At 46.9% G+C, this 58,615-nt stretch overlaps 1 protein-coding gene across 1 annotated transcript; it reads left to right on the top strand.

Moving 5' to 3' along the window:
- Positions 1-3,913: 3,913 nt before the first annotated feature.
- On the top strand, positions 3,914-40,759 carry Plekhd1 (pleckstrin homology and coiled-coil domain containing D1). Its single transcript, XM_027929832.3, has 13 exons — positions 3,914-4,186; positions 13,962-14,055; positions 14,429-14,518; positions 14,669-14,745; positions 15,483-15,574; positions 16,541-16,593; positions 33,702-33,796; positions 35,341-35,434; positions 36,849-37,027; positions 37,489-37,621; positions 37,989-38,133; positions 38,519-38,668; positions 38,996-40,759. Exons 1-13 carry the CDS (start codon positions 4,038-4,040, stop codon positions 39,163-39,165), a joined length of 1,521 nt encoding a protein of 506 aa, XP_027785633.1. The 5' UTR covers positions 3,914-4,037; the 3' UTR covers positions 39,166-40,759.
- Positions 40,760-58,615: the final 17,856 nt, after the last annotated feature.

The raw sequence follows: 58,615 nt of genomic DNA, 5'->3' as shown, positions 1-58,615 counted from the left end.
TGGTGACACTTAAATTAATTATGTTTTTATTCTAGTTGATCCATTCCAAACATATGCTATGTTCACCTAACTAGAAGGACAAGCATGACTGGTCATCTTGTTGCCATCTACTAAAGGTCTCTTTTCCTCTCTCCCTAAGAGCCCACCTACCTCAGAAGGAAGAAAGAGATTCCGTAAAGGACACCTGATGCTGCTCCAGGGCCCAGCCTGGTGCCCAGATCTCCCACTTCTGCTACTTGGTCCTATAGGAAAGCTTGGGCCCAGCTCAGTCATCAAATTGACAATGGTGCTGGGACACCTTAGAGAAGCCAGAGTAGCAGCATTCCTGGGTCCTTCACTTGGCACCAGCCTGGAAACAAGTAGAAAAACCATAGCCTGCATACCTGAGGGTGGGGTCAAGGACTGAGGGGGCCGGGAGCAGTGGAAGTGGTGCTATGGAAGAGCCATTTTTGTTCGTCCAGGGTTCTGGGAACTTTGGTAACCCAGTCAGGATGTGATTCCAGGAAGACCCTATCAACATTCCTGTCGGGGAATGTTCTGCTGCCCATTCCTGGCTTGAGTGAGCCTGTATCTGGCTCACTGTAGCTAAAGTATAAGATCAGGGCTGAGGTTGTAGCTCAGTGGCAGAGTGCTTGCCTAGCATGTGTGAGGCACTGGGTTTGATCCTTAGCACCATATTCAAATAAAATAAAGGCATTTTGCCATCTACAACTACAAAATTTTTTTTAATAAATAAAGTATAAGATCAGAGAGCTGAACCCCAGACAGTAGTCACATTATGCAAGTGTACACTCACTGTCGGGAGTCCCTTAGCTTCAGGGCTAGAATCTTATAGTGCAAGAAGAATTGTCTTTTTGGCTCTACAGGAACATTGATTCTTAGGTTAGTTGACAATTGAAAAAGTACTGGAAAAGAAAAAAAAGACTGAAAGGGATCTAGAATTTTTCCAGTCCAAACTTTAATTCACATGGCCCTATACTGCTGCGGGTAGGGTCTGGGCTTGGGATTCAAATCAAATCAAGGTGTTTGATTCTGCCAGTTTTCCTCATTCCACATGGATTTGTGAGCCTATCACATTCTAGGAAATGATCAGCTGTGTGACCTCAAGTAGACAACTTTTAAAAACTTGATTCTCATCTGGGAAATTAAAAATAATGTGTACCTCCTGGCCTATTGTCAAAATTAGATGAAATAGGTAAATCATAAACAGCCCACAGAGAATATCAACTCTGTACCTCAGCAGAGGAGGGGAGCACTTTAAGGGAACCTGCATTTCTGGACTGGTCTCACTGGTAAGATTGGGCATCCCTGACCCACTTGACCTGGGGCCCTGAACTTGCCTCTGACTTGTTTTGTTCTCCCCAGATTCTTGGCCAAGCATTCGGCACTTCTGGGCAGAGGACACAGCAAAAGCAGAAACAGCTCCTTCCACAGCTGACCTGGCATGACTTGGGCTGTTAGTTGAGGGGGACAAAAGTCACTCAAGTATCTAGTGATTGATCAAACTCATGTTATTTGTCTCCCAGTGGTATTTCCACACAGTCTTTGCCACTGTTAGTTACATCATGTCCAGATCTTATTTGCAAAGGAATGGGCAAAGATAGATTTCTCTCCGCTATTGAAAAAACCTGGGGTCCATTTCTTCCATTGAAGAAACTAAGCCCTTCCTAGGACCATCTGGGCTCACACAACTCATTTCCTTGAAGGATGTCTCAAAATGACTCCTGGTATCCTGACTTTATCTCCTAATGATGGCTCACAAACTCACCACTAGTGATCAAAACTTGAGAAGGGATGAATTTACTAAAAGAATATAAGGAGGGCCAAAAAGACAGGCAAAGCTTCCAAAACAATACTCAAAACCCTGCTGTACAGTGTGTGAGAAGGAAGCTTAATGCCACAGAACTCTCATGCAACTGTTGTGTGCTACCAGGAACTCACCTCCCCATGACCGCCACTACAGCCACAGTGGACACCCAAAACAAGTCACAGGTCTCTGCATGCTTCTTCCTTGCATGTATCATCTTTAATTCAAAGTCCTGTCTCTGCCCTGACCAGTGAACTACACACACAGGCAAGTTTTGATTGTTTGTTGATATTGGGACTTGAACCCAGGGACAATTTACTACTGAGTTACATTCTTTTATTTTCTATTTGGAGATAGGTTCTTGCTAAATTCCTTAGGGCCTCACTAAGACGCTGAGGCTGGCCACAGACTTGTGATCCTCTTGCCTCAGCCTCCCTAGTTGCTGGGATTACAGGCATGCACCACTGCACCAGGCCTAAGGCAAAGCCTTTAGTAGCCATCTTAGAAAAGTAAGACTTCTAATGTGGGAACATTTCCAGGTATTAAATGGGTCACAAACTCAAATACAGGGAGGAACCAGACAGGTCTCTGGAGAGTACCCCTTAGGCATTCAGGTCAAAAATGTTAAGATGATGTGAAAATGATGATAAGAGTGATAAGTGATTGTAGTGATGGTGCTGAGGAATTGACTACAAAGGGGCAAGAGGGAATTTTCTAGCATGAGGGAAATGTTCTGTGTCTTGCTTTGGTTGGTGGTTACATGATGTATGTAGTGTATACATTATTTGGTGTATACATTCACCAAATGAGTAGTTAAGATCTGTTCATTTTACAATATATTAAGTATACCTCATTTTTTTAAAACTTGGGGCAAGTTAATATGTCTATCTGTATATTAATTTGGCCATCAGGCTACCCATTTCCAAGTTTCTGTTACAATCTTTATCTCACATATGAGGAATCAGAGACCTTGAGTAGGGAAACAAGGGCACAAGTGAATGGTGACTTTTGGCCAGCTCCTCAGCCTGGGGAAGGTAGACTGTGCGGTCTAGGAGCTGCGTCTAACTGCGCAAACTCCGTGCATTTGAAGAGTCAGTCGCAGTGCTAACCCAGCCTTTCCACCCGCTGGGAGGAAGGCGTTCCCCAGGGACTGGGCAATTGTCTGCCTGGCCAGAAAGTGAGACAGTCACTAAATACCTACCCCAAGGAAAGCCGAAATGAATGGAACACGCATCCCTAGGGAGTATTGGCCAGGCGCGCAGATAAATCACAAACTGCACTGACAGTTTGAGATTAGCATTGAGTGCCAAATGCCGACACAGGCAACCAAGTTCCAGGAAAAGAAATCCGATCTGAGAGAGGCGACCGCGGCGGTGCAAAGCGAAATCCACAAGAGAGGCCGGGCAGAGACCAAATCTTGATGGAGCCTCCTCTTGGGGCGAGCACCTAGGCACTTATCGAAGTCTTACCTGGTCACCGGTCTACCCCAAAAGGTACCGCTATACAGGTGAAAAAACTCAAGGCTCCTGCAGTTTACAGTACTATCCAAAGTCTGAGTTGTAATCTCAAACCCAGTTCTTTGACTCCACGCCCGAGATCCTTCCTCTCCTCCGCCCACTGGGGAGTAGGTCTCTACAGAGTGACTCCCGCCCATCCCAAAGCGACTCGTCCCGTGATTCGATGCAGGTGCTGCACGCCAGAGGGAACTGGAGGAATGCTGGGCGCCCGGGGTGGGGGTGGGGAGGTTCTGTAGCCAAATCCTCGGCCGCACAACCCGCCGGGACCTTCCGGACGCCGGGAGCAGGGCCCTCCAGCCGGCGCCCGCCCTGATTGGCGCTCGGGGTCGGCCTCCAGCTGGCTCACCTGCCACTCTCAGCCAATCGAGGACACCAGAATTAGGGCTGTCACCGAGGGAGGGGGAGATGCTGCGGACGCGCGTCTGAGCTGCCCTCCCCGCGGAGTTCCCGCCAGGCCCGCGGCAATCCCGAGCCTAGTCCCAGCCGCCGGCTGCCAGCCCCGCGGCCCTCATCACCGAGCTCGGTGCCCCGCGCGCTTTAATGCAGCAGCTCCAGCCCGGGCCTGCTCGGCATCTCCGCTTGGTGGGACGCGCCCCGACGGTGCCCCGAGTCGTCTGCGAACGCCACCCCCATTGCCTCCCACCGTTCACCCGGTCCCTGTCGGCCCCCGGGGAGAGCGTGGGCCCGGCCGGGGTCAGCCCGACTGAGGCAGGATGTTCACGTCCAAGTCCAACTCCGTGTCGCCCTCGCCGTCCCTAGAGCAGGCCGACTCCGACGCGCTGGACATCAGTACCAAAGTGCAGCTCTACGGGGTGCTGTGGAAGCGGCCCTTCGGGAGGCCGTCAGCCAAGTGGTCCCGGAGGTGAGTGCGTCCCCAGAGCCCCACCACCACCACCGGGGAAGGGAGCTCCCGGTCTCAGGACACCTCCCATCACTTCCAGTCACTGTCCCGCCTCTGCCTTCCTCTGTGACCTTGATCTTGCTCCGTTTTACTCTGCACCGGCTCCGCATGAAAGATGTGGATCTTAGCTGCTAGAGCTGGAGTGGGACCACCCGCCTGGGGGAGGTAGTGGATTCTCTGTGAAATAAACTGAGTCCCTAGTGGGGAGCCTGGGTGTGGGCTGAGATCAGGGCTGTATCAGATCAAGTTGTGCCAGACTGTGCCTCCAAAGAGAAGCCCCATCTTCAGCCACAAGACACCTTTCCGGATCTTTACTGGCAAACTCATTTTCCACACCCAGGTCTAGAGTTGCTGGCTAGAGGTGGAACACTATTGAGCCAGGTTCTGACTTAGGCCAGGAGAGAGAGAGCAGGGCCTGGAAAAGTCTGTGCCATCCCCACCTGGATGGCGGGGGGATACATTGGTTCTGCTCAAAGGACTGATCCTTTGGAAGTGGTGGTGGATGGAGAAATCCACAGCAGCCCCAGCTTCCTTCAGCACCAGCTTCCTCATCCTCCCTCAGAGAGTACTCCCCAGAAGTCAATAGCCACTTTCCACTAACAAATGGCCTGGGAGGTTTTGGTATTGGGACAAGGGGAATCTTATAGCTCTGGGCTTGCAGGAAGCTCCCAAAACTGGCCTCAGGTGCCATGGGCCATCTTCTGCACAGTTTTTATCCTCAAGCCAACTTTGGTTCTGAGATTTGCTACTTGTATGGCCTAGAGAACTTTAGACCCTGTCACAGCCCCTCCCTGGAGGTTGTGACCCTTCCAGGAAACTAGGGGTGCATCTATATACCCTTTCCCCATCCTATACCAAGAGTCTATCCCGAGCAGAGGGGCCTCAGATGTTCTTAGGATCACAGATCATATTCTGATGTTCAATTCTGATGAATAATTTAATATTCCTATAAAACTGCAGAACAAATGAAGCTGTGGACAGCATTTCACATTTTCCATACCCGGTTTTATGTATTTTTATTACTTTTGACAGATTTCTGAGATTTAATGTAATACGCACTCCCTGAGTTCCTCCAAAATTCTTACCTCTGGTGCTCTTAATGGAGGTTTGCAGCAGCACGAAGATTGTATGAGGGGGCTTCCAGGGTTGAACTGCTTGAGCTGTAGCCGCTGAGGGTGGGGAGCAGCTTGTCTCTGCTTGGGCTCTTGAGTGGGGGTGGGAAGTCTTCTTGAGATGCAAGTGCCATTAGCAGAATGTCCCCTCCCCTCTTCTGCCTCAGCTGCTCCAGGCAGCAGACACTCCTCTCCACTGGGTCTGGCTGCTGGCCCAGGTATTGCCTCTGAGTCTTGCCAGCCAAGACTTTTCTTGCCAGGTATTTTCACCTGATTGCATCCAGTAAATGCTAGGTGTCTGGGACCCCCAGCTCATGTCCCCTGGGCCCCCTTACCACTATAGTTACAGTAGGGACCTGGACCCACAGTTGATTTGGGGGCTGAGAAGCATGCAGGGTAGACTCCCCAATTTAACCACAGTGATATGTTTGGGGTACCCAGAGAATCTCATCAGTGAACCCCACAGCCACCGTAAAAAACATCCAGTCTAAATCAGAACAATGCATGTGACCCACAAATACAGCTCCAAGTCTAGCCCTCTAACCCCCTTAGAGAAGATTTTCACTTCCTTCCTCTGGAGCTGCCACTGGGAAAAGACTCCCACTCCTCGGGGCTCAGGAAACCTGCCCACACTAGGCCTCTGTCCATGACCTCTGTTTCATGCTCTGGAACTATCTCTCTCTCTCTCTCTCTCTCTCTCTCTCTCTCTCTATATATATATATATATATATATATATATATATATATATATATACACACACACACACACACACACACACACACACACACACCACAGATTTAGCCTTGAGTCGCAACAGCTAGCCTGGGTGGGTCTGGGGAGTGGGGGAGGCCTGATGATCCACTTAACCCCCTCTTGCTTCCCAGCAGGGCCCCCTGCGCCCCAGTTTGCCATTTGTGAGGTGGAGTCTCTGGACCTCAGCTAATTAGCAGCCAGGGGAAGCTTGGGAACAAGGCAGCTCTGGCCTGCCACTGCAGAGCGGTCGATGCCCTGGCGGGGCAGCTAAGGAGAGAGGGCTTGGAAAGGCTCTGTCAGTACTGCATAAATAATGAGTGGGCAGGATAGAACTGCCTGGGGCTGGCTGGGTTCTATAAACCCTCTTCCCCTGGGGCCTGCCTTAGGAAGCATGCCTCCAGCCCCCACTACCCAAGCAGCCCTTCCTTCCTGGGGTGGGAGGACACCCTGAGCTCAGTCCAATCCACATTCTATTCTTCCATAAGCAACAGAAGGGGAAGGGAATCAAAAGCATTAGTTAGCAGAGGGAAGGGAATCTGGGGAGGTATTTAGAGGGTGATTCAATAACTCTGTCCTCATCTTAAGCTGTGAGCAGTGGTGATGCAGGTGCCCAGATGTAGGAAGCTCTGAGACAAGGGGAACAGATTAGGGAGTCCCAGCTTCAGCCAGGGTCAGCTCAAATAGCCAGAGGCTTCTCAGATTCAATACTTCATCCAACACTCTAGTCCCTCTCCCAAATGAATGCCTCCTAAGACCAGAGCCCCTGATGAAGAGGGCCCAGCCAATTCTTTCCTGTGACAGTGCCCTCTTCCACCCTGCTGTAAGGTGGCCTTTGGGAACCAGCCCGGTAGCAATTCCCTATTGGGCAGAATGGTAGATCTCTGCCCCAGGGAGCGAAGACTCATGGTGCCCATCAGGTACCCAGAGTTCCACGGAAACAGCACCTACGTGTTGCAGATCTGCAATCTGCAGACATGGCTCAAGAATCTGCCACACCCACTCCCTCTTAATAATCAACCTGTATTCTCCAAACTTCTTTCAGAGTGGCAGCATGAGGGGGCGGAGGCTTGGCCAGGAGGCAGCTGGAAGGTCGGGATTCCTGCAAATATGTGTGGGTGGGAAGGATATGGGGGAGGTGACAGAGCAGGGAATCTCTTTCAGCATTGGTGAAGGAGAGGGATTTGGAGGACAGTGTCTTCCCCAAGAAAATAAGTAGTGAGCGACTTACTTTATTCTAAAGATTTCATAGTGTTTTTCACTCTCTGGGAAAACATTACCTTCTCCTTATCCCAGGATTGCTATTCCCCATACCCACTGATAGGAAGGAAAATTGGGGCACAGAGGCAGGGGGAATGTGCCTTGTCAAGTCTCTCCAGATCCCTCTACCCATCATCAAGGAGATGGGCAAAGTCTCTGGACCACACAGCCATAAATGAAATGACACACCCGTTAATTCAGGCTTCAATGGGGTCAGATTTGCCCAGACAGACAGGTCTACTGGAGTCAAGTGAGTTAATTGTGCAAACAAACCTCACTTCTATCCCACTCCTTCCCTTAGTGGCTGTTGATGTCCTGTTTGAAAATGAGTCTCAGCTGGGGGGGGCAGGGCAGGTAGGGGGTGGGACAGACCCCAAGCTTGAAGGCACTTCAGCTTCCTACATCCGGGACTTGAACATAGAAAGTAGTTTTTCTGAGAGCAGCTGTGGGTATGGTGGAACTGGAAGCTAGGCTGAAAGGCTGGAGCTCTGAGTTCCAGTCCCTGCTCTGCCACTGACTAGCTGTGTGTCCCAGGCTGTGGTACATCTCCTAACTGGCTGCCCGTGTCTCATCTACAAAGTGAGGGTGAGGTGGGGTTTTTTGTTTGTTTGTTTTGTTTTATTTTGGTACTGGATATTGAACCCAGGGGTGCTTAACACTGAGCCACATCCCCAGCCCTTTTAAATACTTTATTTAGAGACAGGGTCTCACTGAGTTGCTTAGGTCCTCACTAAGTTGCTGAGGCTGACTTTGAACTCATAATCCTCCTGCCTCAGCTTCCAGAGCTGCTAGGATCACAGGCGTGCACCACCACGCCCAGCTCAAATTGTGTTTTCTTAAACTGTGTTCCACAGATGATTCTAGAGGTGCTTTTAGTCTACCCCAGAGAGTGGAAACCAGGTGGTAGGGCACTATCAGCGTCTCCACAGTAGTGTGTGTTTGGTGCATTGAACATGCCTTTGCTATATTGTTTGAAGAGTTCTGATAAAAAATTGTTTGAACCTCTTTGAATTTGATCTCTCCAGGAGCCGACATGCTCCCCCTGCCAACCAACCTGCTGTCTCAGATGCAATGCTAGCCAAGCAGCCTTGGTCAGGATGAGCATCCCCTGAGCATACAGGCCTTTGGACAAGAAGGGACAAACACTGGGGGCTCTGCCACTTCTGTAAGGACACTTGATAAGCTGTCCTTTCCCAGCTTCAACCCCCAAACCCACTCTTAGGGTCTGAGGCACTCAGATTGAGGGGAGTAAGGGCTGGGCATATTCTGAAAGTCTGTGCGGCCAGACTGGATGTTCTGCCTTCCTGGGAAATGTAACCCACACCTAACTCCACAGGCTCTTGCCCTCCTGAAAGTGAGGTAACCTTGGCCCCAAGATCAAATGCCACAGGGAGTCTACATCCTGTACCCATGTTCCTGCTCCCACCTGGAGGCTCTAAACCCAGACTCCCTGAATGTAAATTGCTAGCTGGCTGGTGTAGGTGTCTCTGTTGCACTAGCAGAGGGGGGACTCAGTTCATTCCTCAGTCTCCTCTACCCTTTCCCACTGCCACACATGAACCCCAGCCTCTGGTACCAGGTGGTCATGGGTCTAGCAGGCTGAGCTGAAGGGCAGGTTTGGCACCAAGGAGGAAGAGGAACATTATGTTATAGAGGTGTAAACACCCTCATGCTGAGTCTTAGCTGCCTTGTTTCTCAAGCCCACTGTGTCCACCACCCTCTCTTGACCCTGTAGGACTCTTGCATCTTCTTGGGATCCTCCTCTGCACCTCCCCCCATTATTCCTCTACCCCATTGCCCTTCAACTTTTGCCCCAACATCAAATTTCTCTCACTCTTGTTATACAAAGTCCCTCCCAGATCCTACTCCCAAATTGGGCATTTGCATCTCGAAACCACAAGGAGCTCATCCAGTGGACTGACCTTTCTAACAGGACCCTCCCAACTGGGAAGGTGCTTGCATGTTCCTCGGCTCCAGGTGGATCTCGCAGGAACCCAATGTTAACCATAAAGCTCTGGTTGAGACCTTATTGAATTCAGAGCACAAGGGTGGGAGAAAGGAGGACCGAACTTAAGAAAATCCCTTCTGGGGGCTGGGGCTGTAGCTCAGTGGCAGAGCGCTTGCTTAGCATATGTGAGGGACTGGGTTCGATCCTCAGCACCACATGAAAATAAATACATAAGATAAAGGCATTATGTCCATTTACAACTACAAAAAAATTAAAAAATAATAAAATAAAACCCCTCCTGGTTCCCCAGTTTACGCTAGATGGCTTCTATGTTCATCCTGTCAACCAAACTAGAATCCTGTGTGTCTCCCCAGATTCACATCACCTGCCCTGGTCTAATTGTTCAACAAGCCCTGCTAGTTTTTATCTCCTGTTAACTCTAAGTTGTCTCTTTACGTGGCCATGGTCTCCTCAAGACCCCACCCCACCCCACCCCACCCATGTCTAACACTACAATTTAACCTCACAGTACTTGCTTAAAACCCACTGCCAGCTTCCCTGTCGGCAAGAAATCCCACTCTGCTCTGAGTCTCTGACCTTAGCTCCCTCCTTAGCGGCCCCACCCCCGCACACTGGCCACCCCTTTTGGACTTATCTGCCTATAATACCAGACATGTTTTGATGACCTGGATCACACTAGTTTCTGCTTATTCCCTTCTTTTCTGTCTGGACTCTCTCTCCCCACTCTACTTCCTCCCAAATTCCTAAGATATTTATATTTACTCATCAGAACCCTGCTCAGTTATGAAAGCCTCTCAGAGAACTCCCCTGGCTGGGCCCCTAAACCATTCAGTCCCCCTGCTGGGCACTCTTCCTGTACCCTGATACAAACAGACTCTGATGCCACATATTTTGGTGCTTGACAATGTCACAGTGATCCTCCCGGTGCTCTGTATTACCGCAGTGTACCCTGCTGTTTTACAATGTTGCCCTACATCCTTTACAAGTTTCCTAGCGTTTACCAGCTGTGTGATCTGGGGCATATTACTTAATTTCTCTGCGCTCTAGATTCCTCACGTAACTCTTGTAAGGAGTGAGTGAATTAACACCCATATGGAGCTTGATAGACATTAGTTATTTTTTAGATTATTGATTTCTATGTTCTCTCTCCTCATTCATTTCTTAGCTCCTTGAGGATAGGGATTCATTTGCCACAGGGTATAGCACAGCACCTGCCCATCGAGGTGATTCCTTAATGCTCTGTGAGCTGAGCTGAGCAGGAGTTTGCAGTTCCTTTGCCAAGATCAGCTCTAGGGATACATGTGAACAATTCCGGGTCATAAGTGATGAGGAAGCCTAGGGCACAGGCAGTTGAGCGCTTGGGCTTGGTCAGCAGAGACAACTAACTGGGTTCTAAGTTTGCCACTTACTAGTGGCTCAATCTCTCTGTGCCTCAGTGAAATAGAAACAACACACCTCCATCCCTTACAGTTTTGGTGAGAAATCTAAATAAGAGAATGTCAATGCTGGGCACGGTGGCACACACCTGTAATCCCAGCGGCTTGGGCAGCTGAGGCAGGAGGATCCAGAGTTCGAAGCCAGCCTCAGCAACTTAGCGAGGCCCAAAGCAACTCAGTGAGACACTGTCTCAAAATAAACTATAAAAAAGGGCTGGGGATGTGGCTCAGGGGTTAAATGCCCCTAAGTTCAATCCTTGGTACCAAAAAAAGGAACATCAATAAAACAACTGGCAAAGTGAGCATCTTGCTGCCTTCTAAATGTTCCTTAATCTATAGGTAAAAATTCTGTTCTTTAAGACCGAGAGAGGAGGCAGCCATGCTGACACACCCTTATCCACATTCACTGGGCTCCCCACAACCCAAAGGGGCAGGTGGGGAGGGTCCTAAGGACTAGGGTGGGCAGACAAGCCTCCCTCCAGCAGGGCTGTGTGAGCACAAATGGGAGAGGAGGTCAGAGGGGGACCCCAGCAGGAACCTCAGAAAATAAACACTAATAGTCATAAGAAAAGTAAACACGTCCTGAATCTTTCCACGGTCTTCTAAGCCTTTGTGTGACTTTACTTACCCTCGAGCTGCACTCAAGGGAACCGAGGCCTGAGTTTAGGATAGCTGCACACTCCCATCTTCTCGATCTTTTCTTGCCTTCTAATCATGCATGGCGGCAACTCTTACCATGTCCCCTTTTCTTTGCCCCCTCCCCCAAATCTGTCCTTGACACCACAGCCAGGTAAGCCTTTTGTACATCAGGCCACGTCATTTCTGCTCAAAGCCCTCCATGACTCAGAGAAAAACACAGCCTCTACCAAGTAGCCCTGTGACCTTCAGCAAGTCATGTCACCTCTCTGTTTAAAATGCAGGGAGCACCTGTTTCCTAGGGTAATTGTGAGTGTTCAAGGAGTTAACAGAGGTAATTGCTCACAGGAAAGCATGATTTGTGGTAAGAGCCAAAGAAATGTAGGCTCACTCCTTAGTCTCAGTACCAGAGCCACAGGGCCTTACAAGACCTGGCCCAGCCATTTTTGGTCTTGCTCCCTCTGCTTCAGCCTTGCAGTTCCTGCCAGAGCCAGGCATGCTCCTGCCTCAGGACCTTGCATCTACAGGTCTTCTGCCTGGAGCACCTCCCGTCTTCCCTCACCTTCTTCATTAACCTTCTTCTGCCTACCTGCTTAGTATAACCCCTGCCCCACCCCATTACCCAGCAGAGTCGGGTTCTGGGAGGACCTCTTTCTGTTTCCCAGAGGGCCAACTCTCTGCACAGGGCAGTGGGGAGGGGAAATTGAGAAAGAGGGAGGAAGAGAGCCTGAGACAGAGAGGGAGGGAGAAAGGGAAAGGGAGAGGGAGAGGGCCAAAGAAAAAGAAGGAGAGAACCTTCCTCTTTTTGTCAAGGCTCAGGCCTAGAGGAACAGGGCCCCTCCCTCTTAGCACATTTAACCTTAATTACCTTCCCACCTCAGATACAGTCACATTTGGGGTTAGGGCTTCAATGTGAATTGTGGGGTCAGGCAGGACACAGCAATATTTCAGAAGCTGTTGAGAGGGATAGAGGCAGCTTGTGCTGCTTGTCTCACCTTATATGGGGAGGTACATATTCATGCCAGGTGTCCTGGGTCCTCGCCAACTGGCAGAGTGATGAGCATGGGCTCATTTGGTTTCCCAATGATCACATAAGGTCAGTGTTCTCGCCCCAGCTCTATAGACAAAGAAACTAAGACTCAGAGCTGTGCTACCTCCCCAAGGGTCTCCCAACCCACCTGGAAAAGGGCAGGTCTGTTGCTTGCTGAAGCCCATGTTCTCACCTACTCTGTGAGGTCCCTTGGAAAAAGCAGGGCACACCCACTTCAGTCCATGGGACAGAAGTGGTGTGGCCCCACCCTCCAGGAAACTAGCAGCCCTCTCTGGACAAGCAGAGCATGTAGGCTGTGGCAGTGGGTGCCGAGTGCCAAGTACCCTGCAAGTGCAGGAGGGGCCCAGACGTCAGCATTGGGTGAGGAGCATGCAGCCAGATGAAGAGCGGACGGAGGGCATTTTGGGTAGAGCAGCATGATCTCTGTTTGCAGGGTCATGCAAGGAGCGGGGAGGTAGCGGGCTCCAGACTCCCCTGGAGCACAGAGACACTGAAGGGTAGAAGTGGTGGGAGAGCTGAGCACGGGCAGAGTCAGCTGTGGGAGGCCCAGAAGGTCACTGAAGTTCTGCAGTGGCTCTTGGTAAGGAGGGCAGGGAGGTTCTGATTTTTATTTTCATTGTATTTTCCCTGGCCAATGTCATGCCATTGATGCTGTGTCTCTGAATGCACAGCAGCTGAGAGTCATACTGTTGGCTACTGGGAGTCCATCTTAGCAGTCCAACATACCCCTGCTTTGAACTCTCCTCCATGCACACACCCACACACACACTCAACAACTCAGAATCTTCCCTACTTTCTGCTCATATCGTATCGCTACAACAGTGGCCCTGGAGGAAGGAGCCAGCACTTGGGGTGTCTCTGAGCCTCAGGAGCTTTGAGGCCAAACTGGATCTTCCCCTGTGGGGCATTTGGTGTCTTATCAAAGTTAGTTTCAATCATTAGTTTTATAAGAGTCCCCAGGACAGGGCCCTGGGGGTTGGCATTGAGGATGCACCTCCTCAAAATTCAGAAAGCATCAAGGTCCAGGGATCCTAAGTCCCAGAAGGAGGCTGTGGAGCAGTCTGAGACAAAAGGGAATACAGGTGTCCCACTGAGGGTGTCAGGCGCTGCAGATGTGGCCCCGACAACCTGTACCCATTCCCTTTGGTTGCACGCTCTCAAGATTACACCAGAAGACTCACCTTGGAGTCATGTGTCTTTTTATCCTCCTCCTATCCTACCTGGAGGAGACTCTAAGTAACTGGAGATGATAGTTCAAGGGGTGCAGGAACCTGAGGGGGAAGGACTTCAGGTGTCCTGCTGTACCTAGGATGGTGGGATGAGGGGATAGAGGCAGCCAGCCCTGAGGAGCAGAGGGAGGGCAATTTGGGTGAAGCAGCATGACCTCCATAATTAGGGTCATGCAAGGAGCATAAGCTGGTGGCCCCATGGGCTCCTCTGTGAGTCCAGGGCTACAAAGGCACTCTTGTTGTCTCCCAGGGCCTAACTCTTTCTCCCCTTCCTTCCCCCTCACCGCTGTAGGTTTTTCATTATCAAAGAGAGCTTTCTGCTTTACTACTCTGAGAGTGAAAAAAAGAGCTTTGAAACCAACAAATACTTCAATATACATCCTAAGGTGAGGTGGTCCCTCCCCAGGGCCACAGTGGGGGAGGGTCCCAAGGAGATGTCAGGGGATGTTGGAGGGCTGTCCTTTGTCTTGCAGTGGTCTAGCAGGGAGTCTGGAAAGCAAATTTTCTCTCAGGGCACAAGACCCCCTTCCCTGCCCCCCAGGCTCGACCCCAACTTTCCTGTACCCTGGAGCCTGCCCCAGCCCTTCTTCTTCCCTCTGAGAGTCAGTTCTGGCCTCTGTCCAGCAGCTACAAGGTCAGGTTCAGTAGCCCCAAGGTCAGGTCCACCCTGGAGGTCTTGGCAGAGCCTGGCTTTATCCCCAGAGGCCCCAAGTGACCTGAGCTGGGTGGGTGGGGCTGCCTGTTCTGGTTCTTCCACAGGGTGTCATACCCCTTGGGGGCTGCCTGGTGGAGGCCAAGGAAGAGCCCAGCATGCCCTATGTCATGAAGATCTCCCATCAGGACTTCCATGTAAGTGAAGCTCTCCCCTCAGCCTGGGAAAATCAGCCTGGCCCAGGGAGGTGTCCATGCCCAGGACTGTGTTGTAGGGGAGCAGAGTGGGCCTCCATGACCCTCCAAGGGGCCATCTCTCAGCACACCCATGGCTCCTCTTCCTGGCAGGGGAATGTCTTGCTGGCTGCCGAGTCCGAGTTTGAACAGACGCAGTGGCTGGAGATGCTCCAGGAGTCTGGAAAGGTGTAAGTGCTCGCAGCCAGAAGGGCATCTGGGGCTCCAGACTCGGGGGGCGGGGGACAGGCTGGGCCTGTCTCTGACTGTCTGCTGGGATCCTCGTGGACACTGAGAGGGCTGTAGGAGTTGGCTAGGATGGGTGAGAGGAGGCAGCCAGCTCTTAGAGCATCTCTGAGGGTCCCCCAAGTGAGCTTGGAAAGTATTTACGGTCACAGGTAGCACACATGAACACTGTGTGTCTCCAGCTCTTGGAAGTGAATCCAGCATCAATCACTCATTGTATTTGGTACTTGCTAATGTCGATCTCACCTCCTCCTATCAAGGACCAGAGTGAGTGCCCAACAATGTCCAATTGCACATAAATCCCTGTCCTAGCACCTGCCTATTTGAGCTGGATCACACTGTTGATCCAATAAACAATACTTGAGTCCCACCCTGCATGTGGCCTCGTGCTTGGTGACGGGTACTCAGGGGATAGGAAGCTGCCTGGGAAGAAATCTCTTCCCTGCTCTGAAAGTGCTCTTGGTCCCTGGTGGCCCACTTTGCAGCCTGGGCCAGTCTCCAGTTACTGTAAATGATCCATACTGGTGGCATGCCCAGAGCCCTAGGTGCTAGAGTGACAGTCAGCTGAGTTTCTGGATAGGCGAGTACAAAACACGCACTTGCTCTTTCTCCTAGATCCTCGTGGTCTAACGATCTTATTTCTTCCTCTTCTCTCCTCTGTGCCATCTGCCCTCACTCCCAGGACCTGGAAGAATGCCCAGCTGGGAGAAGCCATGATCAAAAGCCTGGAGGCCCAGGGGCTGCAGTTGGCTAAGGAAAAGCAAGAGTATTTAGGTTGGCTGGAGGGGTGGACTGGAACCTGAGGTTTCCTAGTGGGAGCACTTGGGGGCCTAAGCTATAGCCAGGGGCTTGGTGGAGGACCCAGGGTGGGTGTCCAGGTGGGACTCAGCAGGCCATGAGGAACCAGAGACCAGCTCCACACCTGGAGGGCTTTATGGAGAGACAAATGTCCTTCTGGCCAGTATGGCTGGAGGGAGAACAGCCTGGTGGCCAGGAGTCGGGGGTCTGCACCTGGCCTTATCTTCTCCCTACCAGCTCTCTGTGTCTTTAGGTGGCTCGTCTCTCTAAACCTCAGTTTCCTCCTCCTTAAGATGGAGTTAAGGATAGTCCCCAGCTTTCAGAGGTGGTATGGAGATCGGGTTCATTGGTCCCATGAGAAAATGCTGCAGGTGCTCATGTAGGGCTTGCAGTGAGGGCTCCTTAAATGAAGACGCAGTTATCCTACCCTGGGCACCTGAGTCCCACATTTCACCCCAAACCCTCCCCACGCCAAGACCACCTTGAACTTGGCCACAGGGCTCCAGGCCCCTATGCCGAGAGAGAAGATGGGCAGACTTGGGGCTCAATGCTTTGCCTGGGACCCCTCCCCTTCTGCCCGCTTAGGCACTTGGGCCCCAGCATGGTTCCCCTTCCCACTAAGATTCTGCCCTCCCCACTAGCCGGACACCAGTGCAGGCAGTGGGGGGCGGGGGTGGAGCTGAGGACCAGCCCAGCCACAGCAGCCCTGGGGGATGCATGGGACTCACCTGAGCTCCCAAGGACAAGGCCCTGTCATGGCCCTGTGAATGCATGAAGCAGGAATGATACCCAGAAAGGAGGGAAGCGGGACCAGTCCTTGGCTAGCAGGGGTGCTGACCTCTTCCTGGGGAGATGCTGGGGATGATGGAGACCACCCTGGGCACCTGCCTCAGGACTTCTACTGTGAGAAAGCAGTCTATAAGGGTGTGCTTGCCTTGACAGACAAACTGATGGAAGAGACAGAAGAACTCTGCCTTCAGCGGGAGCAGAGAGAGGTAGGTGCACAGGGAGGCCACTGTCACTCTGTCACTGCCTCCCCTTAACACTTAACAGCCTCACTTGCTGTCTCCCAACACGTGCTTCCAGCATTAGGAAGAGACGTGGGGGGCTGGGCACCCAGCGACTGGCTGGAACATCAGACGGGGCGGGGCCAGGAGCCCAGTGCAATGACAGTGCTTGCAACTGCTATAGATTTTGGCAGGAAGTGCATTTCTCCTTGCCAACCCTCCAAAGGAAAGTAAAAAGGGAAGGTAACCATCTTCTAGGGAAGAAGTTCTCCAAAAATTTTATAAGCGGCTTGTCACAGAGATTCCCAGGAGGCTGTAATGGCCTGAATCATCTATCAGGGGTTTCTGGCACTGTAAGGGTGATGGGATTTGATGATCTCAGAGGTTCCTTCATTCTCTGCCAACAATACAAGTCCTGAGCAGGTTCATTGCTGACTTGAAGCTGCCTGTGGTTCAGGAGACTCTTGGCCTCATGGGAGCCACTGAAGTTCGCTTCATTTGAAACCTCTAGGCAGCACTGAGCCTCACCTATCCTGAGGAGTCTTTCTGACACCCGAAAGGCAGGGGGTGAGTACTAGTTGGCAGTACAGAATCCAGAGCCAGGCTATCTGTATTTGTATCTGCCCATCACACTTGTGGCTGTGTGACCTCAGACAAATTATTTAACCTCTTTGAACATCAATATTCTCATCTGAAAAATGACAATGATAATAGAACCCATCTTATTAAGGATGCTGTAAAGATTAAAGGTGTTACCTATACCGCGATCGGCACATAAGACATGTTTATTGAATGTTTGTTGATATGCTCATGTTGTTATTAATTATGGGCCCACCCCACATGTGAACTGCCTGAGGCAGAAGCTATCGAGTGGCTTGTACAGAGGAGCCCACAGAGAGAGGCACCATTGATTCTACTTCTCTTTGCCTTGTCACTTTTCCTCGCTCCCAGGCCAGTTGTGGAGCTTGGCACTGTGGGATGAATCAATGGGTGAATAACTTTGTTCTCCCGACTTTACATCTTGATTTTAATCCAGTAGGACAGTCCACCTTCATTTTTCTTCTTCCAAAAATTTGTCAGTTTTTCGTGCCCATTTATTCATCCAACTGGACTTAAGAGCCATTTTGTTGGTTACAAAACAAACAGAAAAATCCACAGAGGATTTGTACTTAGAGGTACGGATTTGAGGACTGTCATGTTGACTACAATGTCTCTTCCACCCCCCCAAGGGTGGGGGCCTCTGTATCCCAGGCTTTCATCTAGATTTCATTAGAATGTTGGTATTTTCTCCATTCAGTCCCACACCTTTTAAGTGGGAATTTGGTGTGTTGATGTCAGCACCTTGAAGACAGGTGAGCTGGGTGTGGTGGCTCACACCTGTAATCCTAAGTACACGGGAGCTGAGGCAGGAGGGTTGCCTGTTGAAGGTTCTGTCTCAAAAAACAAAACACAACAAAATGTGATTTAGGAAGCCTGGGGTGGGGTGGGGTGACAGGCACGGCCTCCGGCAGGGAGAAGAGACTTATCCATCAGAGAGGCTAAATCTGGGGCAGCAGTCGGCCGGAGGAAAATTTAGACACTCTATCTAGGTCTTTAGCCAGGAAATTAGGACAGCGGGGACCCACTGCACACAGGCCTCACTGGGTGCCACAGCACACTGGAGGAAGGAGGCTGTCGGCAGTGAACTCTCTTTTTGGCGCACATGGGTGTAAGCCAGACCCGCTGGTGCCCACAGGAGAGGCTGCTCAGGCGGGCAGGGGAGAAAGAACTAGGAGAGCTGGATTCCTTGTCCGCAGCATGTCTAGAGAGGAATAGGATTCAGATTCTATTCCTGGCTTAACCACTGAGTCATTCTGTCCAAGTTTTTCTCTACTTTCTCATCTATAGGATGAGTCTGCCTGTCCCCTCTTCCTTCCCCATTTCATGGCAGGTCAGAGATTGGGGTGTGCTTTGGGCCACATAGAAAGGCCTTTGGTACAATGGCCCAGTGATAAGACGAAGGTTCTTCTGATTTGTGACATCTCAGGGGACAGCCTGCTCAAAAGGAAGTCTCAGGGTCTGGATTCAAGAGACCTGGATGAGAATCTCAGCTTTATGACTGACAGTGTGAACTTGGGAATGTCAGTCGAAGCCTCTGATCTTCAGATTATCCATTTGAGATGTCTGATAAAAGAAATGCCAGCTCCTACCTTCCTCCCAGGTTGCAGTGAGGCTCAAGGGAACAGAATGTAGGTGCTTTGTGGAATGGAAAGGCCCAGTGTATGATGGCGGAGTCTGGCACCCTCCATGTACAGAAAGGTGGGAGGTCCACGAGTTCAAAGCCAGCCTCGGCAAAGTGAGGCACTAAGCAACTAAGTGAGACCCTGTCTCCAAATAAAATACAAAATAGGGCTGGGGATGTGGCTCAGTGGTTAAGTGCCCCTGGGTTCAATCCCTGGTACTAAAAAAAAAAAAAAAAAAAGTCATAGGTGAAATTAAAGTATAAAAGAACAGAGCAAGCAGGCAGCTTGGGGTTCACAGCAAAATTGGATAGAAAGTATGGAGTCCTGCTGCCCCCACCTCCCCCTCTCTCCATGTCCCACACCACGGTGACAGTCATGTTACGATTGAGGGTCCTACACTGACACGACATTATCACCCAAAATTCATACTTTACATTAGGGTTCACACTTTTTTTGGGGGGTGGGTACTGGGGATTGAACTCAGGGGCATTTGACCACTGTGCCACATCCCCAGCCCTATTTTGTATTTTATTTAGAGACAGGGTCTCACTGAGTTACTTACCAGCTCATCTTTGCTGAGGCTGGCTTTGAACTCACGATCCTCCTGTCTCAGCTTCCTGAGCTGTTGATTACAGGCATGCACCACCATGACCAATCATGTCAATGGACCTTCATTTTATTTATTTATATGAAGTGCTGAGAATCAAACCCAGTGCCTCACACATGCCAGGCAAGTGCTCTACCACTGAGTTACAGCCCCAGCCCTAGGGTTCACTCTTGGTGTTGTACATTCTGTGGATTTTGACAAATATGTAATGTCATGTATCCACCATTGTAATATCATATAGAATAGTTTTGATGCCCTAAACATCCTCCATGCTCCAGATATTCATCTCTCCCTCCCCAATAACCCCTGGCAATCACTCATCTTTTTACTGTCTCCATAGTTTTGCCTTCTCCAGAATGTCATACACTTGGAATTATATTCTATGTTGTTTTTTCAGATTGGCTTCTTTCATTTAGTAATATGCATTTAAGTTTCCTTCATGTCTTTTTATGGTTTGATAGCTCATTTCTTTTTAGTGCTGAATAATATTGTCTAAAGGACATCTCAGTTGCTTCCAAGTTTTGGCAATTATGAATAAAGCTGCTATAAACATCCATGCATAGGTTTTCTTGTGGACATACATTTTCAGCTCATTTGAATGAGTAACAAGGCGTGTGATTGCTGGATCATATGGAAAGAGTATGTAAGTTTTGTAAGAAGCGGCTAAACTGTCTTCCAAAGTGGCTGTGCCATTTGGCATTTCCATCAGAAGTGAATGAGAGTTCCTGTTGCTCCACACTTTGGCTAGTGTTCGGTGTTGCCAGTGTTTTGGATTGTGGCCATTCTCATAGATGTGTTGTGTTATTTCATTGTTGTTTGAATTTGCATTTACCTAATGACACAATAATGTTGAACATCTTTGCATATGCTGATTTGCCATCTGTAGATCTTCTTTGGTGTCAGTTAAGGTCTTTTGCTCATTTAAAAGAAATGGGTTATTCATTTTCATATTAAGGTTTTTTAAAAACTATTTTTAATTGTAGATGAACACAATACCTTTATTTTATTTATTTATTTTTATGCAGTGCTGAGGATTGAACCCAGTACCTCACACGTGCAAGGCAAGCATTCTACCACTGAGCCACAACCCCAGACCTTCATATTGAGTTTTAAGAGTTCTTTATGTATTTTGAGTAACAGTCATTTATCAGATGTGTTTGCAAATATTTTCTCCCACTCTGTGACTTGTCTTCTAAAAATCGTACAACCACTTTGGAAGATGGTTTGGCAGATTCTTACAAAACTGATATCCTTTTTCCTTATCATCCAGCAATCATATTTCTTGACATTATCTTTCACAGAGCAGGAATTTGTAATTTTAATGAAATCCAGCTCACTATTTATTTCATGAATTATGCCTTTGATGTTGTATCTAAAAACTCATTGCTAAACTCAAGGTCATCCAGATTTTCACCTATGCTGTCTTTTAGAAGTTTTATACTTTTATTAATTTTTGTAAAAGATTTAAAGGTTATTTTCTTTTTTTAATTTCTTGTTTCTTTCTTACCTTTTTTTTTTTTTTTTTTTTTTTGCATGTGTATGTCCAGTTGTTGCGGTGACATTTATTGAAAAGACTGTCTTTGCTCCGTTATATTACTTTTGCTCCTTTGTCATAGATAAGTTGACAATATTTATATGGGCCTATTTCTAGTCTCTTTATTCTGATCTATTGATTTGCCTATTTTTTTCCCAGTACCACATGGTTTTAGGTGTCATAGGTCTTCCAGTTCTTCTCTACTTTGTTCTCTTTCAATATTGAGTTGGGTATTCTGAGTCGCATACCTATTCATATAACATTTAGCATCAGTTTGCCAATATCCACAAAATGATGTGCTAATATTTTGATGGGATTGTGTTGAATCTATAGATCAAGTAGGGAAGAAATGACACATGACAATATAGAGTTTTCCTATCCATGAACATGGAATATCTCTCCATTCTTCTTCCATATTTTTCATTAGAGTTTTGTAGTTTTCCACATAAATCTTGTACATTTTTAAAATTTAGATCTAAGTATTTTATTTTTAGGGGATGCTAATATAAGTGGGTGTATATTTTTAATTTTAAATTCCACTTATTCACTATTGGTATATTGGAAAGCAATCGACTGTTTTCATTTTTTTGGTATAGGGAATTGAATCCAAGGCTTCATATGTGCTAGGCAAATACTCTACCACTGCATTACATCCCTAGAATTTTTTATTTTATTTTAAGACAGGGTCTCACTATATTGTGCAGGCTGATCTCGACCTTGTGATTCTCCTGCCTCAGCTTCCCAAGTAGCTGGATTAAAGGTGTGTGCCACCATAACTGACAGCAATTGACTTGTATACATTAACCTTGTAACAATGCTACAATTGCTTATGAGTTCCAGGAATTTGTGTGAGTATCAATTTTCCTGGATTTCCTACAGAAATAATCATGTCATCTGTGAAAAAAGATGGAGTTATTCTCTCTTTCCAATCTGCATGCTATTTATTTCTTTTTCTTATCTTACCAATTATCTAGGCCTTTTGGAACTTTGTTGTAAAGCAGTAATGAGAAGGAACATCTTTGCTTTATTACTGATCTTAGAGGAAATGCTTCTAGTTTATCACCATTAATTATGGTGTCAGCTATATTTTTTTTGTAGATATTCTTAATCAAGTTGAGAAAATTCCCTTCTATTCCTAGTTTGCTGAGAGATTTTATTGTCAGCAAGCACTGGACTTTGTCAAATGATTTTTCTGCATATGTTAATATGATCATGTGGTCTTTCTTCTTGAGCCTGTTGATGTGATGGATTACATCAATTTATTTTCAAACATTGAACTAACTTTGTATACCTGGTGTAAATCCCACTTGGACATGATGTATAATTCCTTTTATGCATTGTTTGATTCAATTTGCCAATACTTTGTTGAGGATTTTTACATTGATGTGAGTGATGATATTGGTTTGTATCCTCCTTTTCCTGTCATGTCTTTGTTGAGTTTTGGTACTAGGGTTATGCTAGCTTCATAAAATAAGTTATAAAGTATTTATCCTGCTTCTATCTTCTGGAAGAGATTGTGGAAAACTGGCATAATTTCTCTCTTAAATGTTTGGTGAGATTCACTAGGAGACTCATCTGGGTCTGGTGTTTTCTGTTTTGGAAGATTATTAATTATTGATTCAATTTCCTCAACAGACATAGGTCTATTCAGATTGTCTGTTTCTTCTGGTGTGAATTTTGACAGATTCCCTTTAAGGAAGTGGTCCATTCATTTAGGTTATCAAATTTGTGGGCATAGAGTTGCTCATATATTCTATTATTATCATTTAAATTTAGTTATACATGGACACAATACCTTTATTTTATTTATGTATTTTTTATGCAGTGCTAAGGATTAAACCCAGTGCCTCATATTCTAGGCAAGTGCTCTTATCATTGAGCTACAACCCTTATTTATTTATTTATTTATTTGGGGGTACTGGGGATTGAACTCAGGGGCATTCGACCACTGAGCCACATCCCCAGCCCTATTGTGTGTTTTATTTAGAGACAGGGTCTCACTAGGTTGCTTAGTGCCTTGCTGTTGCTGAGGCTGGCTTTGAATTGGGATTCTCCTGTCTCAGCCTCCCGTGTCACTGGGATTATAGGCATGGGTTACTGTGCCCAGCCCCAGCCCCTTTTATTATCCTTTTAATGTCTATCATGTCTGTAGTGATATCTCCTTTTTCCCAATTCCACTTCTGATATTAGTAATTTGTGTCTTTGTATTTTTTCTTAATTAGCCCAGCTTATGGAGTTTATTGATCTTTTCAAAAACCCAGATTTTGGTTTTCTTGATTTCCTTTATTTATTTCCTATTTCCAATTTCACTGGGTTTTTTTATTTGTTTTTTAGTAAGGGGGATTGAACCCAGGGTCTTACACATGCTAAGCAATTATCCTACTATTGAGCTAGCTACATTCACATTTATTTTTATTTTTTGAGACAGGATCTCACCTTGTTGCCCAGGCTGGCCTTGAACTTGTGATTCTCCTATCGCAGCTTCTGCTGGGATTACAGGTGTGCATCACCTTGCTCAGTTTTTCATTATCCTTCTGTAATTTATTTCTAGTGCAATTCCATTGTGGCGTAATAGCAGACATTGGATGATTTTCTATTCTTTTAAATTTGTTAAGGGCTATCTTATGGCCTATTTCTCATAGTTCTAGATGCCCACAACACAGGTTTTATTCTGAGCCCTCTTCTATTGGTGTGTAGGCAGCTGCCATCTCACTGTGTGCTTCTTGTACAGACGCAAGGAGAAACAAAGAGCTAGCTCTGTAGTGTCTCTTGTGTCATCAGGAGAGTCCCACATAACTTCATCTAATCCTACTTACTTCCAAAAGATCGTATATTTACACAGTGGAAATTAGTGCTACCAAAATTCAACAAATAAATCTTTAAAGAACTCCAACATTCAGTGCATAACAGATGCCAATTATATCCAGTTGTTGACTTGAACTATGTCTGTACAAATTTTTTACCTACTTCCTCTGTCAATTTATGATAGATGGTGTCAAAGTCTCTAATTATATTGGTGGATCCATTTATTTCCACTTTCAATTTTATCAGTCTTTTTCTCATGTATTATATTTGATGCTCTGTTCGTGGGAGTGTACATATTAAATATTACTATATCTTCAGGACTATTGACCCCTTTATCATTACATAATGCCTCTTGCCTCTTACCCCTACTCCTGCAGTTCTGGGGATTAAATCCAGGACCTTGTGCATGATAGACAAGCACTTTACCACTTAGCTACACCCCAGCCCATGTAATGCCTCTTTTTATTCTTGATGACTTTTCCAGCTTCTTTTTCAGAAGTCTGATTTATCTGAAATTATTGATTACTATAAGTATGGGTATATTTTTCTCCATCTTTTGCTTGTAATCTATATGTGGTTTTTTTTTTTATCTAAAGTGAGTTTCTTGGGCTGGGGATATAGCTCACTCATAGAATGCTTGGTTAGCATATGTGAGGCCCTGGGTTCAATCCCCAGTTCCACCATCAAAAGAAAAGAAAAGATTAAAATGGATTCTTGCAGACAATAGATAGTTGAGTATTTTTTTAATCCACACTGAAAATCTTTGCCTTTTAGTTGCTGTGTTTAGGTCTTTGACATATAAAGAGACATTCAATATAGTTGAATTGATATCTACCATATTTGTTCCTGTTTTCTGTTTATTACACTTCTTATTTGTTCCTTTTTTTTCCCCCTAGTACTGGGGCTCAAATCCGGGGCCTCACTCATGCTGGGCAAGTGCTCTACCACTGAGCTACATCCTCAGCCCTATTTGTATCTATTTTGTCTTCCACACATTTTCTTACTTCTGTGATTTTGTGTTTTCTTTTTTGCTTTTTCTAGTATGGGGGATTGATCCAGAGGTATTTTTACCATTAAGCTACATCCCCAGTCTTTGTTATTTTTTATTAATCACTGTTGCCCCAAACTGATCCTCCTGCCTCAGCTTATCGAGTCACTGGGATTATGGGCATGCAACATCATGCCCAGCTTAATTGTGCATTTTATATGATTCATTTTTTTAAAAAAAAATTTCGTTGTCAATGGACCTTTATTTTATCTATTTATTTTTACGTGTTACTGAGACTCAAACCCAGTGCCTCATACATGCTAGGCAAGCACTCTACCATTGAGCAACAGCCCAAGTCCATGATTCCATATTTTCTACTTTCTTAATACACCAATTTTACTTTTTAAAAATTAGTGGTTACCCTAAAGTTTGCAATACACACTTACAACTAACCCAAGACCATTTTCAAACAGCGCTCTACCTAACTCCTCCCTCCCATCCCTTATAACATTTTTGCAATTCATTTCACTTATATGTAAGAGCATATAAGCATCATCTATTCAGTCTCTGATGCTCTTTATTAATATAGATCTGAGTTTCTGACCAGTATCATTTTCCTTTTCTCTGAAGAACTTTTTAAACATTTCTTGCAAAGCAGATCTACTGGCAAAAATAATTCTACTTTCATTTGCTAAGAAGATCTTTATTTTTCCTTTCTTAGCTGTAGATAGACACACTATCCTTTATTTATTTATTTATTTAGTTTTATGTGGTGTTGAGGATCGAACCCAGTGCCTCACACATGCGAGGCAAGCGCTCTACCACTGAACTAAAATCCCAACCCCTTTCCTTCACTTTTAAAGGATCATTTTTCAGAAGACAGAATTCTAGGTTGGCCTTTTTTTTTTTTTCTCTCAATGCTTTAAACATTTCACTCCACACTCTTCTTGCTTGTATGGTTTCTGAGAAGTTCAAAGTCATTCTTATATTTATTCATCTTCACTCTTCTGTAGGTAAGGTTGCGTGTGTGTGTGTGTGTGTGTGTGCGTGTGTGTGTGTTTTCTGGCTTCTTTGAAGATTTTTTCTTTGTCTTTGATTTTGTGAAGTTTGAATACGACATGGCTAGATGTAGTGAGGTTTTTCTTTTTTTGTCTTACATTTATCCACTTTTGTTCTCTGAGCTTCTTGGAACAGTGGTTTGGTTTCCGATAATAATTTGGGGAAATTCTCAGTATTTATTGCTTCAAACATTGCTTCTGTTCCTTCTGTTTTTTTTTTCCTTCTGGTATTCCCATTACACATATATTACACTTTTTGCAGATGTCCCACAATTTTTAGATGTTCTGTTCTTTTTTTTTTTTTTTCCTCTAGTCTTTTTTCTCTTTTCTTTTGAGTTTGGGGAGTTTCTACTCTCAAGCACAAAAGTTCTTTCCTCAGCTGTGTCCAGTTTACTAATGATTTCATCAACGTATTCATCATTCTGTATAGTGTTTTTGATCTCTTGCATTTAAAAAAAATCTTTCTTAGAATTTCCAATTTCTACTTACTTTATCCATCCATTTTTCCATGTCTGTTTTTCCCATTAAAGCCCTTAGCATATTAATCTTGGATTAAAAAAAATTTTTTTTAGTTATACATGGACACAATGTCTTTATTTCATTTATTTATTTTTATGTGGTGCTGAGGATTGAACCTAGGGTCTCACACGTGAGAGGCACGCGCTCTACCGCTGAGCCACAACCCCAGCCCCATGTTTTTGTTTTTAATTAGGGGTCTGATAATTCTACATTTCTACTATATCCAGCTCTGACTCTGATTCTTATTCAGTCTTTTGCAACTGTGTTTTGCCTTTTAGTATGCCTTGCAATTGTTTGTTGAATGCCAGACACAGTGTGCTAGGGAAAAGGAATTGTGGTAAATAGGCTTTTGTGGTGCAGTGGTCAGGTGTGTGTGTGTGGGAGCAGACTATAGTCCTGTGATTAGGTTTCATTCCTTTAATGAGGCTGGTCCCCTGTATTGTGGATGTCACAAGTGCTTCTCAGTGTCTACCCTGCACCTCCAGCCTCTTAGATGGGACAGGATGGCTACAGTGAGCTGGAGTTGGGAATTTTCTTCCTTCAGATAGGTGAGGCTCTGATGCAATTCCAGCAGGTCAGACTCTAGTAAAATCATTTCCCCTTGAGCACAGACTTATTAAGAAGAATAGAATAATTTTTTATTTGCTATATTACATTAAAATATATTATTAAAATAAATTTCACCTCTTAAAAAAAGAGAATAGAATGCTTTGTTGTATTTCAACATTTCTCTTGCTGCAAACATCATGGTATTTTTACTCTAATATTCCCTGTAAAATCTGGTAGAGTTCTTGGAGATAAACTCACAAAAGTGTGCAGGGAGGCCTAAGTCTGGAGCCTGATGGGGTTTTTAACACTAAAACTTGTCCATATGAAGCCTTCAGCAATTCATCAGCTACAGTTCAGATTTTCCTACCTCTGAATTGGTTCCCAGTGAGTTTTTTGCTGATGTGTTTCTGCTCTATTCCTGGGGTTTTCTCCAATTTCGGGTTTAGTAGTTCACTCCGTGACATCATTCCTCTGAAAGATCTAAGAAGAGAAGCTGATTTTTCAGTTTATTTTTTTATGTATTAGATGGAGTAGCAACTTCTAAGTTCCTTACATTCTGGACTGGAAACTAGAATTGCCCAGTTCTCTTTCCTTTTCCTCTTTAACAATACATACAGCTTCTTTCCTAGTGATAGAAATCATGCTCTTGTAGAAAACTTGGAAAACATGAATTTATCCTTAGTCCCACAATTGATGGATAATTATTGTCAGCTTTTAGTGTTTTGCATTTGTCTGTTTTCTACTATGTCGTCGTCTTCTTCTCATTTCTCTCCTCTTCCTCCCTCCTACTCTTCTTCTTCTTCCTTATTCTTCTTTTCTTTTTGTGATGCAGAGAATTGAACCAAAGGTCTCATGCATGCTAAACTCACACTCTACTACTGAGCTACTCTTCCTGCTGTATGTATTGTTTTTATATTTTAAACATAATGAGGAGGATGTCAGATATTCAGTTTATGGCCTACTTTTTCATTATGCCTGTTATCATAACTTCATTAATGTTATACCTTTGCCATGCCATTTAATATTCCTTGAAAATATTGATTTTAATGGCTCGGTACTGATTCATCCTATGTGACGCTTCATATCTCCTATTTTTGAACATTTTAGGCCATTTATACAATTATAAATTATGCCACAATGAATCATTGTACATAGATCTTGTTTTACTTTTCTAATTATTTCCTTAGGATAAATTACAATTCAGTAAAATTACTAAGTCAAAGGATAAGAACTTTAATGGTTCTTGGTGCACACTGCCAAATGCTTTCCAAAAAATATGTACCAATTTATATTCCCATCAGCAGTGTATGGCTATTTCCATTTTGAGTCCCTCCTTCATTTTTACTAGCTGTATGACTTTGAACAAGTTAGGTAACTTAGCTTGTCCCTTTGTTTTTCCCATCTGTAAATTGACAATAGTAATACTCATACTTGTTTTGGGTATTAAATAACTTAATGCACGTAATGGCTTAGAGCAGTAAGTTCACAGTAAATTCTAGGCATTGTTATTTATTTATTTATTTATTTATTTATTTATTTTAGTGGTAGTTGGACCCAATACCTTTATTTTGTTTATTTATTTTTATGTGGTGCCGTGGATCAAACCCAGGGCCTCACACATGCTAGGCAAGTGTTCTACCACAACCCCAGCCCTCTAGGCATTGTTATCATGTATCAACATCTATGTTTGAAGTCCCTTTTCTGTTCTTTTGAGTAGATGTCCATTCTTTTTCTTTTTTCAGTGTTGAGGCCTGAACTCAGGGAGATTTTACCATGGAGCTACATCCCTAGCCCAGCCCCTTTTAATTTTTTATTTTTGAGTCAGAGGCTCTCTAAATTGCCTAGGCTGGTCTCAAACTTGCAATCCTCCTGCCTCAGCCTCCCAAGGAGCTGGGCTCACAGGTATGCACAACAGTGCCTGGCAATTGCTGTCTACTCTTGAAAAGATACTCCACAGTTTGAATGTATAATACTAATTAATATTTATTAAACACGGACTATGGTGCAAGCAACTTTCATGGATGAATTTATGCAATCCTCGCATTGACCTAAGAGACCTCATTTCAGAAGATGCTGCCTGTTCTTCCCTTCTCTCTGCACTAGATCATAAGGCAGTTCAGGCCACACTCCCTAACTTTTTTGTGCCCTAAGTTGATCCCTCCAGCCCCTTCTCTCTATTGAGTTCCATTCCTTTCTACCCAGCCATTAATTTTACATCTCCAGACATATGTCCAAAGAGACCACAAACACAGAGTGTCTAAGACCAAATCCATGATCTTCCACAGCAGAGCTGGCGGGCTTCTGGTACTTCCTGTCTCAGGGAATGCACAACAATTAACAGATTGTGCAGGTCAGACACTTGGTGTCATACTACACCCTGTTCTCCCTCCCTCCTCCCTTCTCCACCTCACTCCCTAATTCTGCTAGAGTTGTCCTCCCCCCAGGAGTGGAATTCACTCACCAGGCCACTTTCACCTCACTGCTGAGCTCTGGTACCCACTAGGTACTAGGTCTTGCTTGGACTAATGCACTGGGCTCCTTAGACTCTTTCCTGCATGTTGCGGCCAAAATCACTGTTTTAATGGAAATTAGGTCATGTTACCCACCATCTTCTCCTGCTTCCTGCTCAAAACCTTCATTGCTGCTGCTTCTTCTTTAAAGACTTTCCTGTCTTTTTAAAAATATGTATTTTAGTTGTTGATGGACCTTTATCTTATATATTTATATGCGGTTCTGAGAATAGAACCCAGTGCCTCACACATGCTGGGCAAGCACTCTACCACTGAGCCACAACCCCAGCCCCTTCATTGCTTCATCTTCCTTAAGAGAAAAGGCCAAAATTCTCAGCATAGTCCAAGGTCCCGCATGGTCTAGATTCTGTCAGCCCCTCCAGCTTCTTTCCACTGTGTTTACTCTCACTCTGGGCCCAGCCTTATGGGCCTCCCTTCATTTTTTCTCACAGGGTCTTTGCATATACTGTTCCTTCTGCCTGGAATGCTCTTTTCTCTCTCTCCTATTTATTCACCGTGGTCAGTCAGTTTAAGAATCATCTGATCGTCCTCTCCCCTGACCTACTCCCACTTTGGACAGCTTTCCATAGAACTGGGTCCTGGTCCTGCATACCATGTCTTTTGGTCAGACTCTAATGTGTCTGATTCTTTTAGTAATATTTGATTTTTGCATCTGATCTAAAATCTTTCTCTAATTCTGTTAATAGCTGTACAAGATGATAAACTCCATGTGAGCATCTCCTTATCCTCAGTCTGGCAGATATTTGACACATATGAAGCACTCAATATATATGTATAGCATTGATAAATAGAAATAGAAGGTTAAATTTTCACCGGGATTTTTGCTAGAATCCCTTTGAGCCTGTAAATTATTTGCAAAGCATCTTTACTGTATTAATTCTTCCTAATTAGGAGCCTATGTCACAGCGTTCTTTCCAAGAGTATAATTAGTTCTATGGAGGACTAGAAATCATGTCCTGTGAAGCACAGCAAAGAGGAATTGTTTGGCTTGAGGAGAGGAGACTCGGGAACATAACAGCTCTTTTAAATACTTGAAGGGAAAGAAATTAGTCTTGTTCTATGGTCCCAATGGGGTGAGAAGTCAGACACATTGAAGAAGTTGGGAGGCAGACAAATCTTGGCTCAAATGAAACTGGTAAGTGAAATGGCCTTTCCCCTTCTCTAGGTTTGCTGGAGCAACATGAAATGGCCAGGTGTAAGCTGCTGCCCTTGACCTTGGCAAGGGACTGTCCACTAGCTCTTATTCTGTTTGGCAAGAGGTTGTCAGCTAGCTCTTACCTTCTGGTCTGGGATCCACAGCTTCATAGCTGAGGAGAGAGGCTGTGAGGAGGAAGATGTGACTGAGATGGAGAAAGGTCAGGGGCCCAGTAGCTGCTGAAGGGAGGGAAAGTTTGGGCAAAGGACAGAGATGGCTTAAGGGGCTTTGGAGAGGACATTTTGCTGTATAAATGAGGTGTAACTCTCACTGCAGTCCCACCAAGATTTCAACAAAATCTATCATTTATTAATGCACTTATATTTGTGGCTTTCAGAGAATGACAGCCCTGAGCCTGCCGGGGGGTAGAGTTTGTAAGGAAGATCTTTTTATCAATCTGTTCAAAGGTGAAATGGCCTATAATCCCAGCAACTCCAGAGGCTGAGGCAGGAGTATCATGAGTTCAAAGCCAGCCTCAGCAACTTGGCAAGGCTCTAAGCAACTCAGTGGGATCCTGTCTCTAAATAAGATACAAACAAGAAAGGCTGGGGATGTGGCTCAGTGGTTAAGTGTCCCTGAGTTCAATCCTTGGTACAAAAAAAATAGGAGGCTGTCTAAAAAAGGGGCAAATTTCTTATCGTGAGTGATTTCCTGTCACTCAAGTGGAGGCGATTTAACCATCTGATGAAGACTGAATTTCCTTTAAAGTTGCTTTGGCCCTGAGGGCTCTGATTCATAGGCACCCTTCCTCTGGCCCTTTCACACAGCAATGAACACTGCCTGGGCCCAGGTAGTTACTGACTCAGGTAGAAAAGGCATCACATTGCATATGCCTGGGGCTACAGAGGGAAGGAAGGGAGAAGAAAAGCCAAATGATCCTTTTGCCTTATTGTTTCTTGGTGAATTAATTTCACTTTCTGGTTGTTGGAGGCATAGCTGGGGCCTGCTGGCATCATGAGGCACTTGAGTGCTAGGGAGGGAAGAATGGGGCTTTAATCATTTACCCTCCCCATTTTCAACCACATGAAGATATCATAGCATAATATTAAGTAAGAGGAAATATTTGCAAGTTGAGTTTTAAAGAAAGGGGCTTTCCAGGGAAGGACAAGCTGAGGTTGTGAGGTGGGGTCCTCCAGCTGGATCCTGGGTGGGATTTTTTGGTCGGGGGCGGGTACCAGGGATTGAACTCAGGGACACTCAACCACTGAGCCACATCCCCAGCCCTATTTTGTATCTAATTTAGAGACAGGGTCTCACTGAGTTGCTTAGCTCCTCACTTTTGCTGAGGCTGGCTTTGAACTTATGATCCTCCTGCCTCAGCCTCCAGACCAGGTGATCATTTTTGAAGTAGCAGAAGTTTTGAACCTATAAGAGCCAGGTGCTCTTGTGATTTTTCCCCCCCAGTGATGTTTGCAGCTTGAAATCTCCCAGGTCTCTTCCATAGCAGGCAGAGGCCATCAGAGAGGGAATCAGTCAGGTTTGTCACATCTGAGGCCAGAGAGGTTTTTCATCATGAGTCATATTGTGTCACTACTGAGGATTTATTAAAATAAGGGGGAGGGGCATCAAACTTCTTTGAAGCACTGAATTTTACTTTTATTAAAAAGGGAGGGTCTACATGAATAAATGTTTAATGTATTTACATGGTGTCTGTATACAGCATGTTGTGTATATATATATACCCAGGCGAGGCTATGGCTACTGCCCCAAAACACAATCCCAAAACATCAGCAGCCTTTAACAGCACATCTGTATTTCTCACTCAGCTACGTGGGTCAGCTGGAGGCTCTGCTCAATGGGTCCTCACTCCTAAGGACCCAGGTTAAGGGAGCCCCCACCATTTGCACTGACACCAGGTGCCAGGGGGAAGGAAACAGCATGTCATGTACTGTACCTTAAAGGCATCTGCCTGAACATGACACACTTCTGCTCACAGTCCGTTGGCCTTAGCCAGCCCTGTGGGCCCGCCTGACTGTAGCAGGTACACTGCAGCCATGCATGGGCCCAGGAGGAGCATCAGAATCCCAGTGAGCAGCCCAGGTGATGGTGGCATTTGGCAAACTGAGGTCAGTTGGAAACCTGTGCTCCACACCGGAAGTGCTGTTAATGGTTCAGTGGGAACGGAATAACAACTATCTGTAAGATATTTAGGAATTGAAGTCAAGTGGTCTGGAATCAGACTCTTTCCTTCTCTACATCTTCTCAAAGCCAAAGGCCACTTCTCCCTCTAGGCAGCCCCACCCCCTGGGAGAGTTTCCCTTATACTTGAGAATAAAACCCCTGGGTGAAAATGAGTTTGTAAATTGGAGGTGGAAGGTGAGAAATTGGATGTAGAAATAATATCCTCCCAGGTTACAAAACGTGGAGGAACAAAAGCAATTGTCACAAAAGTCCTTCAAGCCGAACTTCACATACAGTGTACCCCACAATTTATTACCTGCCATGGAACCCCAGAAAAACATCCGTGGGGAACTCATACTTGATGGGTAAACACTCGGGCTTGCAGACTTTCTTGAAGGAACTTATCTGGTCCCCTGGGACCTGTCCTGGGTTGCCTGGCTCCCCAGTCCTTGGCACTAAACAGAGGAAAGCTATAGGCACCTGGCTCAGATGCCTCAAGAAAAAAAGAATCATTATTCTCTGACTTTGGAGTTGGGAATGGCTTTTCTATGTCACTTCTAACTCACATCTGCATAGAAATGGAAATGCATACTCCCCACTTTCCCCTCCAGTCTCAAGGGACAGCCAACCTCATCTTAGGGTAATCATGACTAGAACTCCCCACAGAGCAGACATCCAAAATTATGATCATATCTGTATGGACAGGACACACTCTCGGCTCATTTCCAAACCCCACCTTCAGCCTGCTAACTTCTCATAAGCCAAATTCACCAAAGGTTTTGGGGTGGTTGAAACTGTATGTCATTGGGTGGGGACAGGGCTCCTCAGAGCTAAATACAAGCCTGGTGTAGCCTATGTCCCAGACTTAGTTAAATTCCAGAAGGTCCCCTGGGTTACGGTGGGGTCTTCCAACCTCAGAGGTCCCTTGCCCACTGTGACTCTTCTCTTCCTCTCTGGTTCTCTTCAGGAGCTTGAGCGTCTGAACCAGGTGCTGGAAGCCGAGAAGCAGCAGTTTGAGGAGGTGGTACAGGAGCTGAGAGTGGAGCAGGAGCAGATCAAGAGGTGGTGGTGGTGCCCAGGAGGGGCTGGGAAGGGGTAGCCCTGGCTTAGGGCAGGCAGAACCATGTTTGGCCCAGCCTGGAGAGGCCTCCACACAGGAGACACCTCTGCTGACTTGGTTTGGGTTTCTCTTCCCAATGCTCCAGGACTTGGGTATGCCCAGAGGATGCTATAGATGCTTTTGCCTATTGATAATGACCTTTTGCAATGCTGTGAACTGGAGCAGGAGGCATGGGTGAGAGCAGAGAGGCCTTCCTCTAGCCTCCACAAATGCCCCTACTCCAGCTGTCAGGGACAAGCTGGCTGAGCCTATGGGTGCTATTAGCCAAGACCCCCAGTGCTCTTACACTTTGGCTAATGATATCATTTGGGATCTTTAGTCTCATATATCATTTGCAAATATAGTTTCACATTGTGATCTCATGAAGGTTGGGCCCCCAAATCTATATTTTTCAAAAAGCACTCCTTTAAGATGTAGCCCAACCAGGAATTTGGAGACTCCTGTTCTGGGTAGTATTGATAGTAGTGGTCATCATTGTCATCTTCACTGTTGATCATCAGCCCAGACAAATTTTTCTTGCAACATCTTTGTAAAAGGAAATCAAAGCCAGACACAGTGGCACACGCCTGTAATCCCAGCTACTCTGGAGGATCACAAGCCCAGCCTCAGCAACTTAGCAAGACTTTTTAAAAAATAAAAAGGGCTGGGAATGTAGCTCAGTGGTAGAGTGCCCCTGGTATTGATCTCTAGTATCACAATCAATCAATCAATCAATCAATAGAAATCAATGAGACATATTTTGGGGAGGGAGAAACTCAGAGAATCTTATCAAGTAAAAAGCCAAGCACTTACTCAGCTTCTAGAATTTTACTAGACACTGGAATACAAAATAAATTTTCTTCCTTGAAAATCTTATGATCTGATGGTTGGAAAAACCAGACTGAAGCTGGGAACATTAACATAACAACACAGTAAGGTGCCAGAAAGCATAAGGCGGATTTCCTGTGTCTTGGGAACTAAAGTACGTGTGAGCTTGTTGGGCTTGAATGGAGGTTAGATGGTGCTGGGCCTTGAAAGGATTTGGAAAACTGAGCAGAAGAAGTGAAAGATATTCCGAGTAGGAGGAGGGGAAACTGGTGTAAAAGTCTGTGCTGGCCAAGGCTTGTTCAGAGTTCATCATCCCAGAGAGGGGCCTTAGCCATGTACCATGTCACAGTGTGGGTTCTAGCAGGTACTGTCCAGGGAAGCTGGGGGTGGATGGCTGAGCCCTTTGGTTTCTCCAGTGCTTCTCTCTGCCCTAGGGATAGCCCTAGGTTTATCCCACCTGACTGATGCCCGTGTACCCGGATCAAGTGACTCCAAGCCTCCCTGGCTGAGATCTCCTCTCAGCCCCAGGCTGTGCAGCTGCTTTTGGGGCCCAGGATTGCAGAGGGACTGTCCATCCAAGGGCTCTTCTGAGCCACATCTGGGGGTGCAGCAGAAGCGTTTCTGTATGCAGAGGTTGGGAGAGGTGGGCACTGCCGTATCCAGCCCTCTTTCCCCACAGGGAGCTAGAACTGACTGCAAGATGCCTCAAGGGTGTGGAACAAGAGAAAAAGGAACTGAGGCACCTCACAGAGTCCTTACAGCAGACACTGGAGGTAAGGGGCCACTGTTGGTGGTTTCTGGAGGTGAGCTGGTTGTTTAAGCTATGTGATGCTGATTTTTCCAACAGTATTTGTGTGTGTGTGCGTGGGGTATACCCGCCAGGGGACTGGGCAGGGAGGGGCACTGATCTAAAGGGTCTCCAGCCAGTATAGGAGGCCCAAAGCAGGAACTGTTTTTTTTTCCCCAGACCCAGAGGGCAAATTCCAACTTGACCTTGCAATGACCATGATCTCAAGAAATCCACTTTCTCCACTGCTGGAGGATCAATTAGGGCAGTGGAGTCACCCACCACATCCTTGTTGTGGCTCACTCACTTAGCTGCTCCTGAGTGAAATTGAGCATGAAAGGAAATTGGCTGGCAGGTCACCTTCATCTGATACCACAAGAAACTATGAGGGGAAGGGGAAGTGGCTTGTGTCAAGGACAAAGTGCAAAGTCCTTAGCCTGGTGTGCAATTGCTCCAGCCTCTCCTCCTCCACTGCCCCACCCTCGCTCTCTGCTACCCTTCCCCACCCCAGAGATACCCCAACCCCTGCTCCAATCCCTGAGCTCATGTGCCACAGAAAGATAAGCTCTTTCATCCTTCATGCCTTGGCCCTACTGTTCCTTCTACACAGAAGATCTTTTCCACCTCTTCTCATTCAGATTCAGTTCAAGTATCTTCTTCATCAGCTTTCCCTGATTCTCCTTCTGACCTGTGGGTTCCCACAGCATTTTGCACGTCTGTTAGGGAATGAACCCTCTAGGCCGTGTATTCCAAACAGTGGACTCCATTAGACCTTGTCTGAATGGCCTCCCCAGGATGAGCATCTGGAGCAAAGCTGGCATATGGTGTGTGACCCGTATGTGTTTACTGAATCCATGAATTGCCTTGAAGGCTGCAAGGGTTGTAGTCCCTCTTGACTGACTGGAGCTTTGTGTGTGGTGTTTATTTTTCTTTCCCCGCTTCACATTATGGCAGGTTGTTCCCATGGATAATCAACTTCAGAAATTCTGTGTAGTGTAAAATCCCAGCTGATGAATGCATAGACCATCTAAATCTGCTCTTGGGCTTGTCCTATTAGATATTTTTCACATGAACCCAATACATTTCCTCCTTACATGCTAGAGGACAAGGACACCCCCCCCCCCCAGAAAGTCATGGTGCCCTTGAGCCTTGAGATCAGGTTCTAGTAGGTGCCATCTGTGCTGGAAGCCACACTGAGTTCCTCCCTGACCCTCCTGATTGAGGAGTAATCTTGCCTTGTGAGAAAGGAGATCTTGACCTTTTACCTCAGGAGAATGAGACAATTCAGGTGTGCTTCAAAAAGGAATGAGAGAGGAAGGGATTACTCCCTGGATTGGAGAGGGGAGAACAGCCAGGTTTGGAGAACCAACACTGGGCTTTCTCTTCCTTCTCTGTACCAGGAACTATCCATAGAGAAGAAGAAGACTCTAGAAATGCTGGAGGAGGATAAGAACCAGCCACAGTCACTGACCAATCAGAGTGAGCAGCCACCTGCCAGTGGGGGTCTCCAGAGTAACCTAAGGCAGATTGAAGAGCGGATACAGCAGCTGTTGGCGGAGAAACTCCTAGCGGAGAAGCGGTAAGGGGCTCAAGACCCCTGAGTCAACAAGAAGCTTGGGGGCTGGTGACTTCCTCCAGCTGGACACCTGGAGTTGCATTCTAACTGGCATCAGCCAGATGGGTCACTCACTTCCTTTTGCCTAAGAGGAAACTTCACTCATCAAATCTGACTTGACCGTTGTCTCTCACAGAACTGTGCATTGAGGCTGGTTGAGCAGATTCCTTTAGCCCCTTCCACTATGAGGACACACAGCCTCAGAGGGGGGATAGGACTTCTCTGAGTTCATAGAAGTGGCAAGCCCTAGACCCAGGACTCCAGTGCTCTGCCTCTAAGCTTCCTCACTGACATACAACCCTGTCATCACCTGGACTTCTGGACCCAGAAAGTTCTAGCAGCTCAGGGTTTCTTCAGCCAGGTCTCTAGGAGGGGCGACCCTCCTTTGATGGGCAAGCATAAGGAAGTTCCTCTTCTGCCCTCAGGATGAAGGAGAATGAGGAGCGCTCACGGGCCCTGGAGGAGGAGCGGGAGTTCTACTCAAGCCAGTCCCAGGCACTGCAGAACTCGCTGCAGGAGCTGACGGCAGAGAAGCAGCAGGCCGAGCGGGAACTCAAGGTGCGTGGACCTCGGGCCTCTGGGAGCTGAATGTGCTGGGTGGGGGGGCTTCTCTGTACCTGGAGACTCCCACCTGCCCTGTACCTCACTGAATAGCTGCCCAAATCAACTCTGTGCCAATGTGAACAGCTGGCCAGGTACAGGGCATGAAGCCACCATGAGGGGAGACAGTCTGCTCCATCTCTGATAAATGCCTACTGGGTGCAGAGACCAAACCCAGGCCATCTGGGTCCAGGGTGAGATACCCAGGCAGGATGTGGAAAGTTCCATCCAAACTCATTGAGCCAGGGGTGTTTGGGAAGGCTTCTGGGAACATGGCAATTGCTACTCTGGACCCAACTTCTCTCTGGCTTGCTCTTCCCCTCAGGCCGAGGTGAAGGTCCGCATGGACCTGGAGAGGCGTCTGCGGGAGGCAGAAGGGGCCTTGAGGAGCCTGGAACAAGGGCTCAACTCCAAGGTGCGGAATAAGGAGAAGGAGGAGAGGATGCGGGCAGATGTGAGCCATCTGAAAAGTAAGCCTCTCTCTGGGGACTCGGCCCTGCCTGAATCCAGGTGCTGTGGAGCCTAGAACTACTATGCTCGAGGCCATGGTTGTTGGGGACACTTCTCCACACACCTGCCTGCTGGGGCCCCTTGATGCTGAGTGAGGGTATGGGGGGAGCCTGAGGTTTCTTCCCCTTTGCAAAAGCCCAGCTGTGTTCTCAGTAGACCTGGCCCTGAGATGGCAGCAGATTGTAGTTTGAGGGACAATGGATGTCCCTTGGTTGGTGACTGTAATATCTCTTAGGGGTGATATGAACATATTTTGTACTCAGCCCTATTAGGATCCTTGGGCGGGTCTAGTCGGGAGGGCCAGAGCCAGAAGGAAGATAGCAGTCAAATAGGCCCTGCCCACAGGGTTCTTTGAGGAGTGCATCCGGAACGCGGAGCTGGAGGCCAAGATGCCCGTCATCATGAAGAACTCCGTCTACATCCACAAGGCGGCCACGCGTCGCATCAAGAGCTGCCGCTTCCATAGGCGTCGGTCCAGCACCTCTTGGAACGACAGTGAGTGTGGCCGTCTGTGTGCTCTGGTGGGGTGGGATGGGCACAGGCTGTTGGGGACAAGGCAGGAAGAGGGCAGGGTGGGGAGTGAGCAGGACTGGCCCACACTGGGGCTGGGCAGTGCGGCCCTGGACCTGGCTCTACCAGCTACAGTGAATTCTCAGGCCTTGGTTTTCTTGCAGCCCCTGGGAAGCCCCTGGGCAGGAAGGGGCAAGGAGAAAGTCAGCCTCCTGTAGGGCTGGGAGTGAGGGAGGCAGGTTGGGGCAGGGTGAGGGCCAGCCTTGGGGTGAAAGGGCTGTTCACAGGGGCTCTCGGGCCCTGTCTCCCCAGTGAAGCCCTCCCAGTCCTTCATGACCTCCCAGCTGGAAGCCAACAACATTGAGGAGCTCAAGGAGGTGGCCAAGCGACTCAGCCGAGACCAGCGCTTCCGGGAATCCATCTATCACATCATGGCCACCCAGCCTGGAGCTTCCTCTGCGCTTCCCCGGGGTGCAAAGTGAAGGGCACTCCTCCCACCCCCAAGTCATTCCTGGGTGGGGCCGCAGAGGGAGAACTGACTCCCCCAGGCTCCTCCCTACCAGAGCGCCACCTGGGACCCAGCCTCTCCTCAAAGGACAGGGATGTGACCTCCCTTAGCCACGCCCCACACCCTTTCCTTGGGTGTACACCAGGTCTGGGTGGGCCCACGCTGGGTGCTGCCCAGTTGACACAGCGAGGTGAGGAAGGGGCCACCATCCCTTTGTTGTACAGGGTATGGGGTGGTCTACCTGTCTACCCTGTGTGCTCACCATACTCCTTTGCGACTGTGGCCTTGTCCCTGGTCCTCGTGTGTTACAAACAGCCTCAACCTCCCTGAGGTGAACCCCCCCCACACACCTGACACTCCCTTTACCCAGGTTTTCCCAACCCTCTCTGCTTCAGGCATTCGAACACATCCCCAGCCAAGGCCCCCTCACCTATTCTGGGGACAGCATCCCTGAACTCATAGTACCCCACACACTCGACACCGTACCCCTTTTCCTGGGGTTGGCCACAGCTGTGGGACCTATGGGTTTCCCTCCTCAGGTAAGGTCATCCTCATGCAGCCTCAGCACCCTGTGGGAGGAGTGTGATCCTACCATGTCCCTTCTGGACCCTGGCTGGGAGCTGGGGCCAGCAGTGACTTTGGAGGCTCTCCCAGATGGCACACAGCAAGCTCAGGAGTGGAAAGTGACCCAGGCACCTGCATTATCTACTGGTCTGCAGAGAGGTGTCTGTCCCTGGCCATAGTGCTGGTCACTAGATCACAGATGTCTCCCTCCCAGCTTGGTTGCCTTTCTGCCTCCTCACTCTGCAGAGGCGACAGCCAGTAAAGCAATGCAGCCATGACCCCAGCACACGGAGAACCTGGGCCTGTGATAATCCGGTAGCTATCGGTTGGCTTGACATTATTAAGAGTGAAGCTGTAATACCAATCTGCAGCTTTTGTGGAAGACCACCATCCTTCAGGAGGTCGAGGGCCCTGGAATGTGTCTTTTACTTGTGACAATCTTCTTGGGCCCACCCTGCCCAGGCTTCCTGAGTTTGTGGGTCTCTCTAGAAAAGGCTCTGCCTGGGATCAGTGTGCTCTAGGACACTGGTAATATTAAAGATGCTGATTTTCTGCTGTTCAGAAAACCAAGATATTCTGTGGTTGGAAAGATGGTTGCAGGGCAAGTCCCAGCAGAAGGTACAGGCCCTGGGAACACACAGCCTGGTCTGTGGGAAGAGAAGTGGTGCTCCTTCTGAGAATATATGCATGTCTGCCACTAGGCTGGCCAGGCCAGCTGGGCTGCCCGACTCTGCGCTCAGGGCTGCCTGGAGGAACTCAGGGTCCTGTCTCAGGTGGGGGTGGACTTTGATGGCTTCAGCTACTCTATAGAATCTAGGTGGTCTCTGGGCATTTTGGAATTAATGCACCTGAGTGTAAATGTAAAAGCTTTAAATATGTATAAACCTGCATAAACCTGGAACTTGACTATCTAATATGTATGTAGAATGAACTTGAAATGAGGAGGAAGATTTATAAAACCAAGATGGCTGCTTTTGTTTTTCTTTTATTTTTTATTTCTGCAATACTAGGGAATGAACCCAGGACGCTCTACCCTTGAGCCACATCCCAGGCCTTTGTATTTTTTTTTTTTTTGAGACAAAGTCTCTTTAAGTTGCTGAAGCTGGCCTTGAACTTGTGCTTCTCCTGTCTCAGCCTCCTGAGTCACTGGGATGGCAGGCATGTGCCACCATCCCTGACTTTTTGTTTGTTTTTTTAAAGAATTTAATTAATAATGGCTTGCTCTTGGAGAGAGACCTTTTGGAAATTTTCAAATGTGTTTGTTTTTCCTGGGCATACTATTAACCAGAAAGGAAAGTGCTTGTCTTAGTCCATTTTATAGCAATACCAGAAACTCAATAATTTATAAACAGTAGAAATTAATTGACTCACTGTTTTAGAGACTGGGAAGTCCCATATCCAGATGCTGGCATTTCACCAAGGCCTTCTCATGGTGTCATCCTATAGTGGAAGGGCAGGAGGGAAGAGCAAGTGGGGGTCCAACTCATCATTTTATAAGCAGGTTATACTCCCATGATAACTGGCTCCTGAAATGATGACATTAATCTATTCAAGAGGACATGCCTTAATCACCTCTCAAAGGTCCCACCTCTTAGTACTGTTAAAATGGCCATTAAATTTTAACGTGAATTTGGGAGGGGACCAGCATTCAAACCACACCAGTGATTTTCCATGCGCATTCACCAATCCCTAGTTCATTTCCTCCTACTCTCACCCTGAACTTTTCATGCCTCAGGCAGATCTGGGTTATCTTTAACCAACTGATCAATCCATAAATGTTTACTTGTTTAAAGTTTACTATATACCTGACGCCATACAAAGAAAAAAGGAAGAGCATCTCTTTATGAAAAAATGTAGGGGTGGAAATTGCTTACTGGAAATATATATATATATATATATATATATATATATATATATATATATATATACTTTTTTTTTTTTTTTTTAAACAAAACTCATTCCTTGGCCAATTAAATTTTCCTTCAGTATCTCTTAAGTATAGCTGTGGTCATTGCTAGAGAAGTGCTGCCCCCTGCAGGTCAAATGTAGAATTGCAGAATCACCTGCTTGTACCTGATCCTCCCACCAGCCTTTCCTTTTTGGTACCTGGGATGGAACCCAAGGGTGCCTAACTACTGAGTCACATATCCAGCCCTTTTCATATTTTATTTAGAGACAAGGTCTCACTGAGTTGTTTAGGGCCTCTCTAAGTTGCTGAGACTGGCTTTGAACTTGCAATCCTCTTTTCTCAGCCTCTGGAGCTGCTGGGATTATAGGCACGCCACACCTTGCCCCGCTACCTGGTCCTTTGTGCACGCTTTTCTACTTAGGAGAAACTCTCCACTTCCTTACCTCCTGTGAGCAGTTTTTTAATAATTAATTGAAAAATCTGTGTTCCCACCCTGAGGTCCTGGCTGTTCCCATGTAACAAAGACAATCAGCAGGATTTTCTTTTGATTTGAGCACAAACCAAAGGGACAGAGCTTACTGTACCAGGGCGAACAGCCTGAGAGAGACAAAGGATTCCTAGTTTTATAGCCTGCCAGTTCAGCATCCCCACCAGAAATGGACAGTTTAACCTGTTCTGATGTGAAGTTTATGCTTTTGTTCAGTAATCATATGAGGGGGAGTGGGAAATTAGTGAGTAATGGTGATGGCTGTGTTCTCTTGCTATTTGGTTTGTTTTCTCACTGAGGATGGATATATTATGGTTCTTTAGAGGAACAGAATCAATAAGAAGTATGATTATAAAAGGGGGATTTATTAGATTGGCTTAAAAGACCAGAAGCTGGAGAGTCCACAATGGCTGTTTGCAGACTGGAGAGCTGGAGGAACCAGTAGCTCCACAGTCCAAGAGGCTGAAGCCTCAGAACAAGAGGGATCAATGGCACTACCTTAGTCTGAGACCAAAGGCTTCTAGAAACTCCCTGGCAGAGTCCACTTTGGAAGATTGAAGAAGTCTGATATCCTCAGGCAATCACAGCAGCAATCAAGAACCATTCAAGAAGACTTGAGCTTGCATCTGCAGCTGCTTTCTTGTTCTCCCAACTTCTATTCCATCCAAGCACCACCATCGGGTGGTGCTGCCCACGCTTAGGGAGGTCTCCAGTTCACAATCCCACATGCCAATCATTCCTAGACATTCCCTCGTTGATGTACCCAGAAGACTCTTAATCATCTGCATCTCTAAATCCAATCAGGTTGACAATTCAAATTAACCTTTACAATGGATGATCTAGGGCTGGGGTTGTGGCTCAGTGGTAGAGCACTTGCCTTGCATACATGAGGCACTGAGTTCAACTCTCAGCACCGCATATAAATAAATGAATAAAATAAAGGTCTGTCAACGAACTAAAAAAAATTAAAAAAAAAAAAAAACAATGGATGATCTAGCACCATGCCCAGGATGGTCCTTTAACTGTCCCGTGTATGTGTGTTTCCCAGTATAATTAACGGCTCTCCCTTAATAGTAAGTGTCTTAATGGAGATTTTCATTCAGTGGTCACCCTGATCCTGACACTTTTCCCCCAATGACATTTTAAGGCATGAGGCAAGAGATCTAGGAAGCACTTGGGTTCTGACCTGCTCCCAGCTCTCAGCCCCCAGGAAGGAAACACTCCTCTACCCATCTTTGGAGGGATATCATTTTCCCCAATCCCTCATGATCCAAGCTACTTGTGTTTGGAGCCCACAGTGAATGTTGATCACGGGGCAGAAACAGGCTCGAGTCTCAGGGAGGCAGCCCGCAGCTTGTCAGGTGTGATCTAACCAGTAGGCAGCTGGGCCTCAACAAAGCAGCTGCCCTGAGGCCCTCAGGTAAAGTTTAATGCCGATGGAAACCCTGGGCTTCTGTAACCAGTTGGGATGGAGCTGCTCAGACACTCCAGGAAACTGTAAGTTCTCCCCAAAGTCAGGAACCCTGTGGCTTTGATGTGTGGTGGGGGAAGCTACTGACTTTTCTTCTTATCCCATTCCTATGAACTGTGGTGAAGGGATCCTTTGCAAGGCCCCCCCCCCCACCAATCATTGTCCCCCCCCCAGCATCAGGATGCTCTACACTGAGTTAAATCCTCAGCCCTTTTTATTTTTTATTTTGAGACAGTCTTGCTAAATATTGCTCAGATTAGCCTAGAACTTTCAATCCTCCCACCTCAGCCTCTAGAGTAGCTGGTTTTACAGGTGTGGGCACTGTGCCCAGCTGAAAACCTTTGGGAGAGGATACAGTGGTGGTTTTTACCTCTTAGAAAGGGAGATTCACTCCCAGAAACCCAGAGCAACTGGGAGAAAATGGCTGTTCAAACTAGCAGGTGGGTGCAGCTGAGTGCTATGCCAACAACCCCAGGTTCCATTATCCTGACCCTGTATATCCCCCTTCCCCTTCCCTTCCTTGGAACTGGGCTTCCAACTCCTCTGAACCAGAAAAAGCTTCACCATTCTGTTCTGCTGGCTTGAAAGACTTCAGCAGAAGTTTAGGGAACACGCCAAGCTCAAGAATCCTGGGGCTCAGGGATCTTAATAAAATCCCTTTCTGGTGAATTCTATCTGCCCCTGTCACCAAATGTCTAAATGGTTTGTCCTTCTGTGTCTCTCTGGTTTTGACTCTGGGCAAAACTTGGAGACCAGGCAGGAAAGTTGGGGTGATCCACGGCTGCTCAAAGGCAGAAGACTGGACACCAGGGGCTCCAGCCGACATCCAGGTAGTGGCAAAGCCAGGTGCATGTGGAGGCTCATGTCCTGGAGGACCTGACACCTGGGTCCTGCTGGGAACAAACTCAACCTGCTCCTATTAACCTTCAAAAGCTATGGCTAGTGGGCCTTGGGACGTCCCCAAGGAGAACCTTTACTCTTGTAGAGCAGGGCCTCCATTGGCAGGTGTGATCTAGCCAGAAGGCAGCTGGGCCTCAACAAAGCAGCTGCCCTGAGGCCCTCAGGTAAAGTTCAGCAGATGGCAGGAAGTTGCCACTCTCTGCCTGCTGCTGTGGAGGGTGGCAGTGGGCAAGGTCAGGCCTCTGTTTTACCACTTGCTGGCTCTGTGGCTTTTGAAAAGTTACTATGTGAAATATTTTCCTTGTTTCTATAGTTTTATTATGTAGGAGAGACATCTTTTCAGTCTCATGAAGCTGCTTGGACCCTTATAGTTCTTGAGATCTTGTAGCCCTGAAATCAAAAAACCAAGGACAGACAGGTCTCAGACACTCTGGCTCAGTTGAACTCAGCAACATACTGTCCTCTATGAAGACAGAAAATTTTGGCTTTGAAATGAGAACAGGAAAGATAACTGATCCATCACACCAAGGAAAAGGTCATGGGGACTCATTGTGATCACTTGGAAAATTTTCCTGGTAAAAAGAACTTGTTCACCATACCTGTAATCTCGGTGACTTGGGAGGTTGAGGCAGGAGGATTTTGCAGAGGAGAGGTTGGATATCTTGGATTAATCATTGGTTCTTTGTACCATCAAGGCCTCCCAGATTCCTAGCCCAGGATCCTCCTGTTGCCTGCCCCCTCAGCAAAAGCCAGCCTCAGCAAAAGTGGGATGCTAAGCAACTCAGTGAGATAGCTTGTCTCTAAATAAAATACAAAATAGGGCTGGGGATGTGGTTCAGCGGTGGTCAAGTGCCCCTGAGTTCAATCCCTGGTACCAAAAAAGGAAAAAAAAAAAAAACCTGTTTGGGCTGAGGTTGTGGCCTAGGGGCAGAGTGTATGCCTAGCATGTGTGAGGCACTGGGTTCGATTCTTGGCACTGCCTGTGAATAAATGAATAAAATAAAGGTCCATCAATAATTTTTAAAAAATATATTTAAAAGAAGAAAAGAAAACCTGATTGAAATCTTATGAGAAATTGTTGGCCAATGAGGAGGGCCTTGATAGTCTTAGAGGACAAAAGAATCACAGCTGAGAGGAAGGCGGGTCTCCACCTTTCTTCCTCTACCCCCCTGGCCTGTGTGTAAGGGATACTTTGGTGTTCACTTCCTCTTTCTTCCCAGCAGATGGCAGCATGATCTGAGCCCAGCCCGCAAATTCCAGAGGGAGAGTGAGAGGAGGTCCCTGGAGAATGGGGAGGGCTTTGTGGCACTGCAGAGGTTCTGCCTGATTGGTCTTGAATCACCCAGTTGTACCCTCCTTTAAGACACGAAACAAAAGACTGCTCCAACAATGAATCCATTCTAGACACCGTGCACTTTCACATTGATTTCTCTGTTTTGTTCTTACAGGGCATCTTTCCTTGATTAATAGAAAAAAGTGAAATCTGCAGAGATTAAAGGATTTACCCAAAGTCACACAGCTTAGAAATGGGAGTTCAGGTATTTGAACTCAAAGCCAGTGTCTTTCTATCACCCAATTTTAAGTGAGTTTCCTCCATTTACTCCTTCATTCAACAATTATACTGTTCTCTCCTGTATATCAGAGCCCAGGAATCTCCACTGGGGTCTTTTCTATCATGGGTTCTTATGGCAGTGACTCAGCTGCTTCTCAGTGACAGTCTGCTGAGAATGCTTTTCTGCAAGTTTGACTAGTCCAATGCAGCAGGTTCTCAGGGCTAGTGGGTCGCACCATAAGGACTTTGCAAAAGAACCAGACCTTTTCTTGCTGTCCCCAGCCACTTCCAGGTGGGCACGCTCTTGACCTCCCTCCTTTGTCCTTTTCTCACATCCCCATGTCCAATAGCCCCATGAACGAGAAGTAACATCTCAGGGAGGGGGAAGGCAACAAGAGGATCCTGAGCTGAGAATCTGGAGGCCTGGATGGTACAAAGAACCCATCATTAATCCAAGATATCCAACCTCTCCTCTGCAAAACGCAGATGTAAAACTAGTCATGTGCCACCTAGTGATGGGGGTACATTCTGTCATGAGGTGATTGTGTCATTGTGCAATGAGTGTCCTTACACAAACTAAGATGGCTATGACATCCCTGGGCAATATAATCTCACTGGACCCCTACCATAGATGTGGTTTGTTGTTGACTGAAAAATCATCCCACAGCACACAGTGTGGAGGCTTTCAAACCTCTCCTCCAATTCTGGTCGAAAGTATAGGCATTTCCACACTGGGGAGGTTTTCTGGAAAGAATGTCACCCTTCCTGGAGATGGAACACGTCTTCGTTGTCTTTGTTTTCGGGAGTCAATAGTGTTCACATCTGGATGCTTAGGAAATGCCGCCTCATTTCGCTTGTTAGCACACCTTCACTCTCCAAAGGCTTCCTGCGTGTGACATCTATAGTGGGGACCCACCCATCCAGGTGGCTGGAGCAGATACTGGGGTCAACCCCAGGGGACCCCAAAGAGGGACAGGCACCCAGGGGCATACATGACAACCTACTCAGAGCAACAAGAATCAACTTGTATGACTTTTCCTTCTCTTAAAAAAGGAAAGGAAAAGAAGGAAGGAACATAGGAACCTCCTTTAGTTTCAACATATAGATTGACACTGGGACCTCCCACCATCCTAGGGATGTCATGTCCTGGTCACATTAGGAATTCAGAGTTCCACACACAGTGTGGAGGCTTTCAAACCTCTCCTCCAATTCTGGTCGAAAGTATAGGAAATATGTTACATTCAGGTATTGTGATGTACTATAGTTTGCATCTTGTGAAATGGGCACAGGGATTATGCTACTTAGTTTTAGCCAAATTAATTTTCAAAGGATGCATACATGGCTCTAAACTTTTCCTGCAGAGAAGTTGCAGATTAAAAATCATACTGTTGCCAGGTGCGGTGGTACACACCTGTAGTCTCAGTGGTTCGGGAGTCTGAGACAGGAGGATCGCAAGTTCAAAGCCAGCCTCAGCAATGGTGAGGCGCTAAGCAACTCAGTGAGACCCTGTCTCTAAATAAAATACAAAATAGGGCTGGGGATGTGGCTCAGAGTTGAGTGCCCCTGAGTTCAATCCCAAGAGGAAAAAAACAGAAAAAAAATCATACTGTTAATGCAAGCACATTAACAAAGATTTCTGACATTTCTTCCACTTGTATTATGAACCACGGTATGATAGCTGTCTTACACTAGGTAGAACCAAGATGTTCTCATCAGATCAGAAAAGACATTGGTCCCCTATCCTTGAAATGATCAAGAACACCAGCAGTAGTCTTCTTCACCCTGTAAGGAGCCTGAGTTGACCTATAAAAATGGTTTACTACTCTCTTGATCCAGAGAGCCCCACAAAGTCATGCACATCAAGAGATTCAAATATTTTTATTCAGTTTAAAAACACCCATGAAGCTGCCCAGACCATCAAGTGTATGCATATTCAAAAAGCCACCAAGTATCCAAAAGATGTCACTTCAAAGAAGCAACATGTGCCAGTCCTTGGTTACAATGGTGGAGCTGACAGGTGTGCCCAGGCCAAACAGTGGGGCTGGGTGCAGATCAGTGGCCCCAAAAGAGTGCTCAATTTTTGCTGCATATACTTAAAAATGCGAAGTAATGCTTAACTTTGGGGTTTAGATGCACACCTCTGGTCACTGAACACATCCAGGTGAACAAAGCACCCAAGATGCACCACCACACTTACAGAACACACGGTTGGATCAATCCATACCTGAGATCCCTCCCCTGCCACATTGAGATGATCTTATTGGAAAGGAAAAAATTCTTCCTAAACCAGATGAGGTGATTGTACCATAGAAAAAGATATCCCAGAATAAACTGAAGAAACAAAACTTATGGCACAGGAATAAATTTAGCATAAAATAAATGCAAATAAAAGTTTAAAAAAAAGAGAACACTTGAAATAGCTCTCAGCAGCAACTCACAAAAAGCAGCTCATTCAGTCTTATTCTTCTCATCTGACTAGAGGTATAGAGGCAGGCAGCTGGTGCTATTGGTCAGTCGTTGAAGTTAGGGCCACTTCTCTGCCATTCTCGTGGCCTTTCTCTCAGTATTGAAAGCTGTTCATCCATCACATCTGCGCTGAAGGTAGGAAGGAGATAAAAGGCAATGTTAGTACCTCTGAGGTATTTTTTTTTTCCTGGAAAAATCTTTCCCTAAGCCTTTGCTTACATTTTGTTGACCAGAGCTGGGTCACATGGACACCTTCAGTTGCACAGAAGGCTAAGAAAGTGACTACTGGGCTTTCTAGTCTTTGTGGTCCTGGCAGCAAGAGAGGAGGGAATTGGGAAAATGTGCTAAATTAGCCAATCAGTCCATGCCACAAAATGGCTTAAGTATGGATTTCACTCAGTGACCATCAATGTGATTGCCTCATAGAATGTAAATATTGAGCCTTGAGATATTTTCTCTGATGCTACAATGATAGGATTCCTTCACTTCTTCCTCAGGAATAGCATCTGAGTTTACTTCTAGGCACCCACCCCTAAAGTGAAGGTGAACTCCTTTCCAAGCTCAAGAGTGAATCCTGACAGACCTAATCCAATCCAGGCAATGAGACTGCTCTGCCAGAGACCGTTTTGGAGGCAGGCATGTGACCCAGGCTGGCCAACGAGGTGAGAAACCTGCGGAGGCCTTCTGGGACAGGATTTTCTCACTTTATAAAGAGTCACAGGGAGGTACAATCCTTTTATTGCCACTGCCTTTTCCACGTCTGGATGTAACATTAGAACGGAGATAGTCCACTTGGTACCATGAGGGCAGCTGGCTTGAGGACCAAACCAGCACGTCTAAGGTGACAAACAGGTGATGGCAGGCAGCCTTGGGCCTCACTGGGTTATTGAGTCATGAATTAACCAGCACTGGATCGACCTATTTCAGGACTTCTTATTATATGAGCTAATCTGCCTTTCCTTATTGTTGAGATTTTTTTTTTTAATTTCCTGGTACTAGAGATTGAATCCAAGGGCACTTTACCACTGAGTCATATCCTCAATTACTTATTTGCTTATTTTGGGACAGAGTCTTGCTAAGTGGCAGAGGTTGACATTGAACTTGCAGTCCTCCTGCCTTAGCCTCCCAAATCACTGAGGTTACAAGCATGTGCCACCTTACCCAGCTTATTAAGAGCTTTTGACTGGGTTTTCTGTTGATTGCAAATAAGAGGAGCCTAAATACAGTCACCTTAGCTTTATTGAGTTGCATGAGCCCCCAAATCTGAAGACCTTTCCCTAAGGAAGACGAAGCATTTTTCAATCATAGCCCAGGAACTGGAATTTATCTACTCATTCATTCTATGAATGTTGATTGAGAACCTACAATCATATTTTTTCAAAAATTCTGACAGGGCTGGGGTTGTGGCTCAGTGGTAGAGTACTTGCTTAGTATGCATAAGGCACTGGGTTCGATCCCTGGCACCATATAAAAATAAAAACAAATAAAATAAAGCTATTATGTCCACCTACAATGAAAAAAAATTTTTTTTTTTTAAATCTGACAAATGTTCCCCTTGCAATTCAAACTCCTGAAATGGGTTGTACTGTAAATTAATGACACCTTGTAGTTGATTTTGGCTACATGTCTGACTCGAGGTTATCACTGCCTGCTCAAACACCAGAAATTCCAACATCAAAACTTTGTAGAATGTGCTGGGTGCAGTGACACATGCCTGCAATGCCAATGACTTGGGAGACTGAGGCAGGAGGACAATGAGTTCAAAATCAGCCTCAGCAACTTAGACTTTGTTTCAAAATAAAAAATAAAAAGGACTGGAGAGCCGTGAGCTGGGCTTGGTGGCGCACACCTGTAATCCCAGCAGTGTGGGAAGCTGAGGCAGGAAGATGGCAAGTTCAGCGCCAGTCTCAGCAAAAGCGAGGTGCTAAGGTCTCAGTGAGACCCTGTCTCTAAATAAAATAAAAAATAGGGCTGAGGATGTGGCTCAGTGGTTGAGTGCCCCTGAGTTTAATCCCTGGTATACCCCACCCCCCAAAAAAGAGGGGGGATGGCTGGGGATGTGGCTCATTGGTTAAGTGCCCCTGGCTTCAATCCCTGGTACCAAAACCAAAACAAAATAAAAAACTTGCAGAATGTGTGTCAATAGCTTAGTGGGGGGTTGGGGGAGTGGATCCAAAACAATCATGGAACATGCTCTTAACCCAAAAGAATCACATGGTTGTGGAGGAGTTGGTGAATCAGTTTTGGCATCGTGCATGATACAGAAGTCCAAAGGAAGCTAAATCCACAAAACTGACAAGCTTGCCTAAGAGCCCAGCACATATGAATTTTATGGATTCTTTTGAAAAATGCCTCATCACCAACACTTTTCATGCCACAGAGGATGACTGTGTGTGAAAAAAGATGGTCACTGTCAACTCTGAGTCACAGAGGTGCCTGGGCTTGATGGTGCATGCCTGTAATCCTAGTGGCTCAGGAGGCTCAGACAGGAGGACACAAGTTTAAAGCCAGCCTCAGCAACTTAATAAGACCTGCCTCAAAAGAAAAAAATAGAAAGGGGGAGGAATGTGGTAGCTCAGTGGTTAAGCACCCTGGGTTCAAACTCTGGTACTAAAAAAAAAAAAAAAAAAAAAAAAAAGATGCTTCAGATTTCAAATTTCAAATTTTAGAAATATTTTAGCCAATTTATTTCACTTCTACTTCCTGTTTTATTATGCACAAGAGTGATTTCTGTTCAAAATCAATGACTAACCAAATCTACAAAAGCTCTTTTTCAGTGAGTATGAAATGAAAATTCTAAGTGAAAGTTGTGTCATAGCTTAATTGGCAGCATTTTTATTTCTTAGTGGTACATAAAATAACAATGTACCGTATGCTTAAATTGGATGACATATACTCTGTGCCACGCACCGTTGCTGAGGTTATAGCAACGAACAAGTGGGACCACTCTCTGGTTGTCTGTGCCGGTTGACTCTCCAGAGTCCTTGACAAGTCCTCCAGGGATCCATGGGACCGCCACTTTCCCCATCATCAACCCGAGGCTTCTATGGCTGCCCTGGGGTCACCAATCTCCAGTCACCCATAGGATTTCCCCTTTTCTTTCTTCCTTTCGTACCAGGGATTGAACTCAGGGGCACTCAACCACTGAGCCATATCCCCAGCCCTATTTTTTTTTTTTTTTTTTTTTTTTTTTGGAGACAGGGTCTGGCTGAGTTGCTCAGCACATCACCCTTGCTGAGGCTGGCTTTGAGCTCATGATCCTCCTGTCTCAGCCTTCCAAGCAAAAGCTGGTATTACCTGCATGTGCCACCGCGCCTGGCTGAATTTCCCCTTTTCCTTGTACCTAAAAGCAGCCCAGAGCTCCTTGTTTTCATTCAATTTGCCAGGCTTGGCTCCCTCTGCTTTCATGGGAGTTGGGAATGTAGTCTGACCCAGCATCCAGGGGTGGGAAGAGGGATGCTGATGAATACAGATGTGGTCTGTAGTGCCCACTCTGCAACACTGTAGGGATGGAGGAGAGTCCAGTATCCCAGAACCTCTCCAAACAAAAGAAACTGTCTGTCCTGCCACAGTCTTTTTTGGGGGGATGTGGTTCTGAATATCAGACACACCGTTGAATAGGAAGATGCTCATGACTCAGAACATTAACCCTATGTGCTAATGGAGCCTGTGGTGCTTATCCTGAACCATGAACCTCTACTTGGGATATTTTGGGTAGAAGAGCTTTTTCAGGAGTGCCCAGAAAGCCCCCTCACTTAGCACAGCTGATTCCGCCCACTCTACTGGCTCAGAGGGGCTGAGGGGCCTGGGCAGCATGCTGAGTACGTTGTGTACTGGTACCTCTGAGTGCTGGGCTCCCACCCCCAGAATGCAGAACAGAACAATGCTGCAGAGACAACCAGGATCCCGGAGCATTGCATGAGCTGGGTTTCACCAATTACAACCTGTGTGACTCGGGCAAATTACTTGACATTTCTGAGCACTGGAGTCCCCCTTTGTAAATGTACATTGAGCACAGGTAAACAAGGCTGCAACACCTGCCCTTACTGCTTCACAAGTTGCTGAGAGGATCCCGACTCTTGGGCAGAGGATGTGAGCACTAACTAGGAAGGACTGCAGGAGCATTCCTTGAATGACTGGAAGGGCCCTGGCTCTGCACCACTGCACCTGACTTGACGTGTTTAAGCCAAGGTCTTTCCCGCTCTCCCGAGACCCTGAGGAGTGGTCCTATGCAAGTGTGCGCATGCGCACAACACACACACACACACACACACACACACACGCAGAGGAGCTTGATCCTTTTGGCCTTCAAGGTAAAGCCTGAGACAGGGATGAGGAACTGAGGCCTAAGATTAGCAAAAACTCCCCAGGAAGTGGGGAAGGCTGGCGACCCGGGCTGCCCTGTCCCCTGTGTGGCAGCTGAGTGCATTTTTCATTGGCAGTGGCTGGGGGTGCCATAGGCCTTAAGCCAAAGTGGCAAAGCTTTGTCTCCTGGTGCTCAGGTTAGCTCTGTGGGTAGGTTCCTCTTTCTCCCCACTTTTCCGCAACATGGACATTTTCATCATTCTCGAATCCTGTGACCTAGTCCTGACCCTCAGCCTTCAGCTCTCCTCTCTCTCTCCTAACAGTTTCTGGAGTGAAAGGCTGGAACTAAGATGCGGGTTAGAAAATTAAGGCTTGGAGAGGAGACTGATTTCTTCAAGTGCGGCCAAACAAGAGGATGTGAGTTAACTGAGAAGAAGCCACTTGAGCAGAGGACACTTTGGGCTGTGATAACAAAGCCCAGGGGCTTCCAAAGCTGGGAAGGACCCACAATACAAGTATTGGCCATGGAAACCAGAAGCTCAGGACCTAAAATTGGGGACGCGCTACCTGCAATGCCGGCTTTATCTGCTTGTCTTTGCTTCTTCATATGATGACCTTACTTTCTCCCACCACAAACATCTGGGTGAAGACATGGCCATGGGCAGCCCCATGTGGCCGCCCCAGAGTGAAGAGAGAGATTTTTTTTTCCTTGGGGTCCCTGGTATTTATTCCAGAAACTGAACTGGCACCAGGGCTCAGGTCACATGCTGACTACTTGGTTACATCATGCTGTGGGTGGAGAGAATGGGCTTCTATAATTGCCCAGGCAATCCACCAATAGTGGGGGAATGGCGGGGGTGGGGAAAATATGTGCAAAGGATAAATGAGGAGTGGTGTGTGTGTGTGTGTGTGTGTGCGCGCATGTATATAAGATCTGCAGCCTACCAGGACGGACGGTTGCATCACAAGTAATGTCAATCACAGCGGGAAGGACCACAGCCTTTCTGGGCTCCAGCTGCTGCTTCCAGAAGGCTGGGTCAGCAATGGTTGTCATGGCAACAGCCTGATGGGAAGGTCTCAAGGAAAAGACTGAGACTGGAGTGTTTTGAAGAATGTCTGCCTGTCGAGGAGTCCCCCTCTTGCTAAGAGACAAAGACAAAGCCCAGCTCTTTAGGGCCGCCTCCGCCTGAGTAGAGGGGTGGTCAGATGTACACTGTGGCTTTGGATTTGGACTTTCTTCCCTGAGATTGCAAGGGAGGACCTGTGTGTGACTCTTAGGGTTTAACAACACTGCGTGTGTCCCTGTACTTAACGTTTCTCCCAGGGTGTACTGCAAGGAGGTACAGGGCTGGTGGTCTCCCTGCCTCCTCTAGCAGCTGCCCAAGCAATCTTTCTAGCAAGTAAACTCCATCAACTTGCTTCCCTGCTTAAATTCCTCGAAGGCTCCAAATTTCCCTCAGAAAAAAAGTTCGAGTTTTGGCCTCAAGTTTGCCGTCTTTGAACCTTCTGCTTTGCTATGTGCCACTCTCTTCCACTCAAGTCTGTGTTCCCGGATGGCTCTGCCTCTGGACATTTGCATGTGCTCTGTGCCTAGAATGTCTTCCTGCCTCCACTGGAGCAGCTGAGCTCCTCCTTTAAGCACAACATGTGATTCCTTTAGTCAGAGTGACTCTCAGATGAGGACAGTACCAACCTCAAAGCCTTGTCCGAGCCTCCTGAGTCACCCTTCCCTCTACAGTTGCCTGTGGCCTCAGCCAAACCTACTCAGCCTTGTGTCCACTCCCTGCCTAGTTGGACTGCTTCTCCTTTAGAGGCCAGCAGCTCCAAATCTACAAAACCCCTTTCTTTGGTTCCCTTTGCACCTGTGAGAATGATGATTCATTCCTTCATCAGACAAAAGCTGAATGAATGTCCACTGTGCTTTGAGTGCTGTATCACTGAGCTACATCCCCAGCATGAATGCCCTTTACATACCTACCAGGCACTGTTCTAGGAGCTTAGATTTATTAGTACACAAAACAGACAAAACATCTGCCCTCTGGACTGTTCTAGCAGGGGCAAGAAATGATAAGCAGTAAACCTAAGAAAAGTAAATTATGTAATATATTCAAAGGCACTGAGTGCAGAGTGTCGGGGTGTACCCTTGTAATCCCAGAAACTTGGGAGGCTGAGGTAGGAGGATTACAGGTTCAAGGCCAACCTCAGAAACTTGGTGAGACCCTGTCTCAAAATAAAGGAAAATAAAGTAAAAAGGACTGGGGATGCAGCTCAGTGGTAGAGCTCCCTTGGTTCAACCCCCAGTACTGGGTGGCTAGGGGAGACACTGAGGGCTATGGTAAATAGAAAAATATAGATTAAGTACAGGAGTTTGGGAGTCCAAGGACAGGACAGAAGGAGGCAGGTGAGAATAGTTTATGAACCAGCAGAAACCACTTTGCCTTAGTCAGCTAGAGCTGCCATAAGATACTGGGTGGTATGAACAACAGAAACTCAGTTCCCACAGTTCTGGAGGTTGGAGTCCAAGATCAAGGTGTGGCAAGGTAGGTCTCACTCTGAGGCCCCTGCTCTTGGCTAATGGGTGGCTGCCATCATGCTGTGTGTCCACATGACCTCTAAGCCCTGGCACTTGCAAGAGAGAGCCCTGGCATCTTTCCCCCTTCTTATAAGGACACCTCTCCTATTGGATTTGGGCCCACCCTATGACCTCACTTAACCCTAATTACTCCCCATAAGCCCCATCTCCAAATACCCATCACCATGGGGGTTAAGTCTTCAACAAATGAATTGGGAGGGGGACACAATTCAGTCCACGCCAAGTCCCATCCAGAAGACGAGACTTGAGCATGGGATTGAAGGAGGTGAGAGAATTCAAAGAACTGAGGCCGGCCATTTCAGGCAACAGAACGGCTACAGCAAAGCTCTGGAGGCAGGAAGGAGCCCAGTATGTGGGGGGAACCGCAAAGGGGGCGAGTAGCTCGATCAGGCTGGACCAGGGGGACAGTGATAGGAGAGATCAGATCTTGCAGGGCCTTGTGGACCATGAAAGGCCTCTGGTGTGTCCTCTGAGAGAAATGGGGGCCATGGCAAGGGGTTGAGCAGAGGATGATGACATGATCTGCCTCATGTTTTCAGCGAGGCCGGGGACTGTTGAAACTAGACAGCTGTGTCTGCGCCTGAGGTTGTCTCCTGGCTGGCCGGCTCCAGGCTCCTCCAGTCCAGGCTACCCCGTGAAGGTGGCCTGGCCATGCTAAGTGGGAAAGGCCTCGCTCTTTCCCACCCGGCGCTGGTGACTGATCAGCGCTCATTTTCTCACTTTCAGGCAGAAAAAGCCTTGGGGGCTTACAGCAGAATTAATGGGGAGAAAGCTCCAAGGACTCTCCGGAAAGGGACACTATTAGTTCCTAGATTGCACGCTCTCGACCGTCTAGTTGGGGAGGAGGAACGCGGTGGTGGTCTTCCAAAGGAACCTGCTTGGGGAAAAGGCTGTCATTGTTCAGATCTCACAGGCGAGTCCTAAGGACACTGGGCTCTACTTGCCGCTCCCCTGCCGCACCTCCTAGTTCCCGCCAGGGGGCGGTAGGCACACTTCCCCAGTATCCCGGGCCTCCCTGTAGGTCCAGCTGTGGCCCAGGGAGATTGCATTTCTTCCTGAGGCTGACTAGATCAAGCCACGTTCAGCGGGGTGCCACCATTCGCTTCAAATCGCCTTTTTAAATTAGCTGCATTCGCCGAGAGCCTTGCACTCCTAATGCTTGTGGAACTGCGTCACTATGGCACCAGCGAGAAGCACCATCTGAAGAGGTCACTCCAAAGCAGCGATTGATGATGGGGTGGGAGGGAAAGGGAACAATCTGGGGGTGTGTGGGGGGGGAGCGGATTGTTAGCATGTGGACCCCCTACTGCAGAACTAAACTACCTCCAATGGTCTAATATAATTTAAAATAATAACCATTAGAATTGTTGTTATTTAAATTATTAGTGTTTTGACATTGAAACCATGGGAGGTAAAGCTGAGAGATCTTTGTGGGTGGGATGTGAGCTGGGGTGTAGATCAGAGGTAGAGCACTTGCCCAGAGTGGGTTCTGTTGGAAGTGACCACAGCTGAGTCAGTCCCAGAGCCTGCAGCCCCTGGGGCTGGAAGCTGGGTGGGCTGGGAGGGGAAGGAAGGAGGCAGCATCAGAAATGAACAGCAGTAGGTAAACCTCCATCTCACCTGCTCTTCATTATCTTGGGGGAAATGGTTCATGAAGAACAACAAAAAAGCAGGCGGGGGAGGGGGGCGCAAACAACTATTGGAAAGATGGTCCTGTGGCCTTGGGCATTCTCAAAGGAGCTTTGTGTATTGGTTCTGGGTGGTTATTTCATAGTTCATAGTTCCTTGGTGGACAGACTATGTCTGTCTGCCTGTCTGTCTCTCTCTCTCTCACTCACACACACACACACACACACACACACCCACACACACGCGCGCGCAGCTTCCCTGGGAGATGGAGTGGCCTGTCACTCAAAGCAGTTCCCACAGACTGACCACAGGTCTTTCCCCAGAGCCTGTTATGCAGGTGAGCTAAAAGTCCTTGGGAGCTTCTGAGATGGACTGAAGGAGGAATTTATTCTCTATTTCCTTCCCTCTCTTTCCCTCCCTCCTTCCTTCCTCCCATCTAAGCAGATGCAACCCTGCCACAGCATGCAATCCACTTTCTCTAGGTTAAGAAGCATCAGAAACCAAATACTTCCCCTGAGTCAGGAGCCATGCTGAATTATGCATAAGCCAAATCTATTGCAAATTTCAGAGTGATTTTCCCTCAAGGTTGTGCTGTGAGGCTGAGTGCAAGGAGTAATGAACATGCCCAGCTCTCACAGAGGGGAGAAATGCTGTTAGAAATTAGACAGTCCAGGGTCTTGGTCTCACATGGCCCTGGGACAAGCACAGCAAAGAGAAATGCTCTGTGCAGCGATTCATACCAACTTGGCCTTGGGTGGATGGAACCCTGGCCCCCTGAACTCTTTAGTCTGTGGATTGATGGATTCAACACATGAGCAGATGGCTGGGCCTCATCCAACCTCTGCACCTGTGTGGAATCCATCTCCCCCGAAGCTGGACCATTCAGTTTGACACAGACACTGGTTGTAAAGGTGATGAGGCCCCAACACTGAAAGTGTTAGAGTTGGCAGTGACTAGCAACCTCCAGGGATGCTGTGGGAGGGCTCCTGCTCTGGGTGGGGGGTGGACAAAGTGTCTGTGGATGGTTGTTCAAAGCCATCCTATTGGGCTGGGGTTGTACCTCAGTGGTAGAACACATGCCTGGCATGCATGAAGCCCTGGGTTCCATCCCCAGTGCAGCAAAAGCAAAGCCAAAACAAACAAAAGAAAACCATCCTGTTGATGGGAACCAAGGGTTTAGATCCTCTTTATATCTGAGGGTCTTGAAAGATTCCTCACCATTCTGGGATTCAATTACTGAGAATGATTTGGTTCTAAAGCAAAATCTCAACTTTGATCCTCTTAGCCTCAAAAATGGTGGACTTTAGCCTGGTACAGGGGCGCACACCTGTGATCCCAGTGGCTCGGGAGGCTGAGGCAGGAGATCGTGAGTTCAAAGCCATCCTCAGCAAAAGCAAGGCACTAAACAACTCAGTGAGACCTGTCTCTAAATAAAATATAAAATAGGGCTGGGGATGTGGCTCAGTGGATGAGTGCCCCTGAATTAAATCTCCAGTACACGCCTCCCCCACAAAAAAATGGTGGACTTTATCAGATGTTGCTTCTCAG

Source organism: Marmota flaviventris, chromosome 2, assembly GCF_047511675.1.
Source record: "Marmota flaviventris isolate mMarFla1 chromosome 2, mMarFla1.hap1, whole genome shotgun sequence".
NCBI classification, from domain to species: domain Eukaryota; kingdom Metazoa; phylum Chordata; class Mammalia; order Rodentia; family Sciuridae; genus Marmota; species Marmota flaviventris.
This window is presented reverse-complemented; position numbering and strand designations above follow the sequence as displayed.

What these genes read in the sequence shown, in the direction of transcription:
- Plekhd1 (XM_027929832.3), top strand. Translation starts at nt 4,038, where the DNA reads ATGTTCACGTCCAAGTCCAACTCCGTGTCGCCCTCGCCGTCCCTAGAG. An exon ending in GGAAAAGCAAGAGTATTTAG is followed by an intron (nt 15,575 to 16,540) that starts GTTGGCTGGAGG and finishes TTGCCTTGACAG; the next exon opens with ACAAACTGATGGAAGAGACA. An exon ending in CAGCACCTCTTGGAACGACA is followed by an intron (nt 38,669 to 38,995) that starts GTGAGTGTGGCC and finishes CTGTCTCCCCAG; the next exon opens with TGAAGCCCTCCCAGTCCTTC.